General features: G+C 38.6%; 9 protein-coding genes across 9 annotated transcripts; 3 read left to right on the forward strand and 6 right to left on the reverse strand.

Moving 5' to 3' along the window:
* Positions 1–11472: 11472 nt before the first annotated feature.
* LOC126609606 (uncharacterized) lies at positions 11473–14403 on the reverse strand. The gene is made up of 2 exons (XM_050277460.1): positions 14169–14403; positions 11473–13567 (listed from the first exon to the last, which is right to left on the reverse strand). The coding sequence occupies exon 2, from the start codon at positions 13485–13487 to the stop codon at positions 12585–12587; it is 903 nt and encodes a 300-aa protein (XP_050133417.1). The 5' UTR covers positions 13488–13567; positions 14169–14403; the 3' UTR covers positions 11473–12584.
* A 105-nt stretch (positions 14404–14508) lies between these two features.
* On the reverse strand, positions 14509–17078 carry LOC126609605 (amino acid transporter AVT6B-like). Its single transcript, XM_050277459.1, has 5 exons — positions 16616–17078; positions 16336–16488; positions 16025–16228; positions 15319–15784; positions 14509–14910 (listed from the first exon to the last, which is right to left on the reverse strand). Exons 1-5 carry the CDS (start codon positions 17016–17018, stop codon positions 14793–14795), a joined length of 1344 nt encoding a protein of 447 aa, XP_050133416.1. The 5' UTR covers positions 17019–17078; the 3' UTR covers positions 14509–14792.
* A 284-nt stretch (positions 17079–17362) lies between these two features.
* On the reverse strand, positions 17363–22009 carry LOC126609603 (WPP domain-interacting tail-anchored protein 1-like). The gene is made up of 5 exons (XM_050277457.1): positions 21822–22009; positions 19950–20548; positions 18592–19730; positions 18204–18377; positions 17363–17945 (listed from the first exon to the last, which is right to left on the reverse strand). Exons 1-5 carry the CDS (start codon positions 21992–21994, stop codon positions 17745–17747), a joined length of 2286 nt encoding a protein of 761 aa, XP_050133414.1. The 5' UTR covers positions 21995–22009; the 3' UTR covers positions 17363–17744.
* Positions 22010–27134: 5125 nt separating this feature from the next.
* Positions 27135–30834, forward strand: LOC126609604 (amino acid transporter AVT6A-like). Its single transcript, XM_050277458.1, has 6 exons — positions 27135–27428; positions 27600–28178; positions 28344–28496; positions 28948–29151; positions 29621–30086; positions 30411–30834. The coding sequence occupies exons 2-6, from the start codon at positions 27752–27754 to the stop codon at positions 30544–30546; spliced, it is 1386 nt and encodes a 461-aa protein (XP_050133415.1). The 5' UTR covers positions 27135–27428; positions 27600–27751; the 3' UTR covers positions 30547–30834.
* A 1856-nt stretch (positions 30835–32690) lies between these two features.
* Positions 32691–45078, reverse strand: LOC126609601 (uncharacterized). Its single transcript, XM_050277455.1, has 17 exons — positions 44753–45078; positions 44070–44188; positions 43855–43900; positions 43642–43714; positions 43494–43551; positions 42719–42814; positions 42143–42260; positions 41806–42072; positions 41052–41153; positions 40513–40870; positions 40319–40432; positions 39228–39856; positions 38903–39099; positions 38545–38767; positions 38084–38203; positions 36722–37495; positions 32691–36133 (listed from the first exon to the last, which is right to left on the reverse strand). The coding sequence occupies exons 1-17, from the start codon at positions 44846–44848 to the stop codon at positions 33065–33067; spliced, it is 6459 nt and encodes a 2152-aa protein (XP_050133412.1). The 5' UTR covers positions 44849–45078; the 3' UTR covers positions 32691–33064.
* Positions 45079–47731: 2653 nt separating this feature from the next.
* On the reverse strand, positions 47732–50677 carry LOC126609602 (pentatricopeptide repeat-containing protein At3g02330, mitochondrial). Its single transcript, XM_050277456.1, has one exon. The coding sequence runs from the start codon at positions 50531–50533 to the stop codon at positions 47855–47857; it is 2679 nt and encodes an 892-aa protein (XP_050133413.1). The 5' UTR covers positions 50534–50677; the 3' UTR covers positions 47732–47854.
* A 3223-nt stretch (positions 50678–53900) lies between these two features.
* On the forward strand, positions 53901–55376 carry LOC126609607 (uncharacterized). The gene is made up of 2 exons (XM_050277461.1): positions 53901–54441; positions 54768–55376. The coding sequence occupies exons 1-2, from the start codon at positions 53937–53939 to the stop codon at positions 54794–54796; spliced, it is 534 nt and encodes a 177-aa protein (XP_050133418.1). The 5' UTR covers positions 53901–53936; the 3' UTR covers positions 54797–55376.
* Positions 55377–60076: 4700 nt separating this feature from the next.
* LOC126612160 (E3 ubiquitin-protein ligase RING1-like) lies at positions 60077–61469 on the forward strand. Its single transcript, XM_050280492.1, has one exon. The coding sequence runs from the start codon at positions 60122–60124 to the stop codon at positions 61220–61222; it is 1101 nt and encodes a 366-aa protein (XP_050136449.1). The 5' UTR covers positions 60077–60121; the 3' UTR covers positions 61223–61469.
* A 152-nt stretch (positions 61470–61621) lies between these two features.
* Positions 61622–64636, reverse strand: LOC126610717 (protein MICRORCHIDIA 4-like). Its single transcript, XM_050278833.1, has one exon. It carries the CDS (start codon positions 63806–63808, stop codon positions 61622–61624), a length of 2187 nt encoding a protein of 728 aa, XP_050134790.1. The 5' UTR covers positions 63809–64636.
* Positions 64637–70603: the final 5967 nt, after the last annotated feature.

Here is a 70603-nt window from a genome sequence, read left to right on the forward strand (position 1 = left end):
ATTTGAGAACGTGCCATATGTGGGTCAGACAGATATCCAGCATTTGCATAACCAACAAGGCAAGAATCAATTTGAGAACCATAAGGGGCGGCAACACTCGAAGATTCGCGAGTATAGAACAAGCCTAAATCCGTCGTACCCTTGAGGTAGCGAAATAGCCTGCGTGTGGGCGCATTGCTGTATCTAGCCAAAAGATTAATAACGAATGAGATGTCGAGTCTAGTGCATTGATCCAAGTACAATAAAGCCTCAATTGCACTTAGGTATGGAACTTCGGGTTCCAAAATCTCTTCCTTCTCATCCTTTGGACGGAATGGATCTCGTTTAGCATATAGAGTCAGAACGATAATAGGTGTACTCAAAGGCTTCGCTTTATCCTCATTAAAACGTCGCAACACCTTTTGGGCGTAGTTCGATTGATGTACTGGGATTCCATCCGAACAATGCCCAGGCCGAGACAATATTGAGTTTTCCAAAGATCTTTCATCTCAAATTCTGATTTCAAGTATACAACAATTTCCTCAAGCTCTGTGAGAGTTCCAATGAGGTTCATGTCGTCGACATAAACTGCAACGATTGCAAATCTGGATTGTGATTTCTTTATGAACACGCATGGGCATAATTCGTTGTTTACATAACCCTGACTTGTCAAATATTCACTCAGACGGTTATACCACATCCGACCGGATTGTTTCAATCCGTAGAGTGATCTCCTCAACCTAATTGAGAGAGTGTTCCGTGGTCTAGAATTATTTGAACCAATCAATGGAACTCCTTTTGGAACTTTCATGTATATTTCTGTATCTAGATCCCCATAGAGATACGCGGTTACCACATCCATAAGCTGCATATTCAGTTTTTCAGAAACTACCAAACTGATTAGGTAGCGGAACGTTATAACGTCCATTACGGGGGAATACATCTCATCGTAATCAATCCTAGGGCACTGAGAGAAACTTTGCGCTCGCACTATTTCATTCTTCTCATTATGCTTCCTCACAAAAACTCACTTGTAGCCAACAGGCTTCACGCGTGGTGGCGTAGGAACAATAGGTCCAAACACTTTACGTTTCGCAAGTGAATCGAGTTCGACCTGGATTGCTTGTTTCCAATTTGACCAATCTGTTCTAGTTCAATGTCATCGCTAAGCATGATGTCAGCAGCTACTATGTACGCAAATGCATAGTCGATGATCATCTCATTCTAATTTCAAACCTCATCCAATACTGTGTGGTGGACCGAAATCTCACAATTCTTGGGAGGTCGGTTTATCTCGTCTAAGACATCACAGTAATCCAGAATAACTTTATGCGTTGGAACGGATGAGTGAGCGATGGTCGGATTCAAACTAGGGTCACTAGTTGGTGCCGATTTCCTCTTCCGAGGTTATGAATCCTTTGAACCAATGGGTCTGCCACATGGTAGGGTCGAAGCAGATGATTGACTAGCTACCAATGTACCAGGCCGCGTGGAAGGTACGACCTCCCCACCTTCGGGGACGGTCCGGCCTTCCCAAGCGGGATGGTGACGTATGCAGGGTACATCTATCCTTGCAGGTGCGTTTGCAGTGGGTATATGTGATCTTGTCACCTTAGCTAGATCATTAAAAACATCTGGCATACTCTGAACAATGCTCTGAAGATCTATAATTCATCGTACCTTAGTTTCAGACTGGGCAGTGCGGGGATCTAAATGAGACATAGTGGGAGCATACCAGGACAATTCGCAGTGTTATCCAGGAACGTTAGCATGCTTATCTCCCCCTAATGATGGGAAGATTGTCTCATCAAAGTGACAATCCGCAAAACGTGCGGTAAAGAGATCTCCTGTCAAGGGTTCTAAGTAGTGAACAATTGATAGTGAATCATAATCGACATAGATTCCTATTTTTCTCTGATGGCCCATTTTGGTACGTATATTGGCTCATAAACTGCGCACCCAAACACACGTAAATGTGAGACATCAAGCTCGTATCCAGTGATCAACTGTAACGATGAATGAGGTTGGGTAGCGGTGGGCCTTAAGTGGGCCAGCATAACTGCGTGCAATATTGCATAGCCCTAGGCAGATACTGGCAATTTGGTTCCCATAACCAAAGTCTGAGCTATCAATTGAATGCGCTTTATGAAAACTTCTGCCATGCCATTTTGGGTGTGAACATAGGGTACAAGATGTTCCACATTAATCCCTACTGACATGCAATAATCGTCAAAAGTCTATGACGTAAACTCTCCAACGTTATCTAGTCGAATCGACTTGATCGGATAATCAGGATGGTGAGCCCTTAACTTAATAATTTGTGCTAGGAGTTTAGCAAATGCAACATTACGTGTGGACAACAGACAAACATGTGACCATCGTGTCGATGCATCAACCAACACCATAAAATATCTAAATGGTTCACAGGTTGGTTGGATAGGTCCACAAATATCCCCTTGAATCCTTTGAAGAAACTTAAGGGGGTTGTGAATAATCTTTGTAATTGAGGGTTGAGTATTCAACTTCCCTAAAGAACACACTTTGCATGGCAGGAATCCAACATAGGGAGGTAGCCGATGCCCACGAGATGTTTTGAGGATACGATGCATCATGTCACGTTCAGGATGTCCCAAACGATCATGCCAAAGCAGCAAAGTGCTCTGGAACTCAGACATATGGCTGGCCATATGGTGGGCTTCTATGCCACGAATGGTTGTTATGTACAACCCACTCGGGAGACGTTCCAACTTCTCGTGAATATGCTTCTAGTCATATTCGTACTAAGTGATACAAAGAAATTCAGAACCATTATCTTCAGTGGTTTCAACATGATATTGATTATCTCGAATATCTCTAAAACTCAGCAATGTTCTTCCAAAACGTGAAGAATATAGTGCCTTTTTAATGGTTAAGATTGTACCATTAGACAACATGATACGGGCCTTTCCGTATCATTCAATCAGGTTGGATGGGCCTGAAAGAGTTGTCAGAGGTGCTTTCTTGGGTATAAAGTTAATAAAATAGTGTCACTCACGCAAGATGGTGTACGTGGTAGCACTATCAGCCAGACAACTAACTTCCCCGCTAGACATACCTAGAAATAAATTGATTGAATTGGTCACATGCATAAATATAATTCCATTCATTCAATTAAGCAATTCAAGAAATAATATCCATCAAATAACAATCCATAATTCAAAACAAACCAAAACCAAACAAATTATTCCAAAGACTTGGAAAAATTGTTCAAAATTAAACCATAAACCTAGAAAAATAGGGGAGAGAGGCCGGCCACTCCTAGTGGGTTCGGCCATTAGGGGTAAACACCCTAAAAACATATCTAATTTATTCGTCCATAGGAGCTGACGCCTCCTGAAAATCCGATATCTTCATGGATGTAGTAGCATCTTCCAGATGATCCACATGTGCAAAGTTTGACTCAAAATGGGAATGATACTTGGCAATAGCCTCGAGGTTAGCTTGGCATACGCGTGACCAATGATCATTTGATCCATAGCGGTAGCACATGTCCATTTCAGTGGAAACCGATTGAGCAATAGCTTTTCCTTTGTATTTTAGGTTCGGGGCCTTAGAGGTAAGGGGTGGACGCTACTGGGTCACTCTTCCTCCCTTGGGTGGGCCCTGATTCTATGGACCGTGGGCCAATGGTGGAGCTTGCCACCCATTGCCATAGCCACGACGATTCTTTCATCGTTTGTGGCTACTAGAATTGGTCGCGTGGGCTTCAGGAGTGGCGTTCGAGCCAGTCAGTTGAGCTTGATGATTCTTCATTAAAAACTGGTTCTGCTTTTCAGCAAGAAGTAGTACGGAGATCAAATCCGAAAATTTGGTGAATTTTTGTGCCCTATATTATTGCTGCATGACAATATTGGTGGCATGGAAGGTCGAATAGGTCTTCTCCAAAAGATCTGATTCGGCTAGTTCCACTTTACAGAACTTCAATAGTGATCGGATTCTACAAACTTCAGAGTTGTATTCATTCACGGACTTAAAGTCTTAGAAGCAAAGATGCTGCCAGTCGTGTCTTGCTTTAGGCAAGTATATGTCTTTCTAGTGATCGAAACGGGCCGCCAAATAGTGCATGGGTCCTCCTCAGCGAGGTACTCGGTCTGCAGAGCATCATAATTGTGTCTTCGAATGAAGATCATTTCAGTAGCTTTCTGAGCTTCATCGACGTGTTTGTCGTCGATAGGTGCCTCGATGGTGGCTCTAATACCCTTTGCAGTAAGATAGAGCTTCACGTCTTGAACCCATTTCAGGTAGTTTCTTTCATAGACTTCCAGAGCGGTGAAATCGAGCTTGTTCAAGTTTGGCATGTCCCTAAAACGAATGGTACAACAAAAACGTGATTAGTCATATGGTAATCCATAGACATATATCGTAGAATATTCTGGTTTTATAGACATGTATTGGTTTAATTTATGCATGAAAACTACAGGTTTCATGTGGTAAGTTTTAAAGAAAACTTCAGGTTTCAAAGGTACTAAATATGAAACTACAGGTTCAATTTAGTTTTATGAACGATTAGTTCATAAAAGAAAGGTTCATGCAAGAAACATAGAATGCAATATGTTGATTTAAGTGTAGTGGATTAGAGTTTCTTCAGGAACTTAAGTATGAAAGCTTCGTTACTACGAAAGTATGTCAACGGTTCAAAGTATAAAAATAAATTATTGAATCGTTAATGTCCAAAAAGTGATATCCAGGTCAATAATTTTGGATTCATTATCAAATTAATAGATTGCAGGTTACTTTTAATTAATTCAATAGATCGGGACCAAGCATGGTCGATCGTGGAAGCAAAATAATGCCAAACATTAGCATTAGGTTGAAAAAGCATAGCCCAAAACAGGTTTGGGCTAGGGTGCCGAGAGTAGGGCAAAGCCCTAAGGGTAAATGGGCTCGGGTTTGGCTACAAAAGCAGCCCATATGTGGCTATAGGCCACGGGCCGAGACAGGTAAGCCTAGCAGCAGCAGCTGCTGGCTTTTGGGTCGAATAGGGGGCATGGGTCAGGGTCGGGGCAAGCCAAACCCAGCAGAAAAAGCTGTAGGCGAGTGGGCCGAGGCTTCATGGCATAGCCCAAAGGGCTAGGGACTCACGGGACATCGGGCCAAAAAACTGCAGGCTTTTGGTTGGGCTATGGGACTTCAGGCCCATTAGTTTAATCAGGCCAAAAGCCTTGAGATGTCTGGGTCAGTGCAGCAAGCCAAAAAGCTGTTGCCGTGTGGTCCATACGACTGGGCTTTAGGCCAGTAATGGTCTGATGGTGCCATTGTGGGTTGCGGCGGCGGTGCCGCATAGTGCCCAACGCAAAAATTTTCCCTTTTTTTTTTCCCAAAAGAATTAAGGTTTAAGAAAAACCCTAGAATTGCTTCTAATTTATTTATATGCTTTGACTCACAATTTCACATAGCAATTTAATTGCGTAATGCATGAAACATATATATATATATATATATATATATATATATATATATATATATATATATATATTGACAATTATATGAAAAATATACAATATATATATATATAGTAAGGAAAATATAAACATAGAAGGGTTTATGCATCATGGGGAATGTTTTCATGCTTCGTGGACGTTTCAAATATCTTCCTTTATTTTAAGCGTACCTGATTAGCAGAAAACAATTAAAAGCCTTTGAATTTTGTGGAAGATAGCCTCCTCCTACGATCCGTCAGTTCCTTAGATTCTAGCAAGAGCGTGCTGATAACATGTTGTAGGCTTATTTAACTGAGTTGTCTAAGGGATTAGAGAGAGAAGGGGCCGACGGTAGCAAGAGGGAGAAGAGAGATTTAATTGTGAGGTGTGTGTTGTATCACCCCCATTGTGCCTTTATTTATAGTAGTAGGATAGGTAAAAACCTTACCTTTTTAGGATTACAACTCTTAATAGGTAATCAACTCCAAATAGGAATATAAGAGATATTCCTAGATCTACTAGTATTTACATTATCACATTCATATTCTAAATATGATTGCAACACATACGATGAAAAGTAACAAAGTTACTAAGATTTGTAAAGTTTGTCGGAGCAAGATTATGAATCTATAAATATTAGTTTTCAAACTGCAATGTGGGTAACAAATTTGTATTACAAGAGTAACATTAAACAAACTGTTGGAGGATAAATTTTTCTATGCGACGGAAATATAGTCCGGTACACCAAGTATTATAATAAAAGTGGTTAATTTTTCAAATACTCAACCACTTATTTTATAAAATTTGGTATACTGAAACCCAGAAGAATCTCTGTGGTTGGAGATGCTTATCTTTTAAGAATATCAAACGGGTCCACACCGACAACAGCAGCCTCTGATTGGATTGCTCCTGACAGACTCCTGATTCTTATAACCCACACGTTTTAGGTTATCCGGAAGGAATGGAATGACTGATTGATGACTGACGACTGATGCTGCCTCCTTCCCCAACTGAAAGAAAAAAGAGAGAAGAAAAAACTGGAATTTCCATTTGGCAATTGGCAAATGGGTCACCGTTTAGTAGCTCTGTTGCTGTTAGCAACCATGGCGACGACCGTGTTGACCACAAGCCAAAGCATGGACAACGCCACCCCCACCGATACCGGCAGCCCATCCTCCACCTCGTGCGACGACGGCGGCCTCAACGACCCATCGTGCCTTACTGCCCGTGCCGACATGCTGGATGACGTGGACGAGGAGTCCATGATGGACTCAGAAATCGGCCGAAGAATGTTGGCCGGCGGTGACTCAGGTTTTACCGGAACTGCCTTAAAAAGTAAAGCAGACGCGTCGGAGTCGTGTGGCAAGCAAGCCCCCCCTTGCTACCCCCCGCCTAACCCACACCCACCTGTGCATTGTGATATCCATAATCGCGGCTGCGTCCGCAATTAGTGGATTGACTCCCAAGTACGACGTCGTCTCCTCGATCTCATTGCAAATCCAATAAGTTTCTCTGCACGTATGTAATGGAAAATTGACTTTGTTATTAGCAACTTAAATGTATGAAATTATATATCAAATCATGTATCATTTCCAGATTCAATTGCTTACTTATTAATTACTACTCCAGAAGAGCATATTAATATATCAATTAATTAATTAATTAGTTGTCAATTTTAGGATCCTAATTTCTATGTTATTTTGGAAAAATTTAGAAAAATAATCCAAATTTGGACCCCATAAAGAATAAGGGTGTGTTATCCACACACAATTTTTTACTTCATACACACTCTCTTAATTTGCGGCCGTCGGATCGACTAAATTAAAAAAAATTAAAGAACATAAATTAATAAGAGGTGTGAGAGAAGTAAAAAGGAATGTGTAAATAGCACAAATTATAACCAAAATTTGATATCAAAGTACTAATATACCCTTAAACACACCTTTATAATTTTGTATCAAATTAAAAACTCAGAAAATATGCCAAAATGGACGATTAAATCCGCTTTCTACTACAAGTTCAGAGATAGAAAACATACCGTAATCATGCAATGCATAAGAAAAATGCCAGCCTAAATCATCTTCTTTTTCATTCTAGCTAGATGCCCCATACTGGTAAATAAAACAAAACTTGCTAAATGTAAACGAGGTCTCAGCCATGAGTGTTCACAGCTTCCCAGACCAAGTTATTCGGGACTGGATTCTACAACTTCCCTGACCATTTTGAACAACAATAAAAACCTAACAGCAATTTCACAATAAAATAATGAACGATAAATCACTTTTGCTTATCACACACAAATCAAACCAAGAAAATCCCTGTGTCCACGGGTCATGCTTTTCTTTGGGAAAAAAACGAACCCACTAGGGATTGGGATAATTTCGATTTGGGTATTTGGATATATTTTCAAACTCTCTTCTTTTCTATCAGTTTTTATTTTACAGGTATATTAGTATTTTCATATGAACTTTTGGTTATAATTATCATAAACTTAAAATAGTGGCTATAATTTTATATAAAATCCAAATTTTATTTTTCCAAATTTCTCGTTATTTTGATACTTTTCCTTTTTCACATGCTTAATTTTGTAGCCATACAATTTCAGCGGTAAGCTTATCGGGGAAATTTAGAAAATAAATTTTATATATATGGTATTTGAGTACCAATGATTAATTAATTTATATGGTATTTCAAGAAGTGTCAATCTGCATTACTTTGGGTTCGACCTCGTCGATGCTTAGGTCATTCGAGGTGCTCGACAAGGATTGACCTTTGAAATGGTGGTCCAGGGTAGATCAAAGGTTGACAAGGACGTGAACATGAGAGTAGGGGAATTTGGTAAGTGTAGACTGGAAGGGCTTCGAGGAGCTCTTGAACTTTTTTCAAGCATCGTATCATCCTCAAGTGCTTTGCATGTACTCGATGGATGTCTGATTGGTGATCGGCGATGAATCGGAATTGATGGCCATCTTTTTATACTAATATTTCTTTTGCTAGCCTTGAGCTTGCAAGCAGTGCTTCATACTCTACCTCGTTGTTTGAGGCATTGAAATCCAAGCGAAAGTGACTGTTGAAGCATAGATCTGTCGGGGTGACCAATACAAGTCTTGCGCATGTCCCTTTATGTTAGAAGATCTATCTACATGCAAGCACCACACGTCATGCGGCCACTGCTTGGTTGAGATTGTCATTTTGGGGTCATTCGATTGGGTGTGCTTTGGCCACATGTTGGCCGACCAGTGTTGTATGAACATTTATTCCAGAAGGGGTGAACTCCGTTATGAAATCTTCCAGGGCTAAGCCTTAATGGCGGTTCGTGGCTGGTATGTGTTAAGCATAGTGAAGAACTCAAGAATATAGAAAACAGAGAGAGAAGAAATTAGAGAGAGAAGAGTTAAAGCTTGAGAGAGAAGATAGAAAGAAGATACACAGAAAATCATTGATATATATTCTTCAGTTTTCAATCTTACACATATATGCTTCTATATCTAGTTACAACAACCTTATCCTTCTATTACAACATTATTCATTACAACTAAGCCTAACAAGTGTAATTTATCCTTCCAATTACTGACACGTGGCCTAATCCTCATCATTCATTCTTCATACTCTAACATCCCCCCTTAAGCTCATGGTGGGATGAACCAAGCATGAGATTGGAGTAGTGAGTCTTGAATAAAGGAGAGCTAAGTCCCTTGGTAAGGATATCAGCGAACTGTTCAGAAGAAGGTACAAATTGAACCAAAAGCTTCTTTGCTGCAACTCTCTCTCGGACAAAATGGACATCTACTTCGATATGCTTAGTGCGCTGATGTTGAACCGGATTAAAGGATAGAGCAATAGCAGACATATTATCGCAGAACAAGACTGGAGTATCTTGAAGTTTGATCGTCAAGAAGTGAAGTATTTGTTGAATCCAATCCAACTCAGCAGTTGTAGAGGAAAGGGCCATGTATTCGGCCTCAGTAGAGGACCTGGATACGGTCTGCTGTTTCTTGGATGACCAGGATATTGGATTATTACCCAGAAACACAACCAAACCTGTGGTAGAGCGCCTGTCATTTGGGTTCCCTGCCCAGTCAGCATCACTGAAAGACTTTAAGACCATCTCTCCTTTGGTATAAGTAATCCCAGTAGATAAGGACCCCTTAAGATATCGTAAAATACGCTTAACTGCTGTGAAATGAGACCCCATAGGAGCCTGCATAAATTGAGAAACCTGATGAACAGAAAATGCAATATCCGGCCGTGTAAACACAAGATACTGCAGTGCCCCAACGATACTTCTATACAAAGAAGGATTATTATATGGCTGACCATCATCTTTAAGCAGTCTACTATAAGGAAGACAAGGAGTTGCAGCAGCTTTGGAGTCGAACATTTCTGTTTTCTTCAACAAGTCTTGGATATACTTCTCTTGAGATAAGAATAAACCAGCCTTGGTTTTAGTAATCTGAATTCCCAAGAAAAAGTGCAAAGATCCAAGATCTTTAATATCAAACTCCTTTCTCAAAGCAGAAATAACCTGTTGTATAGCATCAGTGGCACTACCAGTTATTATAATATCATCGACATACAAAAGCAATATCACAATTGAGCTGCCAACATGCTTCACAAACAGAGAATTATCTGAATAGGTATTACTGAACCCCAAGTGTGGTAGAAACTGAGTAAATCTGTCATTCCAAGCTCGGGGAGCTTGTTTTAATCCATAGAGCGATTTGTGTAACTTGCAAACCAATGAAGGGTACTTAACATCTTCAAAACCAGGTGGTTGCGACATATACACCTCTTCTTGTAATATGCCATGCAGAAAAACGTTCTTAACATCTAACTGCCTTAATTCCCAATCAAACTGAGAAGCCAGTGCAAGAACCAACCTTACAGTTGTTGGTTTGACAACAGGACTGAACGTCTCTCCATAATCAAGACCTTGTTCTTGACTAAAGCCATTTGCTACTAAACGAGCCTTGTGTCGTGCTATTGTCCCATCAGCATGTCTTTTAATCTTGAACACCCATTTACAACCCAACAAATTTTTCTGAGAAGGAAGATGAACCAAGGTCCAAGTCTTTTGAGAATGCAATGCCTCAATTTCCTCTTTCATAGCACCAAACCACATAGGAACCTTCAAAGCAGTTTTATAAGTTGTAGGTTCTGTTTGTGTAAAATCAACAGTAGGGTCACTGTGAAGGGGGCAATAAGAGCTTTCTTCTTAAAAATGCCACTTTTAGACCGAGTTTGCATAGGATGAAGATTCAGAGGTGGTATACTCATAACCACTTGCAAACTATCAGTACTAAATTCAGGGACCACTGCTGCAGGAGAATCTTGGGCAATAATTGACTGAGAGGCAGGTATAGGTGACGGTGGAGGAACATTTGTAATTGGTGAGGAAGATGGTTCAATAGTAGATACCAAAATATTCTGAAGGTTAGGGACCAAAGAAGGGGAAGTGACTGGAACATGTGATGTTTGTGAAGGTTATGATGTTGCAGTAAATGAAGCATAAGGAAAATCTAACTCATCAAATATGACATGCCTTGAGATATAGATTTTCTTATGACTTAGCTCATAACATATGTAACCCTTATAACAAGATGCATATCCCAAGAAGACACATTTCAAAGTCTTAGGTTGTAATTTGGTGGTGTTATACGGTTTTAAAAGAGGATAGCATGCACATCCGAATACTCTAAGGTGCTGGATATCAGGTATGGCAGAATGAAGACTTTCAAAAGGTGAATTATGATCAATAACAGAAGATGGCATTCGATTAATGAGGTAAGTAGCTGTTTGACAAGCATAAGACCAGAACTTGGATGGTAATTTGGCATTTTGCAGAAGTGTAATGGCAGTTTCAACAATATGTTTGTGTTTTCTCTCAGCTAAGCCATTTTGTTCTGGGGTATAAGGACAAGATTTTTGGTGAACAATACCATTTGTGGTGAGAAAAGATTGAAATGTGTGTCATATGTACTCTCCACCCCCATCACTCTGTAATATTTTGATCTTTGCAGAAAATTGAGTATACACAAACTGATGAAATGTAGCAAAGACATAATGAAGATTTGATTTATTGAGTAAGGTAAACATCCAGCAAAATCTGGTACATTCATCAACAAAAATGGCATAATACCTAAACCCATCAATGGATATACATGGTGCAGGTCCCCACAAATCACTATGGATGACTTCAAAAGGAATTACAGATCTAGTTGACACAGATTGAAAGGGAAGTTTAGCAAACTTTCCTTCCATACAACTTTGACAAACCATAGGAGATGTATCCTTTACAACTGACACTTTGGACTTATGGAGCATAAGAGAAACAATAGGGTTTGAGGGATGACCTAATCGGTTATGCCACAAGGTAGAAGTGACAAGTTTCCCAAGACAGGTAATGGCTTGATTTGCTGAGAACACTGGAGCAGAAGGAAGTGCAGCTAAAGAAGGAATGGGATAAAGTCCATTATTGCAGAGCCCCTTAAACAAGATTCTCCCGTTGGCCTTGTCCTGAATCCAAAAACAGTGAGCATAAAAAATTAGCCAGCAATTGTTGTCCAAACAAATCTTATGAACTGACAACAAATTATGAGACAGTTTAGGCACATAAAGAACTGAGTTTAATTTGATGGATTGAACTGGAGTTCTTAAGAGAGAATCGCCTATATGTGTAACATGCAAACCTTCCCCATTAGCAGTTTGCACAGTATCATGTTGAGGATATGGCGAAGCAAGAGACAAATTATTCAGATCATGTGTCATATGATTGGTGGCACCAGAATCTGTTAACCAAATTTGTTGAAGAACTCCAGTAGATGTAGAGGCAGAAACGGAAGGCATGGCATATGAAGTAGAGGCTGACATTTGATTAGGCATATGACTAGGGACCATATTCACTAGTGAAGAAGGCATCACAGGGTGAGACATCATTGCAGGAACATTATATGTAGGCTGAGAAGCCATCATAGCAGGATGTTGTACTCCAGAAAATGTAGTTTGCATTGCAGCCATGGGGGAAAAATTATTCTTAACCTTATTTCTATAGAAGCATGTCTTAGCAGTGTGATTACTCCTATCACATATCTGACAATTTTCAGAGACATCAGTACTTCGATAAGCACAATTAGCAGCAGTATGGCCTTACTGTGAACACAACTGACATATAATGGTAGAAGAAGATCCACCATCATGAAAATGTGAGGGACTACCAAGAATTCCAGGTGAAAAATCATGTATAACTGGTTTAGAGTATCTCTGACCTTGATTGTTATAGTGACTTTGACCTTGATTGTTGAAAGCCTTGCCTTTGCCTTTAAACTTGGATCGGTTTCCACCATTGTAAAAATTTGGCTGTCCAGAAAAACCATTATAACCAGAAGACTCATGAACTTTAGAATTTCCATGAAAACCAGAAGATGCAACAACATTATGGTCCATATCTGAATTCTTGACTACCATTGCAGAGAGAAATGGAGTGGTTAATGTATTTTCAATAAGGGTTTCCTCAGCAAGTAACTGAGCACGAAATTCCTTTAGAAAAATGACATTTTCTCGACCACGAATCACACATCGGAATATGTTGTATTCTGCAAGTAACCCATTTAAGGCCAAGATTACGATATCTTCGTTAGCAAACATGACTCCAGCAGCGGCAAGATAGTCTCGTGCTTCTTTGATGCGTTGAAGATATTGAGTAACTGAGTCTGCCCATTTCTTGATTGTTTGCAGATCAGACTTCAACTGAAAGATAGAGGTTTTACTGACTGTAGAAAATTGCTCCTGAAGACGAACCCATAAGTCTCTCGCACTGGAACTACCAATAGCACACGAGATTTCCATTGAAGACAAAGTAGCAGTAATGAGTTGCATCAATGCCCGATCATGCATCTTCCAGACCTTGTATGCATCAGACTCAATTCCTGATTCAGACCCACTAAAAGCAACTCCGGAATCACAAGAAGAATGGGACATGAATTGAGAAAGACAGGGATTGGTGCCATCAACAAAGTCCATAATACCATAGCCTTCGAGCATAAGCTTCATCTGAAAATGCCATTGAAGATAATTTGTATCGTCTAATTTGACTGTCACCGACGTCGAAACCGATGAAGAATACCAAGAAGCTGGTAAGAAATGCCCAGAAAAATCAGAAAGAAACCAGCCAAAGAAACTGTAAATCTTGATGAGAAGCGGAAGCAGACAGATCGCAGGATCGAAGAAGCTTAAATCTAAGCTATACGGGCGAGTGATACCATGTTAAGCATAGTGAAGAACTCAAGAATATAGAAAACAGAGAGAGAAGAAATTAGAGAGAGAAGAGTTAAAGCTTGAGAGAGAAGATAGAAAGAAGATACACAGAAAATCATTGATATATATTCTTCAGTTTTCAATCTTACACATATATGCTTCTATATCTAGTTACAACAACCTTATCCTTCTATTACAACATTATTCATTACAACTAAGCCTAACAACCTTTATAACTGCCTAGTGTAATCTATCCTTCCAATTACTGACACGTGACCTAATCCTCATCATTCATTCTTCATACTCTAACAGTATGTTGGTTTTGGGTTAAAAAAATTTGAAATTTCACAATGATTTTGATCCAAAACAATTGATCTTTAAACTAATACACACATGCAAATCGAACTTCCAAACCAATGGATCTTTAAACTCACTCTTTGGACTAAAAGGAAACGGAAGAGTGATAAGAAAAACTACCTCTTATAGCACTAATTTGATTTTGAAAAATCAAAGTTGATCAACCTTTGTGCAGGACCTTCTTTCCTCCGTGATCTTGTCGCGATCTCCCTCGCACCAAAGTGATGGTGCCTCTACTTTCTGACGCCTCCCAGAAATAAGTCTCATGGATGCTGAACAAGACAGAGGCTAGTACTCTCCTGCTATTATAGGGTTGGTAAGGATGATGGATGTTTTAAAAATAAAAATAAAAAACGTTATTATGTATACTAAGGGGTGAGGGAGCGGACTAAGTCTAACGAAGGGCTAGCAATGATATAGTTCGACAAATTCGACTTTGGCGAGAGTCGAACCTAAGACCTCTCACTTACAAGTGAAGAGAAATATTATTAGACCGTAGTACTAAGGGACAAGAATGATGGATGTTGAACATGTATATATGCATAAGGTTGTTTCTAAAGCAACCCTCACTCACCTCTCTCTCCTACATCCGGCCATAAGGCCTTTCAATCCCTTAATTGGGCTCCATCTAACTTTAAGTCACTTAAATGCTTTAATCCTTGATAAACATTGAATCTTCCACAAAGCAGAAATTAAACTTAATGTCTGTTGCATTATGCAAAGAAACCAAGTTCCTAAACCGTGTTATGACAACAAAGAGCTGAGATTGCTGTAAGTGGCCATCAGGTTTGCAAATACTGCAAGAAGGATCATGGAGACTGACACAATCTTGTCCCTTGTAGTTGCTATACAATGAGGATCCCTGAAACACACCAAAATCATCAAAGAAAATAATATTGAAAATATCAGCGTCTTACAATGTTTGTATCATATACACAAAAGAAATTGGTTACAAACTTTTAATTGAAAATAGAACTGGAGAGACACTAAGTTAATAATAAAGGAGCGCTAAACTGCGGTTTATCTATGAAGGAAATGAATTCTACACTCCCATTTCACCTTTTTCAGTCATTGGATGCATAAATTAAAATTTTAAGGAACATAACTGGCGGGAGAAATGCATAAGGTGAAACATGAGTGCAGAATTCACCTTCCTATCTACGGCTTATGGTGGGTTTAGTGTTTCCTCTGGTTCTGTTTTCAATTAAAAGTTTGTAACGCGTTCTAACTAAAGTGAGTTAACTCTAGTTCAAGAAAGAAAAAGACTCACTTGAGAGTGATGGAAGCAGGGAAAACAAATGCAAGTAATCCTCCCATGGTTGCACCAGTGAACTCAAAAGCTATCCAAATATTTGGTACGAATATTGCACCCACAAGGGCAACGAAGACAAGCCCTAAACTTTCCAACACAAATCTCTTCTTGTCTAATGCCAGAGGCCTTGCCGAGGGGAAAAGGAGGCCGTCCAAGTTGAGCCGGAGCGGTAAGAAAATGGTTGGGAATACTAGTATGACGTGCCCTGCGTAGCTGATTCGAATAATGTCGTTGAACAGCCAACTGTAGGGGATGCCAATGTCGGTGTCAAAGTTGGAAAGCAGGTCAGAATATGTTGATTCGCCAAAGAGAAGGAACCCAAAAATGCCTGTCATTACATAGACAACTGCACATAGGGCAAGTGAACCTCGAACAACTGCTTGCATTAGGGAAGGATCTTCAAGCTCGTTCTGAATTGTGTGTACTGCAAGTAATCAAATTTCGTATTTTCAGAAAGGCAAACCATTTCGCCACGCAGAGATTCTCTTTGTGTTTTGAGAAAATCTCATCAGTTAACAATTTTACCCAACTACAATGGATGCAAAGGACCTAAACCTTCACTTCTTTTTCCCTCGAAAGGGCGCAATTGCACACGAAAACAAGTTGTTGAATGTAAAGAAGCAGGGAATGCAATTGAATATAAAGAGATGATCATCTTGAATACCATTGTAGTGACAGATGTATGCGAAAACAACGACAGGGACTGCTGTGAAGAGGTTAAAGAATGATGCAGAATCAGTCACATTTGGAAACCATTTTGGAGTCTCGATGCTTCCATCCATTAGTTTGTAAGCTGTGACTCCAATGACAACAAGAAGAAACACAAGCGCCAATCCAACTGATATGATAGAGATATATCTTGCTGAATCTGCAGCCATAAGCACAAAGACATATCCCTAGCCAACTAAGTCTAAGCTGAAATTTCACAGGAAAACAGGAAATGTAATGTAGAAACAAATAGGACCTATTACCAACCAATACGCTCGAAGAACATCAATGGTAAAAATATGACAACAGTTACTGTGACAAGAACAAAGGTGCGGCTAGTCCACCAGTGAGCTCCAAACCACCCTTCCAAAATGCCGGTGTGGTGAGCCTCTTTTGAGTTTGATCCGGAAAGCACATCCTCTAGTTTTTAAAAGGAAACAAACACTATCAGAGCCGTCAAAGAAGAGAAGAGTTATTAGCGCTCCAAAATAGTCAGCGTGCACAGCTCGCTTTTTAATTTTATAGAAGCACAGGATAATACTCATACCAATTATGATCATGTACACAATAAGAGAGCCAGTGTTGTAGATAACAATGCAGATCTGAAGCACAACCTTCCCTATTCTTCCAAAGGCATCGCCCATGACATTTCCATAGGAACATGCAGACCCTGCCTTGCTGAATCTCAACAGCATCTCGATCGACGCCTGGATAACAAACGCAACTGTAACGATCAACACAATCCCGGGAACGAGCCCCAAGAGTTTCAGGGTTGCGGGCAGGCTCATGATGCCCGAGCCGACGATTGTGCATGACAGGTTGAACACCGAGCCATGAAAGGATGCTCCAGAAACCTTCTCGTGATCTTGTGTGCTTGATAACAAAGGAACTCGCTCATCGGCGCTTTCGATGTTGTGTTTTGACATGTTTTCTTGATCTCCATCAGTCATTTTCTAACGCTTCTGAGGCTAAAGAGCTTCAGGAAATATTTTTGTTACAATAAATACATTTAACTGAAATTATATGATATAACACATCACACTAACCAATCTCCGCTATTTCAGTTAAATGTATTTATATCATATAATTTTTCTTCTTCTTTGTTACAATCTGAAGACTCGGCCTTCGACATATTATAATCCTAACGCATTACGCCGCCCCTCCCTCGCCACTTGAACTAACCCTAACGGCTTGACGATAAAAACTCATACGTGAATGTCAGAAACAAAGACGTAATCTTAGTTAGATTTGCATCTATTGATCCTTTATTTATTTGTTTGTTTTAACAGCTCAGTAAAAAATTATAAGCGTTCAAAATTCATAAGAAGGGTAAAAAGTAAAAACTATCATCGAAGTTGTTTACTGTGTTTACATTCATTTATATAAGTAATTACCACCTAATTACCCAACAAGCTACAGAAAATGCTCTGGTCAATAGTGGTAACTTCCATCAACCTCTGGAAATCTCAATGATTTTGAGGATATATCTACTTCAGTAGAGCAAAAACTCGTCCCTTTTGAAGAGTACGACGATTAACGCTACCGGAGATTTTACAACTCAACAGCGGATATCAGCAAGTATCTTGCTATGTCTGGATAGCCGAAGGGCAGTCAGCATATAACTTCGGTTCAGAATATAAGCCTTCTTTTCCCCTTTTCTTTCTTCTGCAGCAACATCAAAATGGGCAGTCTTGTTGGAGAAAAAAATAAGCTCCGGCCGAAACCAGTAGAATGAACGTTGCTACGAATAAATGCTTAAAGCTTAGAACTCCGGCATCAATTCTCCTCAAGGTCTCGAACTCTGCTGTGGAAACAGTATGTTCCACTTCAGTCTCACAACTCCCACCAAGAGATGAATTATTCCGGGTCCTATCCAGCTGAAAAGTACAAATACGAAACCCATTTTACAAATGTAAATCTCAGTAGAAGACGCTACATGCAGAAGATGCGAAGAGAAGTAGTCGATAAAAAATGTGAACACTGAATATGAATTCAATTGCTTATCGAAAAATAAAAGCATTCATGTAGCATGAGAAATATAACATTGGAAAGAAATTAAGATTAATAACAAAAACGCTGATTTATTAACAAAGCAAGGTAAACATAAGTCAACCAGGGTTCATCATAGTACCGACCTTAGAATTGCTAGCAGACAACTCATCTTCTTTAGTTTCTCTCGTAACTGTAGCCATTTCATGCTTCGAGTCTTCACGATTTTCTCTATCATCATTTCCCACAACCACAGAACGAGAATTGTTTGTTTGCAACTTCAGTTTTAAAGTTTTATTCTCCGTAGTTAATGAAGAAATCTGCACATTCAATCACCAGCAGCTAAGGAGAACATCTAGGGTTGGAAAAACACATTGTTCACATTTTCAACTAAATACTAAATGTTAAATAATCAAAAGTAAAAAGAAATCAGGTGCCATGTCATTTGAAAGATACAAGAAAAAAGAGACATTTCCACTTCACAGTCAAAAACCAACCTTGAACTTGAAAAATAAATCAAATATAGGTGAATACCTGCTTATGAAGGCGCTCTCTCTCAAAAGCAAGTTGCATCAATAAGTTTGTAAGAACTTTGGACTGAATACCAATATCAGTCGCAGTAGCTATTTTTACTTCCTCGGCTTGATGTAAAGATGCCTCCAAGAATTCCAATCGACCCCTCAGAAAGCTTATTTCCTCATTTAAATCTGCATTGGATTCTGATAAAATTATACACTTGTCCTCCGTACTGTCGGCCCGATTTTCAGCTTTTAAAACCTTCTGCTTTAGATTTTCAATCACATTTTCCATGTCAGTGACTGTAGAATTCAACATGTTCTGTTTCTCCTGGCTAGCTTCAGCAGATGCCACTGCATGCTGTAACCGGATATCTGCTTCCCTTAACTTTCTCTCAAGTGAATCCACCGTCTCCAAGGCACTGCCAGCGCTTTTAAGAAGTCCGATCTCTTCATTAAGTTCCGTATTAGTCTCTGTTAACAATTTACTTTTGGCTTCTGCATTCTCGGCTCTGGCTTCAGCTTTATATATGTTCTCTTTAAGATCAGCAATAACATTTTCCAATTCACTGATTTCAACACTATGCTGCTCTTCAAGTGCGCCCACCTTTTCCCTCAAGGTAAAGGCCTCGGAATCAGCGATAATTAACTTATCTTCAGCTTCCTTCAAGCTGTCTTTTAAGCCGGCTGTCTGTTCTAGAAGGAAGCTATTTAGTTTTGCGTTGCTGCTTTCAAGCTTCCGCAAAGTATTTTCTTTGACTTCAGCCTGACAATCGAGTTTCGATCTTAGCTCAGCTTCTCGCTGAGCTGAACCATTTAAATTAAACTGGAGAACCTGGAGTCTACCCAATAGCTCTTTTGAAATACCCCTCAGAACCTCAGATGCATTATCTGCCTGTAACCACCTATCCAAAGCATCTGCCGCTTCCTCTTCCATGCAATATGCTTCTTGCTCCGAAGCATGCACCCTCAATTTCAGATCTTCTTCAATCTGTTTTGATTCGGTCAATTTCTTTTCAAGATCCATCTCTCTTGCCAAAGACTTCTCTAGCATCCTCAGTATATGTCTTTGCTGTTCTACGGATTGCATTTTTATCTTTACATTTGTGCTAGAAACTTTGCCATCCCTTAAATCAACCACTCCTTCGTTATTGTTCCCTGTCAATACGCAAAGCAAAGGAATGCAAACGAAAATAAACAGTTATACTCTAGAATATTTCACAACTTAAAGGACTTGTGCACTTACAAAAGTGGTTACAGACCTGCCTGGTGTATGCAATAAATTTCGGGCAACTCCATCACTCATAAACAAAGTAAGAATGAGAAAAACGTGTCCTGACAAGAAAATCAAGAACAGAATTAAGACATGTAGCTTACAGTTTTGTTCTCCGTCAGAACATGGAAATGCCCTCTGGAGATGCAAGGATTCCATCCTAATTTCATACACCTGATCTTGCAACTGCTTCAATGATTGTTCAGAGTCGTGCAGCTTTTCTTCTATTACCACGACAGTTTCTCCCAAGTATGTGTATGAAGATAGTATCCCTTGGGCACTGGTGATCTCTGTTTGAAGTATAGCCATGAGTTTATCCAATTCACTCAACTCTGAGTCTAAAATCCCAGATAAGAGAGTGAGTTCCAGAGCCTTCTCAAGATAATAAGCTGATGTCTGCTCTTTTGCGGAAGCAAAGGCTTCAAATTCGCTCTCCTTGGTTGCCACGTGCATCATAAGAACATTTAGATTAACTAACTTCTCAGATGCACATGCTAGATCTAGTTCCACTCGGGTCAAAACCTCACCAAGATGTCTTAATTCTCCAATAACCACACCATCAGATGAGACACTTCCGAGATTGCTAACTTTATTTGACTCCACTTCCAGGTCATCAATATTAACATCATTGACAGATACGCTTGCTTCATGACCAGCACCATAATCCATTTTAAGACCGCACTTGTTAAAGTGGTTCTGAAACCTGGATATCAAACAAAGAAAGAAAAAGACAGCTTCGGACGTAAATATGTAGAATTATCACCCAGAGGGAAGTTCAAATAAAAGATTCTTAACTTGCAAATAAATCAATAATGGCGAACATAAATTCACTCCTAGAATATAATTAAATTAAACTACTGTTATCTAGGAGCCACTTTTCTCCAGTAACAAGACAACCAACACAATGGAACGTAGAGTATCCAGTCCACGAACATGATCCTCTCAGTAGCAAAAATAGTTAATAACATATGAACCTACAAGGAAAGAAAGTCTTGCGATGAAAAAAATATTTTGAGGAGCTGCGGTTTAAAAAGTCTGAGACTTCAATTAACTTTACATGGTGGATTGAAAAAGGTAAACCTCCATACTTGGCATTGTTACTACCACATTATATAAGGAAGCTGTATCTTTATAGCGTCCATATTCAACTCCGATGTTTGATATTGATTCTCATTTCCATAAATATGTGCCCACCAACATGGAAGTTTGAATTTCAACTACAAAAGCATATAGTGTACAACATAGGGTCGGCCTTCATAAATTAAACTCTTTTCACCTTTTCATTTATTCATTCACTTCATTTGATTAGTTGAGCATATTTAGCCCATCATACGACAGAGTAGACAAAAGATCATGCATTTATTCTCACTGAATTTTTTTACCAATAAATAAACACGTAAAAGTGAACAACGGATCCGAAATCTACCCCCGATCAGAAAAGGAACTGTTCTTGAGCTATAATGGAATCTTCAAAATCCCAAATCAAGAATTTAAATACCCATTTGGAAACAATCATCAACAATGCTACACAGGCAAAGTTCAGTGATCATATTCAATCCTAACCACACATCAAATTTCAATCACTGTATTAGTAGGAAAAAAAAAAATTAAAAACTCATAAACTTCTTTGATTTATAATCTATTAAAAAAAAGAAAAAACTCTTGACAATTGCAGCTCTTGAGTTCTTGAAGGCAAACATCAAAACATACAAATACATGAGCAAACAGATCCTCTAGTTTCCAAACACACATTCAGAATCACATATTCTAAAAACCCATCTCATATATTCCAAAATATATACCAAATCTAGGCAATGGCAGGAAAAAGAAAAGCGCTTTATTGTCGAACCAGTTCCTCAGCAAAGCTATAAAAATAACCTTAAAACCCACAATAAGAACAATAGAAAAGCAGAAAACAGCTGCAGCAGAAGAAGAAGGTGACAATTTTTGGTATAGGATCAAAAGCAAGTTCGTACCTTTGGAAAAACTGTTCTGAGATTCTGTCGGACGGAGCTCGCGGAGGCACAACACAAACAGAAAACAATGAAAGAAAGAGAGAGAGAGAAAAAAAAAAAAACTGTTTCTTTGGGAAAACAGGTGGTGTGATGATGGACCTGGGATCTGCCGTCCATGTCTCCCACGTGGCCATTAGCTTAACACCAAAACCAAATACAGTGATAAAGCAGATTACGAGATTTCTTTAAAATTAAAAACGAGAGGTTTGGGGTTCGAAACTCGCTACTAGTGTGGAAGCCAAATTTGTGACCAATGGGAGGCTGAAATGCTTTGTGAGTTTACCCAGCCCTTCGAAGGGATAGATAATGTGTTTAGCCACCAATTGTCATCTTTTTTAAAATAAAATAAAAAGATTAATTTAAAAATAAAAACGTATTTAAATTATTATTTAACACATTTTCTTTATCAAGAAGGTTAAAAGACGGTTTAATTTATATAACAAAATAAAATCATTAGAAATAATGTAATTTTGCACAAACTAAATTTTACTATTTTATTGTTCCCTCACCTACGTATCTTTATGATTAGGTTAAAAGACAATTTAATTTATATAACAAAATAAAATCATTAGAAATAAAGTAATTTTGCGAAAACTAAATTTTACTATTTTATTGTTCCCTCACTTACATGTCTTTATATCAATTTTTTTTTGTTTAACAAATAGTATTATCTACACTAAAAGAGTGGAGGAATCATCTAAGCCTCACACTGAACTTGGACATAATAATGCGGTTTAAATTCCTTTTTGGAGAGAATTCAATTTTAGACTTCTCACTTAAGGGTTATGATCTACTGTCGTTTATATTTCGTTGCAATTTCTCTCTCACATATATTTAAAAACAAAAACAAAAAGGAAAAACTTCACAAACAAAAATATATGAGCTTAGGATAGTTAATTATAATTTCATGTCAGACTCCAAGTCATGTAATCTCTACTAATTAATGAAATCCTTTTTGTCAACCAAAAGAGAGTGAAAAGACAAATTCGTCTTCTATCACACAAAAAAATGATGGGCAATAATATAATTTCACATGTCTAAATTTTACTATTTTTTATTGAAACCTCACATACAGACGATGTTAAAATACCTCTAAAAAATTTAAAAAAAAAACCTCCCACTCCCCCTCACATTCTCTCTCTCTCTCTCTCTCTCTCTCCCTCTCTCCTTCTCATTTTCTAAAAATATGTGTTCATACACACAAAGTATGTAGGCAAATACTAATATTCTTTAAGAAAACCACAAGAAGAGAAAATAACATGTTGTGGTTTTATTTTTTTTTTAGTTTTACTTTATTTATTTGATGCTATTTAACGTTGACAGCGTTAGTCTTGGAGTCAAGCTAAACAACACGTGTAAAAAAAACATAAAAATAGAGGATAAATTTTTTATTGTGACCAGAATACAAGCCGTACATCACGTGTTTTATATAAGTGGTAGAAAATTGTATTTTTAAATTATAAATGTTTTAACACACATTCTACTATTTGCATAATGACAAGTGATGTATGTTCCGGTCACACTGAAAATTCTCTCAAAAGAGATGGGGCAGCAGCTGTGGCGTGATGATGTTTTTGCCAGATACGCGTTGCGTGCTTGTAATTTTGGGCTCAATTGGGAGTCGGTGCATTTGGACATGTTATAAAATGGGCTTCAACTTATGATCTGAGCCCACAAAAGCCCAAATATTCTCAACAAATGTAATCAGCGTCGGCCCAAAACCTTTTTCCCTTTTATTTTTCTGTCAATTTCGGCCATAAAATAATGTTTCACATGCATAGCTTATTTGTAATGTGCTTAGTCGTAATAAATTAAAAATTTAAAAGTCAGGGGCAAAAATTAAATAAATTTTGTGCACCACTCCTTCATAAAGTGGAGGATAATATTGACCTCAGCCGTTGAGCCACCGCGTCCCACTGAACGGACCTCTTCGATAACGACACGGTGCCAAGCTGGTTGCATTTGGTGAAATGTTGGCCTCAAGGGGCCCACTCGCTTAATATGGTCAGAATTTATTTTGAATATTTTTTATTTAAAATTAAACACAAACAGTCATTGATAAAAATTAACCGCACAATTTACGATAAATGGACACGATTCACGAATTCTCAAGATCCTTACCAAAAGGATCCGGAGAGGATCCTATTGTACATTAAAGCACTTCCACCCCATATGGACAATAATTGCCCAAGCAAATGGTGAATAGACACTTATTGTTTTAGCGAATAATAATTGTTCCAATGTATTTTTATTCAATAAATTTAAAAAGAATTACAAAATTAACATAAAGATATTATTATGTTTAATTTCGAATAAGATTTTTAACTAATCTCATCATGCCAAATATTTATAGGAAATATTTAAATATTTAAATATTCAATGGCTCAGATTACCATTTTCGTGATCTACTGTATTTATAGGAAATATTTAAATATTTAATTTCGAATAAATTAACATAAATTTATCAGTCAAAATTACCATTTTCGTGAAAGAATGGTGAAGTATTTATAGGAAATATTTAAATATTTAAATATTCAATGGCTCAGATTTTGCCATGTGTTTGACAACCTATAGCATGGGCCCCACGATGCTATTCATGTCTCCGAACTTGCCACCACATGTGCATGTATTGCACGTGCCTGACGCAAAAAAAAAAAAAAAGAATTGCTCATGGATGACATCAACGTGACATCAGATCACACTCGATTGCTGGGTCAAACACAAATTATCTGACTGCTTCGTTCAGCAAGCGTGGGCTCAAGTTTTGCCCGACTTTTTTGAATGGATGTAGCTCTTTTTTGGATCTGAAAATTGCCCAATTGTTCAGCAAAAAGGGATGGAGTGGAAATGTTCTAAGATAATCATCTAGAAATAAATTAGACCAATGTAAAGTCGAATAACACTAAACTACAAAGAGTACAGTTGTTTTATGATATTAATCAAACATCATACGTAATTAGACAGATTGTTATAAATTATCTTCTAAAGTACAACTCATAATGCAAGTTTGGATATACAGAAAAACATGTGATCAAGATTGACGTTAAGAGGCCACTCAACATTATTAAATAGGCAATTGGTTTGTAATCTAGTCCCAAACGAATAGATCTGTAATCTAGCTTTGTCCACGTTCAGATTTAGCTTTTAAACTTCTCACTAATCACGTATTAGCTGATGTAAGAAGAAGAGTTAGGAGGATTTGCTTACTTGATGCACCAGCAATTTTTACACTTGTTGCAACCACAGCTCGTGTTTATATTATATATCTTAATCACCTTATTGGTCTTCTTTTTAATGTAATCTTGGTGTGTTACCACCGTAGTTATTACTTATTACGATGATCATGTCAGGTCAAAATTGACTCAAGGTGGGTAATTTGCAATTTTCGGTAAGACTGTTTGATTGAAACAACTTTTACTCTATATACTACTATTGAAATATAATATTTTTTTTATAATTTTGAGAGAAATATCTTACGAATACCATAGTCCGACTATCTATATACAAATTTTTTCTATGCCATGAGAATTTCCGAAAATGGAGTGACGTTCTTGTGGGGAACACAACATGGATAGATGCCAAATTTTCGAGCCATGGACGATGGAAAGGAAAAACATTTGAGAATTCTCTCTTCCACGTTACCAATTTTGTTCTAAAATGAAATGATATTTCAATAGGATTGCTGGGATTACTTGTGCGTGCATGCCCCAACTCTAATTATAGTTAACTATGAATGGTCAGAATAAGTTAGGCAGGCGCTTGCGCTATTAATTTTGACATTTACTCTAACATAAATTTTTAATAACATTAATGAATAACGAGATATTGCTCAATGTAAAATGATGTTACAAATTTACTTAAATTATGGGCACATATATAGAATTTATAAGTTAAAGAGTTAAACATCTATGCATCATGAAGTGCATTGACACGTTTACCTTCCTTTAAAGAAGAGATTTTTCAATATGATTGGAACACGAGATAGTACATCACGTGTTACTATACAATTGGTATGATATGTGCGTTAAAAAGTTAATAATTTAAAAAATAAAATTTCTTACCACTTATATAAAAATACGTAATGTATTACTCGTATTCCGGTCACAATAAAAAATTTCTCCCTTTAGAGCAACCATTCCTCTCTCGCAGAAGTGTAGAACGCCAGAGATTAAACTAATGCAGTGTTTTAATCAATTCGACCCTTACAACTTTGATGACATCACCTCTAATCTTTTTATAATTTGTGGCACACATTTGCTGCAATATTTACCAACAAAAATCAAACATTAGATAATGCTATTTATATACTATTTTTTACTTTTAAAATTTTTACTAATTTTGTTCGTTGATTTTTTTCAATTTATTTCATTTGATGATCTAAAAATAAGGTATGCATAAAAAATAAAAATAGGTATATGGATAAACATTATTAGAATAATAACATATTAGTAGTATACTATCTCATAATAAAGTTAACAAATTTGATTTGTATAATAATATCCTAAATTTGTTAGATTTGTTATCGTGATTTTTTTTTTTTGCATGTCATTCAATATCCTACTAGATAAAGTGTTGAGTTTTTAACCATTGTAATAGTTTCAAATTCTCTCACTCTCCTCTAATAATAGTAAAAAAATATTAAAAAAATATAACCTTATTTTGTCTTAAAAGGGAAAAAAAACGTTTACTTTTTTTTATAGAAAGTTTCAAAGTCATGTAACAACCAAAAATCCCAAAAATCTTATCTAAACATTCTAACAATATTTCATTTAGAATGGGATCCCATCCGGATCTACTTTGTGGGGTCCCTAGCCATTCATCATATATAGTGTTGTTAGAAATTATTTTTTATTTTTTATTTAAAATTAAACACAAATAGTATCTTACGAAAACTGACCACAATTAGGATATAAGGATTATAGGGATTTCCAAGTGGATCCGAAGAGAATCCTCTTCCATTTCATTTGTGCAAACTTTAATTTTAGGGAAATGGACTAAAACGATATATTTATCTTCTGCATCAAAGTTTAGCGGACACCTTTGCGTTTACTCTATAAAAGTTCGTAAATTGCACTCCAAAATTCCCCAAATTTACAATTTTGTGGAATTTTTGTGGATTAGGTGTTTCATCATCATCTCACCAATCCACAATAATTCCGCAAAAAAATTTAAAAAAAAATCCCAAAAAACACTATTAAATTGCAGTCTTTGTCCCCGCCTCCATTATTGGTATTCAATATTTCGATATCAAAAACTTTATAATTTGCGTGTGCCTTTCTTTTTCCTTCATTCTCTTTTCAACTGGACTATAAAAAAATCAAAGCTTGACCCGAAGAATTCAGTCACGTTTCTCTGCTCCATTATTGACTTTGAATTCTGGGTTCTCATTGGTTTTTGAGTTAGCTTATCTTTGAAGGGGGAGCTGGGTTCTCTCAATTTTGCCATTTGGGAAATTGGGTTTGGTTTTTCTTCCCTTGTCCATATCAAAATCCAGCTAAAGATTGTCAAAATCTACCTGTGATATATTGAACAATTACTTGAATTTCAATTAAATTTCGATACTTTAAGGTAAATTTGGATACTTTCTCCTGAGATTTGATTTTCCTTTGAAATTGATAGCATTTGAAAAAGATTAGCCTTTTTGCGCTCAGAAAGATTTGGATATTGTTGAAGTGCTGTTTTGGTCATTTCTGTCTGAAATTCTGATTCTTTAGCTTGTGTTTCCTGAAAAAAAAAAAGGTAGTAATTTGGCCATTTGAAGCTGCAAATTTGGCAATTGAGCAAAAGTTTTATTGAAGAAGATACTGGCTGGGTGTTTGAGCTGCTTTCTAGATTTCCCATAAGCTTCAAACCGTTTGTTTTGGAAGATTGTTTTTGAGATATTAAAAAATATGACAATTGGAAGTCTTGCTCCAAATAAGGAGAAGAAGTCAAGAAAGCACAAAGGAGTGATTGATGAGAATGCTCCCTTGTTGCCCAAAGGGCAAGCGGAAGATGCAGGGTTTGATGAGTTCAATGGAGCTTCCTTTACTGGGGCAGTGTTTAATTTATCCACCACCATTGTTGGTGCTGGGATCATGGCTTTGCCTGCCACCATGAAGGTGTTGGGCCTTGTCCTAGGGATCTCCATGATCATTTTCATGGCGTTCTTGACCGAGGCCTCGATCGAATTGATACTTAGGTTCAGCAGGGCAGGGAAGTCTGCTTCTTATGGAGGTCTCATGGGAGATGCCTTTGGAAAATATGGAAAGATTTTGTTGCAGGTGTCGGTTTTAGTCAACAATCTCGGTGTGCTCATTGTCTACATGATTATCATTGGTATGACTATAACTCTCTATACAGTATCGAATTGTTTTTACGAATTGTTGCAAATTTGTCACTTTGGTATCTCTAGTAACGATTTTGTTTGGTCTAGTTTGTCATACGGAATGCTATGTTAAAGGTCTTGATTTGTCTAACATTCTTTGTGCTGCCTGTGTGAAGGTGATGTGCTTTCTGGAACGTCTTCGAGTGGGGTTCACCACGCTGGTGTACTTGAAGGATGGTTTGGAGTACACTGGTGGACTTCTCGATTCATTGTTCTTCTTGTCACGACACTTGGCATATTTGCTCCATTGGCATGCTTTAAGCGAATCGGTTAGTCTGAATTTTTAGTACTTTTGTTTGGTGCACTGCTATTAGTTTCATTTCCATGTGATTAGTAGAGTTTGTGATTTGAATTGCAGCCTGATGGCCTCATTTGATTTGTTTACTATTATACAAAGTTGGGAGGATCAGCATACAATTTTGATATGTTAATTAATATTACATTATAGTTAATGAGTTTTTCCACTGATTTGGTAAGGTAAACGTTGCTTGGCATATTTTTAACATACCTTCCCATACATATTTATGATATTCGTTATCTTAAACCTGTTTAAGAATAATTGTGTAACTTTTCTATCAAACTGTTGGTGTAGCGGTGATTTTATTAATAAGTTTTCCAGCTTTTTGTTGAATTTGAGCCTGTTATTTGTTGAAAAGTTATTCATTTTTCTAACTGGAAAGGAATGTCGCGGTGATGTTAATAGCCCTGTCATGGTTGCAGATTCATTGAGCTTCACATCTGCCCTATCAGTTGGACTAGCAGTTGTATTTCTTGTTATTACCGTTGGAATTACGGTTGTCAAGTTGATCAATGGAAGCATTGCAATGCCCAGATTGCTACCTGATGTTATTGATGTCTCATCATTCTTCAGTCTCTTCACCGTAGTCCCCGTTGTTGTCACTGCATACATCTGTCACTACAATGGTATGAAAAATGTTTGCTTATACAGAGTTCATTTTACTGGAACCTGGACCCTGTTCCTTCTATAAGAATAAGGAATTTTAGGTGGATTAGTATAATTGTGTTCTGCAGCTCCTTTCCTTTTTTTTTTTTTTTTTTGGTGAAGGTTCCTTTCCTTTCCTTTATTTCAGTAAACTGAGTTATCATTTACAAAAATAAAAGTGATTCAAACTTGACATTTTGCAGATTTTACACACTAACAAGTTTACTGAAGAGAACTTTTATTAGCACTCCAAAAATCTCAATTTACACTCTTCATAAGTGTATTTTTCTTTCTAAGTATAGGAAGTTTGGAATGCAAAATGAATATTGGAGTGCCAATAACAATTCCCTTACTGAAAATATGCAAGACTTTGGGAAACTGTAGAAAACGGGGACCAATATTTCATATGGGAGATCTGATATTTGATATACTTTTCACCTTTTTCTGCAGTCCACAGCATCCACAACGAGCTTGAAGACTCTACACAGATAAGAGGGGTTGTGCAAACCTCACTTGCTTTATGTTCATCTGTTTACATAATGACAAGCCTTTTTGGGTTCCTCCTATTTGGGGACGGAACTCTTGACGATGTGCTTGCCAACTTCGACACGAACCTTGGCATTCCTTACAGTTCTGTGCTCAACGATGCTGTGCGTGTCAGCTATGCTGCTCACCTTATGCTTGTATTTCCCATTGTCTTCTTTCCATTGCGGCTCAACTTGGACGGCCTCCTCTTTCCCTCTGCAAGGCCAATGGTTTTGGATAACATGAGATTTGCACTAGTCACCATTGGGCTCATAAGTATTATCTTCTTGGGTGCAAACTTCATACCCAGCATCTGGGATGCTTTCCAGTTCACTGGAGCAACTGCTGCCGTTTGCCTCGGGTTCATTTTCCCTGCTGCAATTACTCTCAAGTGAGTTTCCAACTTGATCACAAGAACTATCTATTAGTTCAGGTTTCTATTTTATTTTTTCCAATTGCTATAGTATGTGGAGAATAGTAGTTTGCAGAGAAAGACAACAGTCATCCTACCACTTAAGGTTGCCACATCTCGCGGATTTGATGCGTGTTCTGCCATTTTATCTAAAAAACATGAAAGAATAGGAATATTAATTACCGAGTTCTGTCCGTGTTATTAGCTTTACAGTGGCTATTTCATTTTTGTGAATAAACTTGGAATCAATACTCGTCTCTTTCTCCTTTGAATAACATTCAGTTTTGTCTTTCGATATTTCAGGGATCGACACAACATAGCAACCAAGAAGGACAAGATCTTGAGCGTTTTCATGATTGTCCTTGCTGTGTTCTCAAACGCGGTGGCCATATACAGTGATGCGTATGCCTTGTTCAAGAACACATCAAAACGCGAATGATACTCAGAGCTCCTCATGATTTTAGTGAAGACATCAACAGGCTGAATCCGAAGTGTGGGAAGACCAGGGTTTTCTGAGAGGGTTCAGTTGAAAATAAGGGAAGATTCTGCACATGTTAGTTTGCTTAGTGCAGGAAGTGGGCAATGCAGTTCATTGCCTTCCACACTTGTGTATTACATTGTTCTTGATATTGAACTCTTTCTTTTGTATTAGAACGAAGTGAGCTGTGAGAAATGCAAATTTGTATTTTCAGTTTGAGTACAACTTAAAAAGTGGTCCTTGAAAATACGTGTAGGATACGTGAAAGGTATATGTATTATTTAGAATTGTATAAAAATCATGTGTTAAACATGAAAAGTACATGCATATGTGTATAATAAGTGTGTGGTACGTTAAAGTTTGAAAAAAAAAAAACATACAATTGAAAGAATCAATGAGACGTTTATGGTAACTACAGTGTTTTAAACATATGTATGTGCAGGTATAATATGTGTATCGTACACGAATTTACTAGCTTGCTTAATTGGTTCACCTGGGGGGTTCAAAAAAATTTAAGCAGGTCAAATGTTAGTGAATTTTCTCTAGTGCATATTTAAATTACACATCTAAATAAGAATCGTTAGGTTCTGTGTAAGTTAAATGATTTAACAGCTCTTATTTAAATGTGTAAAAAACTTGAAATATGACTAAGAAGCAATTAGATTATGACAAGTGAATATATATGAGGAGTTTTTCTCCAATTGAGTTTTGAAAAAAAAAAAAATTTATTCTAAAAAAATTATACTTCTCGAGATGCTTTCTCTAACTTACTATTCTAAAAAAGCTAACCTTCGTGTTCTCATATTTGTCTTCCTATTTTGGACTTAGTAGGGCTGTAAATGAGTTGAGCCAAACCGAATATCATCCTGCTCAAGTTTGGTTTGTTTATTTTTATTTTTTTTGAGCTCGAGCTAAGTTTGGCTTGATTGTTATGCGAGCAAGCTTAAAAAATTCAAACCCGATACCGAACTCGAACTGTTTTAAACTGTTTCTTTTAATAATGAGTTAGGTTCGATTTTGTAAAAACTTGTGCACTATGATGATAGACTTTATGCATAAGAGTTGTAAATTTTTAAAGAAAATCTAATGAAAATAGCTTGAAAACGTTGAGTTTTAACGATAAGGACAAATTAAAGGGTAAAGTGAATAGTATCATGATTGACTTTTTATTGTAAAAATATGATTTTTCGTTAAAGTGAACAGTACTATGAGCTTTTCGTTAAAGTTCCCTATTTTTAATAGTGTTATCTAGCAAAAACTAACATTTTAAATAAATCACCATGTTATAAATAAGAAAAAGTTAGAGAGATAACCTTTACTAGGGACAGGAGAGAAGCGGGTGCAAGATATCACACTTTTTAGTTTCGTAACTATAATACAAAAGATTGCAAGAAAAAGAGGGAGGAAGGGATACTGATATTATTGCTTTCACTTCTTTTCTTTTCTGTGTATTGTAATCACACACGGAGTACTCTTTATATAGAGCCACATCCGTGACAAACCAAAAAAGTGAAATGATTGCTCATTTTGAAAACTTCACATAACAGCAAATTACTATGACATTTTTGAAAACTTCACATAATAACAAATACACTATTGTGAGCATTTATTCCCACAATTTTACAACACCATACAATTTATGGCAATATCTTACTTGTAAAAAGTTGTGAAATAAATATTAGCACTTGGAATAGTGAACAATTTGAAATTTATGGCAATATATTACTTGTAAAAAGTTGTGAAGCAGTTATTAGCACTTGGAATAGTGAACAATTTGACAATTAAATTTTGGTTTAGGTTTTGTATGGTTTTAGGTTTTTTTTAGCGGCAATTTGAAGTCCATTCCCGTTGATTGATTTGAATCCCATAGACATAAGAAACCCTATTAAGCGTCCTTTGCAACTTTTTTTCTTTTTTTCTTTTCAAAAGTCAATTTAGTTAATTAGATGGACTTGGGGCACTAAATAAGGTGGAGATTCATCTCGTTTATAGGATCATCCCCGAGAGTGTGATCAACATTGTCCAATGTCAAAATCTCAGTTGCTTCTCGATCAATATGCATGTAAATTGTAAGTTAGATTTGCTTGATTTACAGGTGGCCAAGATTAAATTCAAGGGACTTGACATTTGAGATGGAGGGCAGCAACGCAAACAAATAAAATTGGCAAAAGCGTGCATGTAAAATATCCTTGACAGAAAAGGCCTCTACAAGGCGTTTTACTGTGCAAAGTATTACACTATTAGTTTCCCAAACCACTACCCTATTTACAAAATTCCCATGCACCGGCGCATCATCATGTATGCAAAACTTTCTCAAATGCCCCGCGCGCATCATCCACTAATATACATCAAATATATTAACTCCTAAGGGAATCGAATAGACGGTTGAACCTCTACAATGTGGGGAGGGGCTACCCCCTACTGTATAACGATGCCATTGAAAAACAAAAGAAATAGAAGAAAACATACAGCTTGTAAGTTAGGGGTTCCCAATGCTGGTCACAAAAGGTACCAGCCTTCTGTAATCTCTTCTCTTCCCCAGCGCACAGCTGGCAAGAACCCGCCCCAGCATGAGCCTTGTGTTTTGCAAAGCCACTTCTCTAGGTGAGATTCCGGACTCCGTTGCACTCCCGTGCGCTGGCGTTGAACCTGTTGCAAATGGAGATGTCATACCATACTGTAGGGGCCCGCTGCGAGCCTTAAATGAGGTCTGAGGAGCTAGCATTTTGTCATCACCACCACCAATCCCATTCTCAAACGTCCCAGGTTCGTGAGGATGAGAACCTGGCACTGAGCTGCAGCTTTGCAGAAGAGCTTCTAGGACACTCAGTGCCTCCCAGCACAGTGTGCTCTCTACCAATTGGGACACAATTGCATACATGTGTGGACTTTGGGCAGCATCCATGGGAGTATGCTGGAGCAATGCCTTGAGCATGAGCAGTATCACACGCTGATACTCAACTGGCCCTTTCTCCAGTAATCGTAACAAGTGCCCAAAAGCCAAAGCTGAGTGCTTTGGGAACCACGCATTGCATAAGAGTGGCGAGACACAAGCAAGGAGGTTGTTGATGCTTTTGATCTCACCACGAGAGTAAATCATAAATACAGTAGCCAATTCATCTAATGATTTTGCTCTACACCAAATAGAGATGTTGGCCGCAACAGAGCAAGCTTTCTGGAACTGCTGTTGCAGCGGTGACGCAGGCCCCAACACCGGATCCTTGCTAAGCTGCAAGCAGAGCCAGGGAAGTAGGCCTGTGATGTGCATCAAGAGTCTTGTCTCAGCACCTCCAAATATAGAATCACATGAATGCACCGTGATCCGTGAGAGAACTTCAATTGAAACACCATGACTAACTGTTGACATGAGTCCTTTAAGAACAAGAGGTTGCACACCTTCAAATGTCGGCAGATTTCCACCAGATGGAGGCTGCTCATAGCCACTCCTGGTTTCCATTCGCTGGAAGTCCCTAATGTCATTATTGGTATCCAACTCATCCCGAGGCATGCTCGAAAGGAGCACATTTTCTGTTGTTCTGTCTCGGAACGATAGACGGTCAATCACACGTGAGAATAGTTCAAGCACTTGACAGTAGACGTGAACAAAATCTGTGTGCATCATAGCTACACACCCCCAAAAGAGTTGGGGGTAAAGTATCACCTTTTCTGGTTCCATGTTCTCCACCATCACTTGCAATGTCAACAGGATTTCCATAATGAATCCTAAAACAGGAGGTACTGGATTTCCTAGGCACCTTTGAAGGCACCGAAGGAGCAACACACACATATCGCTTGTGACACTAGGCCGCAATGCACGGTAAATCTGATGTGAGCGGCAGGCTAGGTGTCTCGATGTGCACTCCATGGCCCATTTCAGTGCCTCAGCTCCCCAGGTCTCACGAAGATCTCCTTGGAAGAAGATAGCATCCACCATGCTCTGAACTAGAGCAGACAACAACGCTGCACTTGGAAGCTCAGATCTCACGACCGTGGGGTCCTCATTTTCCCACATCATGCTTCCTCGCTTTGACTGGACATACTTGATCAGGCTCACAACCTGCTGCTTGTTCTCTCCATCACTATTTTCAACCTCATACAGTTCCAAGTGCCGTCCTGCAAGAGAGTATAGAAGATTAACGAGCAGATGTTGGCAGTGTTCCAGCACAATGTCTTCCGAACTATCCATCGAAACAAATGTAACATGAAAGAGAAGGGGCAAGTGCTCGCGAAAATCTTCATCATTTTCATATGCAATTTCTGCGAGTAGGATCAATGCTATATCTGCATGTGTCAGTGAATGTTGTTGATGGCCCTGCAAGGCCGACTGAAGTTCTTTTGCACTAATCCCATGCATGGAAACCCCAGAGTGCAACCCGTCTTCACCCGAGTTTGGAGTATCAATAAGATAGTCTCCACTGTCCCGAGAAACATGGCGACTCCGCAAGCTTCCAGTTGAACTTCTGACCCCCATTAAAGGCCCCGACATATTAACCAGTGCTGGAAGGAGCTGACCTGAACGGCCCGCATTTGCAGGAACAATGTTCAACTCAGGAGGCATTGGACCTATTGGGCCAGAGACACTTCGGCCTGTCACACCTGCTGTTCGCCAGCTGAGGCTCCCACTTGCATTCCTTAATGGACCATCAAAGGAGCCCCGGACAAGTAATGGTGACATGTGTGGCTGGATGTCCACCAGTGACGGAATTTGGGGAACTGCAGGCCCTTGAGAGAATTCTAGCACAAAATTTCCATTAGCATCAATCTTATTTGCAATTGGCCCAATTGGATCTATGCTATCCTCCAGCATGCGCTGAGCTAACTGGTAAACCAGGTGGTCAATTGTTCGCTGAGGACATACCCGTGCTAAGTATAAACTTACTCGCTTTGCAACAGAGAAATATGTAGCAAAAGCACCACTTATTTCTGCAGATGCATTTGAATCACAGTCCTCTATCCCTTTTGTGATCAAGAAATCTAAAACAGGACTAATGTTCCTGGGTTTGCTAGCAATTGTACTCCAAAGTTTCTCAATTTCATCAGGAAAGTGGTCACCATGCCGCCATGTCACGTAGTAAAGACTTTTTAGTAATCTTTCACTCCAACCCGAGTCCTTAAGTTTCCAGAAATTTAAGTTCTCAATCCAAGGAGCCATGCATGTTAAGACCTGATGCTGTGCAATTATATCAACAGCATCAAGTTGCCTCTGCATAATCTCCTCGCATAGAAGCTGACTCAACTCAGGATGATCTTTGGCAAGTTTACATGAGAGCTTGTATTGAAACTGTTGGTAGGAATCAGGAAGGTTACCCACAACAGCAGCCCGATAATTCACTGAGCTCTCAATGCCATCCTCAGCCCACTCACGAACAGAAAGTGTCTCAAGCATCTGAAGGGCATCATCACGGATTTGTCTTGATGGATCTACAACCTTATAGAGAATTAGACTCAAAAGTCTCTGGATTTCACATTTTGGTATCTCTTGGCGCATGTAGACCTCAGCCAGCACACTGAAGTATCCATCAGCTATAGCAGCATCAGAGTAATAGCACTGCAACAAAGTATCAAATATGTTCTAACTTTTAAATAAAAATGAAATCCCTTAATTTTGAGATGTAAGTTCCCAACAAAACAGTGAATATAAAGAATACCAACCTAGCAATATAGTAAAGATGCAACTGAAGACCAGAGAGAATGCATGTGAATTTTTCTAGGAAAAAAAGGAAGAGAATTGACTTTGACATTTTATTCCAACCGACTTGCAAAGCACTAGGTAGATTCTCAGTACTTGAAAATACCAAGTTACTTCTATGGAAGTCAGAATTACCTTGTTGATTGTCAAGGAATCATCTGTAAATATGATGAATTTACTAGTGAATTAACAGTCCATCAATTATCATATGTAGTATGCGGCAAAGTGAATCAAATTACAGGATCCTCAAGTGGCAAGGAGGGCGAAGATTCTAATAGGAGCTATAGCCCCAACAGACTCAATCTAGCATAGGCTAATCAGCCTTCAGGGCTGGAATAAATTCTACATAACATATAGTAGGGGCACTGTGCCTCTGGCTCTTTTTATTTAAAAAATAAATAAAATCTAATGATAAAGGAACAGAATAGGCAAAGGAGACATGAGTACCTGATCAATACAAGCAGGAAACAGGTCCAAATTTGTTTGTAATAGATTCTTCAAAGCCAGTTTTGCTAAAGAAACACGATGATGACCACCCCTATGCCTATCACGACCACCAGTCCCACGACCTCCTTCTCCATTGTACTTCGAATATGATGGAGTTCTTGGGTCAGCTGGTGAGTACCCAAATGGAGCCCTTGGTGCTGGCTCAATGAACAAACTGTTGATCCAAGATATAACACGGCCACTCATCTTCCTTGCATTATCATCAAAGCAAGGCCCGTATAAGAGTGAAGCCATAGCATTCATGGAGGCCCACTGGATGGCCTCCACCTGTTCACTAAGTTCTTTATCAAATGATATTTTGTCCACAGAATCTTTTGACCGGGCATTCTGAGAAGACTTATAACGTTCCACCTCACGTCGATAATCACTAACACCTTCTTGGCCCCAGGTACTGCCTGTGTCATCACACCAGGAGAGAAGAAGATCAAACAGTCGCTTTCTAGTTCTGACATCAAATTTCTCTGATTTTGACTCAACAAATTCGGGGGCTAGTGATCTTAGAACAGAAGCAAGTGCAAAGCGGAGAGGCTGCATATCTTGGAAGTTTTCAGCAGGTGCTGTCAATATCTGTCTGGTTGTTTCATCAATGAACTTCAGATAGTGGAGACGGAAAACTGGCTTACGGGCCAGCATGCCAGGCCATACATTCTCAGCAACAGTACGAAATATATTTGCAATATGGATACGAAGCTCCTCCCGGCGAGATTTTTGACTCTGTATATCATGTTTAGTCAGATACACTGATAACCAATATCTAACTAATGAAGCACTTTAACAGTTGAAGCAAAAAATAAAGGATATTCAAATAGTTCTTAAGCCTTTACATATAATCAGTTTAACAAAACATTTTGCTAATATAAAACAACTCAAAACTGAAAGCTATACAAACTAGAAATCAATTTAAAAGTAGGTACAAAGATCAACTGCTGTCAATGTAATTAATACAAATCTCCTTTGTCATAAAGTGCTGCACAAAATTATAACATCATCAATTTGTAGAGAGCATGGGATAGTAAATATTTTCATTTGATGAAATAAAGGGAGTTGGATTAATATTTATAAAAGGGAAATAATCATTTGTTCCTAAAACACCCGAGTAGAATACCAAAACGTATAGACCACACAAATGATGGGCATGCTAGCCACGTTTGATGTTGGCAGCATGAATTTTTCCCCTTATGTAAAGTATAGCAAATCGATACTTTCTAGTACCAAACATATTCAGTACATTGAAAATGTCAAAATGCTGAGTCTTCAAATGATAGCCTTGAATAAAAGAAATTTGAGGAGTTTATACAGCACCTTCCACTTTGGCTTTGCCTCTGTCTCTGAGGAAACCTCATCAATGAAAGATGCAAGCTCAGTAAACATGATTTCACATCCTTCCAAATGCGAGCGGCCAAGAGTCATTGTTGCTGCATGCTAAATTAGAAAGGACGAAATTTAGTCTACCCAGTTGAAGAGAATCAACAAGCATGGAATAATTAATCAATGAAAAGGAATATGTTTTCTAATTAAAGAAACCCTTACAGATGCAAAAGACCTGAAACTAGTAGTAACATAACAATAGGATCCAATTCTACGGGCATTAGAACTGGATCCCCACCACAAATATGTTGTAATCACAAGAAAAAGAAAGTAAGGACAAGGTACACTAGACATGACAATTTGTAACCACAAAAAATCTTCTTGTATCCATGATTCCATATATCCATTTATATAATAAAATACTGAAATTAAACAAACATCTAGCAAGTACTTACTATATGTGCCTCAGATCCAGATTTTAGAGACGGAAAAATTAGATGGTAAAGATCTTTGGTTGCAACTATACTACCAGCTTCTCTATTATTTGGTGGACATGAACATACGAACATTGCATACATGAGCCACTGCTCCAGTTTGCTGTCTGAATCTTGTGACTGATGAGCCTTCCCACCCAACTCAACAGGTGTGACATGAGCCAGACGTTGCATTACCTCTGCCCTGCAAATTTAGATTGTGTTACGACAAGATCATGGAATTTCAATCGTGAAATTCGGGTTGACCAGAAAATCCTGATCATTATAAAGTGTTTCAAAGATGCACAAGATAACTAAACATAAACGGGAATATACTTACTTTGCTTCATGGACAGATCTTGGGCAAAGTTCCGCAGCGTATTTGACAAGCTCACTAAGACAACGAGCCCACCTGTTCTTATCAGGGCTCTCAAATATTATAGACTGAAGTGTCACGTCAGGAGGGATTGCATCAGATTCTCGTCTCAAATCAAATGGACGCCCAGAATCCCAATAGCAGCTCTGGACGATGTCATCCTGAAACATTAGAAAAAGATTCATAAATGAAATTCAATAAGATGTACATTTGCAACATTGCAACTCAAATCGAAAACGGGACAGGGGGAACAAAAGAAGATAAGGTTAAAGATAGGAAGATAACTCACCCCATGCTCTTCCAAGACATCAATTATAAATATTGGTTCAGGTTCATATTTCAGACTATGATCAGGCTGCGCGGATATTGTAAGGTACCGTATATCATTCCTTAAAGCACGTACACACCGCAATAACTCCAGTGCAGTATGTCTAATCTGGCTGTCAACAGAACTAAGGAAGATAAGACCAACTGCATCTATCTCTGATGCACGAAACTCAATCAACTCTCCTGCTATATGGAAAGAAGGTTTCTTAAATCCATCATTTCGCCCTACGCGCTTTGTGTCTTGAGAATCACATTCCAGTCTATCATCAATTAAACATGCTCTCCAAAAACGCATGAGTTCCAACAAACGGCCTAATGATGTTTGAATTAGAAGTGGGAATTCATCAGGAAGTCGTAGGACGAAGTTCGCCATCCCTCTCATCACTGCAAAGCGACGATGGGGAAGGTATCTCACAATCCGGTTCAGTACCTGCACAGCTTCCTCGCGAACACCAGGATCAATGCTTATCCCATGTTGAGGTATTATTTCAGTGATTTTATCACTCCGTCCAACCTCTTCTATTAGATACGGTATGCATTTCAGCACAGAACGGAAGAGATATCCTTGAGACTTTTCCTTGGTTGCAGAATCTGGAAAGCATAAAGTTTATTTAGTGTTGTCATTACAGCAACGTAAGCATAAAGTTAAGCAGCATGCGCAGATAATTGGGTTATACTTTAGCTAATTATTCTGTAACTGCAACAAAAACATTTAGTATCTTAGCAAAATGAGATTGGCGGGCAGGAATTTTCAGAAAAAGCCTGCACAACAATAAAACTACTGGTTGGCCTAGTAAGGTAGAGAACTCAATGGTTTACTGTGTGCAGTGACATGTAGGGAGAGTGAAGGAGTCAACTGCGTATGACAAGCTCACTAAGACAGTGATCCCATCACAACATGGATTATAAACAACATACAGAAACTGACAACATGAAAATTAATTAGCATATCAAAGCAAAAATGAAAAGAGAAACCTACTATATTATATATATATATATACAAATTTTGATTCCTTCAATATTGTCTGTGCATAGTATTAGTAAATAAAATACCTATGGTGGTCCTTGAAGACGTCAGAAGAGCCTGACTATAGGTTCTATGGCAAGACCTCAAAATTGACTCAATTGCAGCCTTCACTTTTGGAATATAATGGCCAATATCATGACCTGTTGATGTAAGAAGACTTCAATGAGGATCAGTTGAAAACTTCAGCTACTAGAATATGGTTACAAGTATATGACTGAACCTTTGAATATGTCCAAGCCAACATGCGGACTTGAAGGTGACATTACAATGGCGAGCAAAGCACGGAGACCAATAACCTTTGCTTCACTAGGACTATCTTGTTTCAGCAGTTCCAGTATCATATGGTTCATGGCAAAATCAAGGTTATGTTCTGCTATAGTCACACAGAACTCCACAAGTTTATCATGTTGGACATCCTGAGTAAGCATTCCTTTCTTCAGAACCGTTAACAGTTGTGAGGTAACACTGTCCAAGTAATCCCATGTACGATTATGCGACTGGCCTAATGCATGGACGCTCAAGTAAAACCTCAAAACTCGATGAAGACAGTCCAAGGCCATGAAACGATGGGTCTTGTCCTGAATGAATAAACTACATAATGTCATACAACTTATGCATGAAATGGAAAACTACAAGGATATGGCTCCCACCTTTCAACATATGAACATGCTAAGAAAACATGATTGGACCTGGACAATACAACCAACTAACCAAATATACGCTTTATTGTCCCCTACACCATTTGTTTCTTGAACTTACTCTAAGAAGCTTGTAGAGTTGATCCATGTGAGGGCTTAAGTTGTGGATGAAAAACGTATCATCGCCAAGACAGAGAAGAAGAGTTACCAAAGGGTAACCAACCTGACAAAAATTGTTTACATGAAATTAAAATGAAAACCACAAACATGCAAGGGGAGGATGTAATAGACAGCACTAGCTTGACAGAAAATGCATATTTAACAATAATGGCAAAGGGGAAAAAGAGTAACAATTGACCTGACCCCATAACTGGAAATAAAAACATCAAACACCAGCCACACCATCTAACAGCAATCATTTAAGCCAAACTTCATCAGAAAAACTACAGCTACAAAAAATGGAGGACCCTTTCAGAGGAATACTTGTAATTCGAGAATATAATCAAGTGAAACTCCTAATACCAAAGCATGCCTCTGTAAAAGTGGCACATGAACTTGTCATGCACAAACTGCCCCAGTACGGCGACAAGTACTTCAGCTTAAAAGATGAGATATTCATAATACAATTCCAGGACTACCATGACAGTCTGTATAAAGAAATAAACTTTTAATCGCTGTATAAGGCATCAAATTCTTTTTCTGTTTCATTTTTGGATTGTATACCGAAATCAAATGGAAGCAACAGTAAAGTGCAAAGGGGTTACCTTCTCCATGATAAGTGAAAGTACTATGTATATTATTTTGCACATTTTCGATATTGGAAAACCCAAATCAGAATCAGATAAGAAATATGTAAAAGAGAGGGGTCAACTTACAGCAATATGTTTGCTTTGTTTTTCCATCCAATGGATAAGTTGTCCTCTTATCCGCCCAACAGCTTCATGCCAGAGTGTAAGTGCAGGATCTACACCTAAAGGTGGCCACTGGCTTTTTCCACCATCTGCCAAAGGTGCTAGGATATTTGAAAGCATATTGCATAGAGCATGATGGAGCTCACTTTTGCGTTTATGTGGTGCACGATTGAGAGGGTTTGCTTTTGCCACAAAGGAAGCAGATGCATTCAGTCCACCCTCAGTTTTTACCTGACAGTTACTTTAGTTATAGAGTCGTCCTAATATCATTTTTCCTATATGAATGTTACTATCCACATACCCCAAGTTTCAAGTAGCGCATTCCATTAATGATACTAAGTGTTTCACTTCGGGCAACACTAGTGTCGATTCGACGAATACTGAGTTCCATGAAAAAGCGCTCAGTGACCGAGCTAAACCTGAACATGATAATCAGTATATAACATTAACTAAACTTGTAGTTAATCATACTGGATAGGTAAATGTAATTAAGATGCCAGATTACCTAAAATTGGTCAGAACAACATATATTATCAAAATAATATACGCAAAATTGGTCAGAACAACATATAGTATCAAATAATACTGAACGAGTTAATATACACCCAACCTCACAAATGACAGATGATAAAATTAAAAAGAACTATATTAAATTTGAAAGAAAATGCTAGTGCATTACCTATGCAGCCTAAATCACAAATACCGCAAAGCAAGAGTATTAAAAGACACAAAATCATCAAAATAACAGATTTCAAAACCAATTTAATAATGAACAATATTTTTAAATCGTTTTGCAATTCTCTTCTTTGTGTTCTTTCCTTTCTTTTACGAGTGAGAGGGGGGAAGGGGGTGAGGGAGTTTGGTGATATTCTGTCACCTGATGCGAGACAAGGCACCCAAGAGCTGAGCAACTAAGTCCAGAAGAAGTCCTCGCAGGTCAACCAATGAAGGATATTCAACCTGACTAACAACCCTGCAATAACAGTAAAATGGATTGCAACCCAGATAAGTATATGACCAATGAAAATAAAGCTTCTAATGAGGTTTACTTTTATCAATTTTTCAGATATGTGTTTGAGTCCCTTCATCTCTGGCTCTCTGCACTACATATAACAGCAGGGAATAGGGTTGTAGGGAAGTTCAGCTCTCTGAGTTAGATCTCTAGTAAATAGCTATAGTAGTGTCCTCTCCTAAAATCGTATCATCCCAAAGGCATTATTCTTGATTAAATTTTATGCTAAAACTCCCTCAACTAAAATAAAGAACAACCAGTATTATCCAGTTAATCAGTCATCTTACATTGCTTTCACATTCACACCCAGGACATAAGGTTAAATGCTTAGATCCAAACAACATCCTGGTACTCAAATTTTATTATAAATTTGTGTATCATAAAGTCAGAACCAACATAGAAATCAATATCAAGAACTGAGGCAAAAAACGTAAAAAAGATCCGCACCTTTTCTCTTTCCTGATTAAAAGAAAAAAAAAAGTCCACAACAATTACTCCATGCATATATCAAATTTATGGGAAAGGTATGACAAATACAAGAGAACTGGGAAAAGCATCCGCACGATGAAGCATATAACAGACACCAAAATTAAGCCACAACATATAAACAAGAAGTTCCCACAACCAACTATAGCTTTACCTGTCAGCATTGATCAGCCAGTCAAACACAAAATTTTCAAGCCCAGACCAAAGTTTCTCTACATAAAAACAAAGCCTGTGTTAGTTCACTGAATAATACAACTTTGCAAGCCTCAAGGTAAAATAAAATAGCAATGAAATGAACTAACCTGTAAGTCCCTCTTGTGGACAACACTCAACAAAGCGAATACATGCTGAGCAAAAAATGCACTCCACCGCAAGCTGAGCTTCAGTAAACATAGCATGAAAGTTATAACTAATGAAGCAGACTGCCCAATCACAAATACATGTTGAAAATAATGGAAAAAGTAATAAAATTTGATACTCTAGTTTCTATACTATGCAAACTGCTCCATACAAACCTTTCTTTGGAATGTAGATGCGTCATTTGCGCCTTTTGGGGATTCACTGCAACAAAAGATTTCTATGTTAAATGAAATGGCTAGGCCAAAAACAATGAATAACTCGGATCAACAACAATGCTTTGACATATTGTAGCTCTACCCATGCCATTATAAACAAGAGGTTAGGATAAAGGCATCAAGTCCAGAACAACTAAGGAGAGGAAGAAACCCACCCTTCTCTCCATCTTAGAAGAGCTTCTAAAAGAGGTATCGGTGTATGCCGTGCTACCATAGCTAATGAATCCAGCACTTGCTCATAAGCAGGGTCAGATGGTCGGAGATACTGCCCATCCTATAAGTTCCGCACATAACGAAAAGAGAAAAAAAAATCACTTGTAAGATGAATGCCAACCCATCATAGCAAAACAAACATTCACTAAACAACAAAGGCATTAACTCATATTGTGAAAGATATAGACAATGTGCAGCAACAAATGACAATGTCGGTACCATTTCTACATAAATAGAGGACCTTGGACAGCATTTGGAACCTAAGATGAATCCCTGCAACTATTTTTAACTTCTTCATCATGGTTAATTACTCTTTCCTCAACTAACGTTTCAAAATCATGCTTACAAAGATTACAAAGGAACAAATGACCACCCCAAGTAACTCTACCAAGTTCCTCGAGCCAACTACGAAATTCACTATAGCTAAAGCATGCTGGAAACCATGGAATCAAAATATGAAGTGAAATGCAAAAACAAGCGGAGCAAAGATCTTTATTGACGACGAAAGATTGCTAATTTCACAGAGAGAGCTACATAGATATGCAGACGGAGGCGAAAAACCTAAATTCAATCAAACATGTGAACATTTGCAGAATTTCGAGTGGATTCAAATCAGAAAACGGACCTGAGCTTGAGCAGTTTCAATACGACGCCGTGCGAGAGGAAGAAACCGCTGGAGCAGAGCGTCGACGATAAGCTTCGCGGCGCTTCCCGCCTTCATTGTTTCACTCTACGATTCGCTTCGTCTACGCTGCCAGCTCAGCTCCGAACCCCCCCCCCCCTCCGCTGGCATTCGCTCCGCCGCCCAACCCTAAAAGCAGCGGAATTTGTGAAATTCGCGGTGGAATCTGGGGACTTTTGGTAGCGTGATTTTGGAGCGAAGGAAAATGAGATCGTTAGAGCAGAAAAGCTCCACGAACAAGAACAAAGGGCATAAGAAAGAACAGACTGTTTTTTTTTCTCCTTGTTTCGATAATAATTTATCCATCTTCGGAGGGGTGTTTGTGTAATTATGTACTTTCCAATTACCTGACACCTCCTCAATTTATTTCCGACAATTCCGGTTACGAATTATTAAACCTTTCATAAATTTGTTCTTAATGAGAACCATACTATCCCACTCAAAAATTCAAATTTGAATAAGACTTCTATTGGGCTTCTTTTTTTTTTTTTTTCTTTTTTTTTTACAGGTGATAAAACAGGGGATGGATTTGAATCCAAAGTGCAAGTGTCGGGGTGAGTTAGTGTTTTAAAAGACTCGCCTTGGGGTGTGTCTAGGCGGCTTTGGGGGCGGGTGGCACCATTTTTTTTTCGCTTCTGTTTTAAGGGAGTTGGCGGAATACACGCCTAGGCTTCTTGGGGCGCGCCTAGGTGCTTGAGGCATCAATTGGGTGTCCCTCTTTCTTTTTTAAGTTTCAAAAATCTAGAAGTTTTTTAGAGTTGCAGAGCTGTTTTGAGTTGCAGGCCATAAACACCAGCGAAGGAGATGAAGAAATCAGCTAAGTTTTTTGGGATGAGTTGGTGTTTTTAATTTTTTTTTCTTTTTTAATACTTAAAATGACCCCACTTTGTCATATTTATTACCCCATTATCTTCACTTTTTAAAAACTAATCCCACTTTAATAACATTTATTACCTCACTATCTCTTTTCTCTTCGCTTTTTATTTCTAATATACTAGATATATATTAGATAAGCACTGTTTTGCTTGATGAGGAAAAGAAAACATATTTTTATGGGAAAATTTGAAATAAGTCCAATTTTTAGTGATTTTTGACTTTTGAAATATGTCCAATTTTTAGTTACTTTAGACCCATATCAAAATACCCCTTTTTTATTTGGATTATTATTTTCTTAATGTTAGATTATTCTTTTTTTTAAAGTTCATTATATTTTTTCCCTTATTTTTTTTTAAGGCTATCTATCCCACCCAAATATTATCCAAAACTCTCATATAAATAGGCCCTTACTTAAGTAGATGTTTGAAATTGATTAATTTGATTGCTTGATTAAACTTGGTTATGTGAGTTAAACTTGTTTGTGACTATTATATTTTTGGGTAAATTACATAGTAGCCCCTCAGGTTTAAGCTCTATTACAACCGCATACAACATCTTTAAAACATTTCACTTTCATACCTCACGTTCTATTTTATTGCAAAATAATACCTCCGTCACATTTTCCATCCATTGATCCGTTAAGTGTTGACGTGACTGACACATTTGTGCCACGTGGCTGCAAAATGTGTGCCACGTGGCAATTAAAAAAAAAAAAAAAAACCTTAATCTTCTAAATTAAAAAAAAAAAAAAAAAAAACCAGAAACTTGAAACCCATTCTCCCCCAGCCCCTGAACCCTGCGAATCCCCCTTGATTATCCCCCCCCCCCCCCGCCGCTGCGAAACCCCCAGCCCCTGAACCCTGCGAATCCCCCTTGATTATCCCCCCCGCTGCGAAACCCATATCCCATTATCCACCCCCAACCACCCCATCCCTGCACCCGCGCGAACCCAAATCCCATAAGCCCCTCGTACCTGGAACCCACAACCCAGATCCCATAAGCCCCCATCCCACCCTCTTCCCTCCTCTACACACCCCACTCCTTAAATCCACACTCATTTCTCCCATTTTCACCTCACGAACCCGACGATGGCGGTCGGGATCTGGGTTTTTATTTTTTTATTTTTTTCTAGGTTGCAGATAGGGGTCAGGGGAAGAAGAGAGGGGGGAGAAGACGAACTGAAAGGGGTTTTTTTTTTTTTCTGGGTTGCGGAAGAAGATGAAGATCCGGGGAGAGGGGGTTGCGGGGAAATGGGATGCGTTGCAGGTACGAGGGTCTTATGGGATGGGGGTGAATAATTGGATCTGGGGAATAATAGGTTGGGGGTTTAATGGGATATGGGTTTTGCAGGGAGCGCGGGGGGGGAGGGGATAATCAAGTATTTTGGTTTTTTTTTTTTTAAATTTAGAAGATTAAGGTTTTTTTTTTTTTAATTGTCACGTGGCACACATTTGGCAGCCACGTGGCACAAATGTGTCAGCCACGTCAGCACTTAACGGATCAATGGATGGAAAATGTGACGGAGGTATTATTTTGAAATAAAATAGAACGTGAGGTATGAAAGTGAAATGTTTTAAAGATGTTGTATGCGGTTGTAATAGAACTCAAACCTGATGGGCTACTATGTAATTTATCCTATATTTTTATATGTATAAAATATGTATTAAAAAATTAGGTCTTGTGAGGCTTCGCCTCACACCTTAAGGCTTTCGCCTAGGCAGGGCTATCCATCAAACGCCTCGTTCACACCTTCGCCTTTTAAAACATTGACGCGAATATCTTGATTTGTTGTTATTTCTATGAAAAATGATAAACACACACTTCTTTGAGCCTTTCATGCGCTCATGTTAATTATGTTTGTCCATTATTTTCGTTTACTTTATTCAATTCGATTGCCAAAAATGAAAAGTGTGTGTGAAAAGGACCTCCCTTTTTAAACTTCTACATCCTTTCCATAGAGAAATACACTAATCAAAACTGTTCTAAAAAAAATGTATGTACTGATCAAATTTCCCCATTCAAAAATTAAAGAAAATTTCCCACATATTGTTGCTTTCCAATTCATTTGATCCTTATATTTAAAAATAATAATTGTATTCATGAATTAATTTTAAAGCTTACAATTTTCTCACTTCACAAATGAAGGAGGCTTGAATTAAGCTACACATTTTACATGCTAATTTTGAGCTCATCTTCAAGAAACTCCTGCTTTCCCATCTCCTCATCAAGCACAAAATCAATTTCTGGCCTATACCCAACTCTCGTCATCTCGGAAACAAGCAAATCAAGCTGCTCATACACCTCTTCATGTCTCGGATGAGCCTTGTCGCCAACCAAAAACGCATGTACCTCATCTTTTACCTCAATCCAGCTGCAACCCGGCTCCTTCTTCAATTTACCGTGCCACATTGTCTTCCTCATCTTCGAGACCTTGCCCCACATTCCAGCTTCCGCATATATATTTGATAACAGAACATAGGTAGAAGAATCTTGAGGATCCAGTTGCAAAATGGAGCTGGCTGCTTTTTCTGCCACCTCTACATTTCCATGGAGCTTGCAAATGCTCAGCAGAGTTCTCCATATAACATCGTCGGCTTCGAAAGGCATGTTGTCAATAAGCCTCAAGGCCTCGTGGACTTGGCCTGACCTCCCTATAATATCCACCATACATGAGTAATGCTCCAACTGAGGATGTAAACCATAGTCGCTAAGCATTGCGCGGAAATAGTGTAAACCTTTTTCAGCGTGCCCAATATGTCCACAGGCTCGGAGGACTGAAACAAAAGTTGCATGATTTGGCTCCACATTCTCAAGCTGCATGTACTCAAAAATTCTAAGAGCATCTTCTCCAAGGCCGAAGTTTGCGTAGCCAGAGATCATAGCGTTCCATGTGACAGCATCCCGCTTAGGTGCTTTCTTGAACATTAGATGTGAATCTTGCATGTTACCACATTTTGAGTACATATCGACAAGAGTGCTGACTATGTATACATCCGACTGCAATTCATGTTTGATAATCTGAGCATGGATCTGCTTCCCAAGTCCAACAGTAGCCAAATTGGCACAGGTATCAAGAACCGTAGCGTATGTAAAGTTATCAGGTTCTGCACCCATTTCCAACATCAAAGAGAAAAATCTCTGCGCTTCCTCATCTTGCTTATGCAATGAGAAGCCAGATATGATTGCATTCCATGAAACCATGGTTTGTTCTTCAGTTCTATCATGTATCTTTTCTGCCTCTTCCATCATTCCACATTTGCAATACATATCGACAAGGGCACCTCCAATAAATAAGTTCATGCCCATTCCAGATTTAATAATTCTGCTATGAATTTCCATCCCATAGTTTAAAGAGTGCTGACCTGCACAAGCTTTTAGAACACTACCAAAGGTGAACTCATCCGGTTCCATACTTGAGCGGAGCATGGACACGAAAAATGAAAGTGTCTCCTTTTCATTTTCATTTTGTCCATAAGCTGCAATAATCGCATTCCAAGACACAGCATCTCTAACTACCATCTCATCAAACACGCGAGAAGCTCCAAAGAGATCTCCGCATTTACCGTACATGTCCAGCATGGCATTTGCTACACATACATTTGATCTCAAACTACTCTTAACCACTAATAATTGTAGTTGAATCCCCTCCAAGAGCCCCTTGATCACAGCACAAGCGCTAAGTGCACCAGATAATGTTATCTCATCAAAACCAAGACCAGATTTCCGCAAAAGCTTAAATAGCCGCAGAGCTTCAAAACCTTTCTCATTTCGAGCATATCCTACAATCATTGCATTATATGACTGCAAACTCCGGTTCGCCATCAAATCGAATATCTTTCTAGCATCAGACATCCTGTTACATTTTGAATACATGTCCAATGTGGCAGTTCCAACGATGACATCAAATTGGAAGTCCGTCTTTATAGCATGTCCATGAAACTGAGTGCCTAATCTATATGCAGATAATCCTGCACAGGACCTGAAGACGCTAGCATATGTAGACTGGCTCACCCCGGCTCCCGCTTTCTGCATCTCATTAAACAGTTCTAAACCCTTGACGTACCGATCATTCTGAACAGACCCTGCAATTATTGCGCTCCAAGAAACCCAATTCTTTTCGGGCAATTCATGGAAGGCTTGAAGCGAACAATCTAATCGCTTACACTTCCCATACATATCCACCAAAGCACTTCCGGTGACCACATCAATGTCAAAACCCATCTTCACTGAAACACAATGAATTTGAATCCCCAAACCAATCTCTTCCATAACAGAACACGCCTTCAGAACAACCGCAGTCGTTGTGCAGTCGAATTCCATACCCCCACTCACCATTTCCACATAAACTTCAGTAGACTTCCAATACTCACCACTCTGCAAATACCCCGAAATCAAAGAATTCCATGAAACCACGTCTTTCTCAGGCATAGCATCAAAACAAGACTGCGCAAACCCCATCTTCCCACTCCGAGCATACCCAAAAACCATGGTGTTCCACGACACCATATCCCTCTGCGGCATTCCATCGAACACCTTACCTGCATACTGCAAAACCCCACACTTCACATACATCTGGATCAAACAATTCGTAACGAACACAGTGGGATCGAACCCAGAAACGATCATGCGAGCGTGGGCCTGTTTTCCCGGATTCAGAGCTCGGCCGTGGGAGCATTGCTGGAAAATGTGGGAGAAAGTTTTGAAATTTTTTGCGGGTATTGGTTGGTTGCGACTGTGAGTGAGAGTGGAGAGAGAGCAAATGGGTTGCGTTTGGGGGTGAAGAGATTTGGAGGAGAAGGAGACGATTCTGGTTAACCAAATCGGAGAGAGATGGTGAGCAGCAGCCATCCACTGCGCTATTCATTCTTGGCGGGTAAGTTCATATGCAGTACACTTTTTCTTTTACCGAATTACTGTTTCCTTTTTACATTTGTAATTTTTTTTTTCACTCGATTCAAAAGAGAGGCAAACCAGTAAATTGGGCGAAACGCAGCGTTCCGACAAAGCGAATATAATTATACTTTTTGCATGTATTTTCATACATTACCGTAATTTACTCTCTATGCTCGGTTATGTTTGGTTGAAGAAATTTAAGATTACTAAGGAATTTTAAAATAACAAAAATTGAATTGACGGGATTTTATTATCTAGAATTTGTGAATTTTCTTGTTTGGTTAACTTAAAAGAACAATAGAATTATATATGAAATTTGTCATTTTTAAACTCTCAATCATAGAAATTGGAAAATGACACATATTTACATGAAGTTTAAACTTAGGAATTGGAGATCCCAAATTCTAATTTTTTTTTCACAGCGGAAATTCTATATTCTTATGTTTATGAACAAAGGAATTTATGTATGTCAATTTATAAATTCTAACTTTTCTTCAAATTTCAAGTTTATTTCTTTCATCCAAACATTACTGTCGACGCTCATCCATATCAGTCGATTTTCCGAAACAAGAAAAATAGAGAACTAGTCGGAAACCGCTGAATTGAAATCTCCGAACTCGATTGGTAATATCGGAATGCTCTCTCTCTCATTATTTATGTGCATCTGTGTGTACGTGTAAGGTTGTAGATGCATATGGAGGTTTAATTCCTTTACATTTTCCGCAGAATCTTCAGAGGAGAACAAGAACACTGCTGGCGTGGATAATGTATGAGTTTCTTCCCTCCCTAGTTTTATTTTTTTTGAATTTTTGGTTCTTTTTCGGCAATAGCTAGGCCAACAACAACCCTACTTATTTAGCGGTTGTTGCCTATTTTTCTCGTAGTGATCTCCATGGATTGCCATTAATAATGTATGAGTTTTACTGCTTCCCTTTTAATTTTTGTTGAACATTCAAACAAGTATGTCTTGGTAGAGGCTTTCTCATATATAGCCTAACCAAGGGTGATTTTTTAAGCCCTGCGACCTTTTTATGATTAGTAAACTTAATTTGATGATCTTAAGTCCCACTCTTTTCTCTCCCCTTGTGAGAGTCTTTCTCTCCACCCCGTGAGAGCCTTTCAGTTTGTGTGCTAAGCTTTCTTTCAGATTTCATCTTCTCCGCCGCCGCCGGCCCTTGTCATGACCTGGGTTGGTGGCTCTTGGGTTTAGTTCTCTCTGCAACTTTTATGCCGATCGTCCCCAATCTGTGCTTTAATTTTCCAAATCCTATGCCATCAATTCCAATTTCTTTCCCATCCTCCATCTCCTAGGCTTTCCTCTAACCCATTTGATTTTCGATTTTTAGCTCCTTATCTTAAACATGTTTTGTCGCGTTTTTCTCCTAATGTGCGTAGGGCTCCGGTGTAGGTGATCTCACCACCACCTCTCATGGATCGAAAGTGTGTTTTGCTCCGGCTCGGGTGTTTACACCACCACCTCTCATGGATCGGAAGTGTGTTTTGCTTCGACAACTTTGTTGCCTTTGGTGACTATGTTGCTGATGAGTTTTCTCACCAGCTTCCTCTGTTTCGCTACACATCTGTCATCTATGGTGCTTTGTGAAGGTTGTGGGAGTCGTCTTTCCATCATTTTTGCGGAGTTGCTTGGCTGGATTTCTGACATCTGTTGGATGGAAGGTCTCCGACGGTGCATCAGTGGAAGTTGCAAGGAAGATAGGTTTTCTGTTTCTGGGCTCAAACTTTTGGTTTAGGCTTTGTTTTGGGGGTCCATATTTTGTTTTGGGCTTCTTCTTGTAGTTGGACCTCAATCTGTTGTAAAGTTTAGTGTGGTTTGGCAATAAATCTTCCGCTTTTACCGAAAAAGAAAAAAAAACACCAGTTTTCGCCTGTTATGAACTGGGACATCATATTGCTTCGAATTTGGAATTGAAATATTTTGTTTTAATAGAAATTTAGAATTATAATCGAACTGTTGATAATTAAAATGCTAGGAGTTCGATATTTTTTTTTAGTACATCGATATTTTTACACTAGAGAAGGGAGAGTTCAGTTAAGCCACACAATGGGCAACCTAATTTGGTATCGGATTTGCCATCCACAAGATTCGAACCTAAAACCTCTCACTTCTAAGCGAAGAAGAATACCACCAACCGTAGTACTGAGTTCCACATTATTATACCTCATTGTTTAATGCCTAATTAAGCTACTTGTTATTGGGATTACTAAACAAACCTTCTTTGTGTTCTCTTTTCTTTGTGAGTGAAAGAACTTCTCTCTAGAGCAGAAACAAACCTAGTTTTTCTTTAGCCACCAGACTTAATTTCGATTAGGGTCTATTGAAGGAAGGACCTCCGGTTACTTATGACTACTCTTCATTAGGGTTTTATCTAGTTAATAGCTGTCTATTTTCTTCTTGATCTTATCATCTTGTGTAAGGGTCTTATCTCCTCATTTCAAGGAAGATTAGTGTGGCCCTATGTCGGCTGCTTTGCATGATTTAAGGAGATTAGTGTGGCTGATTAGTGTGGCTCCCTATGTCTCAATTAGCTGTCTTGCATGATTTAAGGAGATTAGTGTGGCATCCTATGCTAGCTGTCGTGAGTGTTGAGTGCAGTTTGCAACTCACTCAAACTTTTCTATATATTTTGTGTAACATTTGGATGCTTGTCAATATAATGAAAACCACAAACTTCAACATGGTATCAGAGCGGGCATCATTCTGAGCCTGTTCTGTATATCGAAACTGCTGTGTTTATTTTCAAAAACAATGGCAGATGGAAGTCCAGAGGATGTAAGCATCATTCCTTCTTCATCTATAAGCGCGTCTGAAATGGATATCAATCCAAACCAACGTCTCAGTTCAGTGTTATTGAATGAGTTTAATTATTTGCCATGGGCAAGGGCTGTCAGTCTTGCTCTCGGTGGAAGATCCAAACTTGGTTTCATCAATGGCAGTCAACCTGCACCAGATGCTTCTTCTCCAGAATTTGGAGGGTGGCTATGTAAAGATCAATTGGTCATGTCATGGTTGTTAAATTCTATGGAAAGGAAGGTTGCTGAAATCTTCAGCTATTCTGAGTCGTCTCTCACTCTTTGGACCACCGTAAAGGAGATGTATGGCAATTAAAACAATGCACCTCGCATCTTTCAACTCAAGAAGGATATCTCCAATATACAGCAAGAAGGTAAAAGCTTTGTTCAACATCTTGGTTCCTTGAGAAGCATGTGGAATGAGTTAGATGTGTACATACCTCACACAAGTTCCTCAGTGCTCCTTAAAAGAACTGAAGAAGATAAAAAATTTCAATTATTGTCTAGCTTAAGCTCAGAATATGAGGATTTGAGAAGTCACATTCTCATGAACCCGGAGCTACCATCTTTCACTAGTGTCTGTGCAACTATCCAACGTGAGGAAGTAAGGAGAAAAGTCATGAACAATGGTATAAAAACCAACGTGACAAAAGCTAGGGCTTACCTGACAAATGAAAAAAGGTATAAAGGGAAAAACCCTCATTTGAAGTGTCTACATTGTGACAACATCGGGCATGTGAGAGACAAGTGCTGGATCCTACATCCAGAACTCAAACCTGACTTCATGAAGGATAAATCCGCACCAAAGACAAGTCGAGCATACCCTCGTGCCAACACTGCAACATCTTCATCTATCAACAGTTTTGATACCTATCAACAGTTTACTGCAAATCCTGCCACCCTGTTAAATGAGTTCGTAGCGTATCTCCAACAAAAGAAGGGAAGATATGAGGGATCTGTTGATCATGAAGATGGAAGTACTACTGCATTGATGGGCAAATTTGCAGGTTTTTTAGCTGATGCTGATTGTGTACCTCAGACAGACTTAAAAGGTATTATAACTGTTTTCCAAACTGCTCTTAAAATAAATGAGTTACATGATTTTTGGGTTGTAGATTATGGTGCCACAGACCATATGACAAATCAAATGTCAAAGTTACATAAATTTGAGAAACTACATAATCCTTCACATGTATCTGTTGCTAATGGTGAAGGTGCTAGGATTGTAGGAAATGGAAAAATTCACCTGATATCAAATCAAATAGAGTCTATGGCCCTATATGTCCTATCTTTTCCATTTCAACTTCTCTCAGTGGGAAGAATCACAAATTCCTTAAATTGTTTGGCCATTTTTTCACCAAAAACTGTCATTTTTCAGGATTGTATAACCAAGAGGACAATTGGTGAAGGGTTTTACAGTGATGGTCTCTATTACATATCGAAAAACTCTTCCTGTGGGTTTCATGCCAAGTCAAAGTCCATCTATACCTCCATTCAAGAGGCCTCATTGTGGCACCAGCGACTAGCCCATCCATCTCAACCTATCTTGTCCACCTTATTTCCTGATTTAGGCAAAGAATCAACCCACTGTGAAACTTGCCATTTGTCAAAGGCAACAAGACTACCTCTAGGGTCTTCGATGTCTATAGTTTTTCACCTTTTTGAGCTTGTACACTCTGATATATGGGGACCAACAAGTGAATCTTTTGATGGTTATAAATATTTCATAACTTTTGTTGATGATTATTCAAGAACCACCTGGTTATATTTGTTAAAATCAAAAAGTGAGGTGATGGAAGTGTTTAAGGACTTTCACAACCTTGTTAAAAATCATTTTTCTTCTCAAATCAAAACCCTAAGGTCTGATAATGGCACCGAATACATGTCCCAAGTCATGACTCAATATTTGAGTAACAATGGCATCATACATCAAACTAGTTGTGTTGGCACACCCCAACAAAATGGTGTTGCCGAGAGGAAAAACCGTGATCTCCTTGAAAAAACTAGGGCATTGATGTTACAAATGAATGTACCACAACGTTTTTGGTCTCAAAGCGTCATGACAGCAGCTTACCTGATCAATAGGTTACCTAGTAGGGTTTTGGGGTTCAAATCTCCAATAGAGATAGTCAAGAACAGAAAGGTGGACTTGTCTCACCTTAAAGTCTTTGGATGCATCTGTTTTGTTCATGTTCAGCCCTTACATCGAGACAAACTTGATCCTAGGGCAACTAAATGCATTTTCCTTGGCTACTCGTCCACACAAAAAGGGTATAAGTGTTACAATCCACAACTTAAGAGATTAATTGTTTCAAAGGATGTTCAATTTCATGAAACTAATTCTTATTACAGTAAGTCTCTGGATAGTACAAGTCAGGGGGATATTAGCTTGGACATGTTTCCACTGCCAAGGACTGAGATACCCAACAATGTGGGTGATCAACCTCACACGATGGATCTTGTGGCCCCAAATCCACTGATTCCATATGACGACAATAACATGCCTGTGGAAGATGAAACTTTACGCAATATTCATCCTGAAGAATCCTCAGAGGAGTCTCTTCCTATCATACCTCGACGAAATCCAACTCGTGAGAGGCACCCACCAGCAAGACTGCAAGGTTTTGTTACGTACAAGCCCAAGCACCCTTTATCCAACTACTGTTCTTACCAAAAGTTGTCACCTAATTATACTGCCTATTTGAGTAATATATCTGCACATGAAGAGCCTCAATCATTTCAAGAAGCTAACCAATCACAGGTGTGGCAGCAAGCCATGCAGGATGAATTGCATGCACTCGATCAACATAAAACCTGGAGCATTGTGCCACTGCCCAAAGGAAAGAAAATAGTAGGCTGCAGGTGGATATACAAGATTAAATTCAACTCGGATGGGTCTATAGAAAGACACAAGGCACGATTAGTGGCCCGGGGCTTCACTTAAACATTTGATGTGGATTACAAGGAAACCTTTGCCCCGGTTGCAAAGATGAACACAGTGCGTGTACTCTTGTCCGTGGCTGTCAACAAAGGATGGCCTATGTATCAAATGGATGTAAAAAACGCCTTCTTACATGGTGAGCTTGAAGAAGACGTCTACATGAGATTACCACCGGGTCACTCTCAAAGTCATAAACAGGATGTTGTGTGTAAACTGCACAAATCAATTTATGGCCTTAAACAATCACCGAGAGCCTGTATGCTAAGCTTAGTTCAGTCCTTATCAGTGTTGGTTTTAGAAGAAGCAATGCAGACTCTTCTTTATTTGTACACTCAGGCACCGCTGGTACATTGGTTGTTCTTGTGTATGTTGATGACTTGATCATCACCGGAGATAACCCTGAAGAAATCAAAGAACTCAAGCATTCTCTTCAGCAACGCTTTGCAATAAAAGATCTTGGTGTACTGAGATACTTCCTTGGCATCGAAATGGCTACCTCTTACAAGGGCTTATTCCTTAACCAGCACAAATATGTTCTTGATCTCCTTAAAGAATCAAACATGAGTGATGCTAAACCGGTCCCTACACCTCTCGACATTAAACTTAAGCTCAGCTTAGAGGGTCAACCTCTTCCGAACATAAGCTATTATCAGCGGTTGGTTGGTAAGTTGATATATCTGACCATCACAAGGCCCGACATTACGTATGCTGTCAGTATTGTTAGCCAATTTATGCACTATACCACGCTGGAACATTTTAACCTAGTCAAAAGGATACTTCGGTATCTAAAAGGTTCTGTGGGACGTGGTATAATCATGAAGAACAATGCAAGCACTCAGATTACAGGTTATTGTGATGCAGATTGGGCTAGCAATTCCATTGATCGTAAGTCTACAACGGGATATTGCACGTTTGTGGAAGGCAACCTTGTCTCATGGAAAAGCAAAAAATAGACTGTCGTTGCAAGATCCAGTGCTGAGGCAGAATATTGGGCCATGGCATCTACTGCATGTGAACTAATTTGGCTCAAAGGTTTACTGTGTGACTTAGGTGTTTTCAATCATCAATCCATGTCTCTTTTATGTGACAATCAGGCTGCAATGCACATTGCTTCCAACCTAGTTTTTCACGAGAGAACCAAGCACATTGAAGTCGATTGTCACTATGTTCGTACACAAGTTCAATCTCAGGTTATCCAAACGCATTTTGTAAGGAGCTCGGATCAACTTGCGGACCTATTCACCAAATCCTTAGCCTCTCATCAATTTCAGCTTCTCCTTGGCAAACTTGGATCCATCAACCTTTTGGATCCAGCTTGAGGGGGAGTATTGAAGGAAGGACCTCCGGTTACTTATGACTACTCTTCATTAGGGTTTTATCTAGTTAATAGCTGTCTATTTTCTTCTTGATCTTATCATCTTGTGTAAGGGTCTTATCTCCTCATTTCAAGGAAGATTAGTGTGGCCCTATGCCGGCTGCTTTGCATGATTTAAGGAGATTAGTGTGGCTGATTAGTGTGGCTCCCTATGTCTCAATTAGCTGTCTTGCATGATTTAAGGAGATTAGTGTGGCATCCTATGCTGGCTGTCGTGAGTGTTGAGTGCAGTTTGCAACTCACTCAAACTCTTCTATATATTTTGTGTAACCTTTGGATGCTTGTCAATATAATGAAAACCACAAACTTCAACAGGGTCAGTGGCAGCCCTTTCTTCTTCCGTTTTATCTTTGTTTCTTCCTTTTGTTCCTTTTGCTACCTTTTCCCCCGCTATGTTTCCCGATTGACCCAGTCATTCACACCTCATAGACATTCATCTTCCCCCACCACTTTCAATTCGTTCTGCAGTGCAGTCAGTTTTCAATGCAATTTGTTGCGATCATTTGAGAGGGTGCATAGAGTTTCGGTGATCACACCGACTGAGTGTTACAACACCACCTTCTTCTCTCTCTGCCTATATTGGCAGTGTCACTCATGATAATCCCACAAGATGAATTGTGTCCATTCATCGTACATCGTGCGGTAATAAATCATTTTAAATATTTTTATTTAAAATTAAACACAAACAATATCTAACAAAAATTGACCACACAATATACAATGAACAGACATAAATTACGAATTCCCATAATCCTTGCCAAAATGATCCGGAGAGGATCCTGCTGGGGACAAAGCCTCTATTAGAAAGGGGTGGGGCCGAAACCCGGACAAATTCTCTCTTAAAGTTTAATGCACTGTGTACGCTGGAGCTTGTCTCTAATTAGTATCTTAATTATTTTATTCTTCTTTGATTCTGGCCAAGATTGATGTGAACAAGTATTTGAGTTGGTCAATGACGTATTCTATGAGCTCGAAGAGGCGAGGAAAGCATGCCCTAGTTTTTAAGAATACGTTCTTGACCAACTCAAATACTTGTTCTTATGTATGAAAATTAATAAGTTATTTGAATTTGATGCTCTCAAATCTCAAGAATTGGGACACTTTATGCATATATAAGCCGTAGTTTTGAATCTAAACCCGCTCCTGTTTGTGAAGCAATGGAAAGTGTTTTTATCTACTCGGAGGCAAATTAAGTGTTAGCATTGTTAACAAAGACTTGCTCTTGACAGACTTAAATCCCTAGTTGACAATTCTGGTGTACTTCTTTTCTTAAAGTTGAAACAGGTTCTATGCTTATAAGTTTATCATGTGTTGATTAAAAAATGGTAGTATTATTCACATATCTATCGTTACTTCTCACAATTGAATGCTAACAATGGTGTGCAGGATCTAGAATGTAAAATTAGGTATTTGAATAGCCCAATTCAAAAAGAAATATTTCGTTTTCAACAATTGATACTAGAAATTAAGAACTTTTTTTTATACAAAGTTATAAACCCTTCGAAAATGTGTTATATACATTATATATGTACTTTTTAAGTAATATACTATTTTTTTGGCCTATTCTTTTTTTGGATGAATCCAGGGTATCCCGCACGTAGGCGAGAACTAATCCCTCGAGCCGGCTCGAACCCCATTCGGTAGGCAAGCTCTCCCAATTATGACTCCTTCATTCACAAGGCTGGAACTCGAGACCTTACTTAAGGAGAACAAACTTCTTACCACTTGAACCATCAAGCATTGGTGCCTATTCTTCAGTAATACACCATCATCCGTATTTTACTAATTAATATAAGTTATCTCAATTCTTAGTGTATGTACAAATAAAATCGAAACTAAATTCATTTCCACGGCAAAACTTCTTACTTGAAATAATGAAGATAAAGAAAATGATACAAAACCCCCAAAATTCATCTCAATTCTTAGTGAGAATCAACGTATGTAGACGATAAGCTTTATACCTAATTTATTATCTAGCTTAGTCAAAATTCCCAAATTTCTTTCTCCAATATGTATTTGTATTATATAAAATAAAACAAATATAATTCTCAAAAGTCAACTCAATTTTTATTTTTTGAGTACAACGATACATTTTACATTAAGAAGAATGGCAATTCGATAAAGCTACACAATGGACAACCTAATTGGGTATCAAATTCACCATCCACGAAAATCAAACCTAAGATCATTCACTTGCAAATGAAGAACAATACCACCAGACTGTAGTAATTAGTAACAACTCAAATTTTCTTGATTAAATGTTTGTGCATACTTTTATTTTTGGATAAGATCCCTAAAATAAAAATAAAAATAAAAATAAAATCAAAACGAGGGAAGAAAATCCCAGAGTATATAAACCGAAAGCGCCACCAACGAAAACTTTTCCTCTAATTTCCATTATTAATTTTCGAAAATAATGTCTGAGCTCTCCGCCACCACTCAGCTACCCGACGACCCACGACCAACAAATGAACCCGTTGACCCGCAAACCCACCCAACCCTCGTCATCGATCCCCTCACCCACTGCTGCGCCAACCACAACTGCAACCCCTTCGCCGTCGATGCTCTTGATTCCCGGAGCACGTCCGATCGCAACTGGTTCTCCGATGCCGCCTCCGATTCTGACCATGACGTCAGCTGCTTGGTCACCGATCTTTTCGACCGCAGCAGCTCGGAGCAGCAGCGCAATACTGACTGCGTTGTCGAGTCGGGTTCCCGGTCGGATCCGTTTGCGACCGAATTGGAAATTGGGGGTGTTGAAGACGGCGACGAAACGGAGTCGAATTTAGGGTTTGGGTCAAACTCTATGGGATCGGTTTCTGAGCTTCGGATTGTTGGGTTGGAGTTGGAATCGGATTCGGATTCGGGTACAATCGATGATATAGAAAGTGATCGGATCACCGATTCGGGTATCCAGTCAATTTGGGATAACCTTTTCTTGATGGAGCAGAGGAATATGCTTGAAAGTTCTGAATCGACCGAGAGTAATCCAGTCAACGGCGGAGTGGAGGAGCTATCAGTGGTCTCTGGGTTTTTCACCGCGGAAGACGAGGTTCTCCAAGGAGCAGCACGAAGCATGGAGTGGGAAATAGTCAACAATTTTCGGAGGTTCGCGGATGACGACGATCTTGACTTAGAGACTGCAGAGTACATCAACACGATTTTCGGGCAATTCGTGGAGAATGCCAATGCCATGAATGGCCGTCCTCCGGCAGCTTTAAGCGTGGTCGAAGATCTTCCATTGGTAGAGTTTACAGTCGAAGAATTGAAGAAAGAAGAAGCGGTTTGTGCTGTTTGTAAAGACAGCATTTTGGTGGAGGATAAAGTCAGAAGCTTGCCCTGCTGCCATTACTACCATCATGATTGCATTGTGCCGTGGTTGGGCATTCGGAATACATGCCCTGTTTGTAGGTACGAGCTGCCCACCGATGATCCCGATTACGAAAGGAGCAAGCGTGAAAGTGCTGCTCGTGGTGAGCACGGAGATTTACAAGTCAGGTTTGAACAGTTTGTCTAAGATGCTATACAGATACATATAATCTTGCTTTGCTAGATGTAAAAGTCGTAAATATGCGTTTTTCGGGCATTCCTATATCCCACGATGAAATGAAGCTTGTAATGCTTTTGAACATCTTATAGCTTTCGTTAATTTGGGGGAGTTTCTCAGTGTTATAAATTTTGCTTTGCCTTTCATGTTACTTGAGTTTTTAGTAGGGTTTATGCACCAACCTTGCAAGAGGGTTAATGAAAATTAGTTTGAAGAAGTATGTTTGTACTGTTGAGATTGAAATTTGTTCAGATTGCGAAAAACGAATACATGAGATCTACGTTAAAGTATTACACTGCATTTCGGATCAAACTATATACATTTCGCTTCCAAGTCATAACGAAAGACGTAGTGAACACGAGGCTAGACTTAGGCGGACTCGATTGCTTTGAGTTGCTTTTCCAGTTGTTGAATGGTATATGTTGCATCCTTGAGCTTCTCTCTCAAACTCTTCTCCTCCTTGTCTCGACGCTCCCTCTCCTCGGAGAATATGCCAATTAGGTTATCTTGTTCATTGTTCATGTCTGTAATTTTTTGTTTTGACGCTAGGAGCTGAGTTTCAAGTGACTTGCACCATTGATCCTTTTTCTCCAAAATTTTCTTGAGTTTGATATATGCTATTTTCAATTGCTGCACCCCTACAACTCGAACAGGCTCCAAGCGGGAACGCCCACCATTGACATCATGACCGTCCAGTGAATTGGCTCCTGGGCTACTTGGTGAACAAGATTGTTCAGTATCTTCCGTATGTGAAGATAACGGAGTCGCAACACGTGGGCGGTCTTTCGCAGAGTCTTCTTTAGCAGCAAATCCCTCATGATGTCTGCCACCCACTTGCTTATCAGACATGGTAACATGCATGCCTGCATCGCTGACATTGGCTGCCGAAGGTGGTGCCGATGGTTCATAAGACCTTGATGATCCTAATGTCCCAGATTGCTTGGGGGTTTGGACTCCATCGTTGGTGATCCTTTCGGAAGCTTTTGAACCAACACTCTGAAGTGCGGGTGAATCACGACCCGAAAATGGTCTCTTCTTGCTGCCTGACGTAGTAGCCTCCGCGTTAGATGGAGGATCGGGACTAGTTTCTTTACGATTTGCAGAGTCGTTAATGATCTTCTTATTACGTCGCGGAGCATACCCAATTTCGTGGCAGTTAGTACTCCAGTAATTCTTCTGCATAATTATCAATCGTTTCTCGAGTCTCGAAAGAACTGTTGTACGCTCAAACCCCTGCTTATCATGAGCTGGTTCAACAAAATTAGCTTCTAAAACACCCATAACACCCCTGCCGTCACTTCCTGCAGCATTCCAAAGCCTCCAAAACGGCTTAATCAGTCGATTCTTGTGATAAACATTGAACCCCTGGACGTCGATATGAGATTTTGCATCCTTTACAAACCCGATGGTGACAACAGCAATCGCATTTGCGTTTGTTTGGATCCCGTCAGCACCGGTTGGCCGATACGTGACTTGCTGGGACATCATCATATCATTCACTATGTTGTGGTGCTCAACTTCTTTCCCACGAAGGATGATCCGAAAGTTAGGAGGAAGCCGCAAATAGAGAATCGATGCATAGCTCCTCAACGAGTGCTGGTAGGTCAAGAAAACCCGCGAGTTGGAATAATCTTGAGCCATTTGTATATTCTTCTCGTCTCGATTGACACCTTTGAGTTGAATATCATGAGGGTCGGTGTCAAAATCAAGCTCCAACTGATCTTCGTCGTCCTCCCAAAGGTTGTATATGATTATTTGGGTGCCATGGTTTTTAATCATTAAGAACTGACGATGCAGCTCTTCTTCGCTAGAAAATGGCGACCACTGAACTATTGTCTCCACATTTTTCTTCCAATCACTTTCAGAACTTTCGGAGGATTTATACATTTTGCGCCAGGCTCCTCCTCCTCTCTTCTCGTAATCAAGCATGGGAACTACAATGTCTTCCTTTCCCGTGCTCTTCAAGAACGTGTAAGACAGCAACCCGATGCTCCGCGTATCGCTTTTTCCATCTTTGCCTTCGCAGCGCGAAAACACGATCACATCTGCTCCTAGCCTCATAGTACTCGTCTTAAAACCGTTTCCATACTGTCCGATAGTGTTAGCAACTTTGCTTTTCACCGAATACCCCAAGGACATGCAGTGTCGCATCTTTTTCGGATCCATACCACCGCCATCATCTTGGATCAGCAACATTCTGCTTCCATCTTTCTTGCTTTCAAGCACATCGACATTAACGTACGTAGCACCACTGCAAACCTCATCCAATGCATTGTCTAACAGCTCGGCAAAAGCGCCGAGAGCCCACTTGTGACTTGTTGCATTGGAATGCAGAAATCTGGGATGAACCCTTACACGGTCCATCCCACCAGCAGCAGAAGTATGATTATCGCTGCAAGGAGCTCCTTCATAATCCCCAGCCTTCCAAAACTGCTTACAGCTCTGATGGGCTCTCACCTGCCGCAGCGGCTGAGGACTCAGAACCTCGGAAGATCCCACCCCATCCAGCTTCCGCTTCTTCACCGAACCTCCCAAAACTTCACCTTCTTGTGACATGATGGGTGATACAGGATAATCAACTGGTAGGGATGTAGAAAATTGTAGAGGAAAGTGAACCAAGAAAAGGGCTCCAAACAAAATTCTTAAGGCGTGAAAGTATGCTAGAAAATTTGTTCACTCACCTGTGTATATATACACAAGGACTTAACCCATAACAAACAGGAAAATTAGGCCTAATCCTACTAGAAATTTGAAAGAAATCCTAATCCTAGTTGAAATAGGATATTTAGCCAATTATCAACTGACCATGGAGACATCTATGTATAAGGGCTTAATCCTAAAACAAACAGGAAATTAAATTGATCTTTTTATATTTATGAAACATTTAGAGTTTAACAGTTCAAAATGAAAAATTTAACAATAAATTAACGGAATTGACCGTATTGTCTAACATAGTAAACACAAGGATCAAAGTGGCAAAATTGACAAATTGGGAACTAAATTGACCGAACAGGTAAAAAATGAGGACCATTTTGACATTTAAGCCTATTTACAATGCATGAAGTTATGTTTGGGTGGGTAATAACCCTAGACATCGGTTAATTCTTTTCAAAATTCTGCCACCACGAGAGCTGATACTACTACCAAAAGAAGCATCAGATCCCAAGCATATTCATCACTCGAAAAGACAAAAAAGATGACCGTCATTGTCATCATCGAGAACTTGGACCGCTGCCTCACCATGGCGGAGCAGATCACCGAGTGCTTCTGAGTTGTTACAAAGCTCCGCAGAGACGAGCCACATACTGGATGTGATATGTGGTGGGATAATTGGCATATTCATCTGTTGCAAATTTTTCTTCTTTTTTCTTTTTCGTAAGTATTTGTTGATGTAATTTTCATTTTATGAATTCAAATCAAAATTTACTTTCGATATGCTTTCTCTTTTTATCCCTCAGCCATGGATGGATTTTTGTTTTGTTTTGTTTTTTTTTTGTACGGGTATTCAGTTCATATATTTGTTGTGGGCTAAACCCTAGTACTTAAATAGTAACATAAATCTCTTAATTAGAAAGGAATACAATTTGGTACGTAATTATATGTCGATCTGGATGTGAAGAACTTGTTGGTCTAATTTATTGTTGGATATATATTATCTACTGTTTTCTGCCGTCGTCCAAATTTGCACCATGAGAGGTGTTACCTCTAATGTATTGTTGGATATATATTATCGTACGACTCCCACAGAAATGCCGATCTCTGATGACCATATTCATCACCCGAAGATATCAAAAACGTCATCGTCACTGTCAACACCATCATCAACATCAACAAAGCAGTATCGATCATCTCCCTGATGACGTTTTGGTTGAAAATTTTCGTTAACTCCCATGCATACCCGCTTTTCAATGCAAGTATGTGTCCAAGCATTGGCTCATTTTATTCGATTCCTTAAAATTGGCTCCGTTGACTATGAAAGAAAGAGAATCTCACATTGCAATCAGAACATTGTTCGCTTGAGCAAATTACCACCGACAGCATAAACAAAGCAAACAAAACTATATATGGCCTGCATAAGGAAAGACTTGAACTGCACTATTAGTATGTGCCATCGCGCAATCGGAATATTGTACCGCAATGTCTGCAACATCACGCAAACTGCACATAGGGCTAAGGCGCCAGCTATGACAAGGCTTGGTAGAAATCGCCGATGAGGCACCGGACCGGAGTGTGATATGCTAGACTGCTAGTTGGTGAGAATTACAGCTTCTAATTATTTAATATTTTTCCTTTTTAGGTATATATCGTAGCATGGCTTATAAAACTTTACACTGGAATTATTCGTTGCTCTAATCATATTATTTTTTCAATGTGAAATATGGGGTGATAGGTTAACGTTGAATAATGTTGGTTAGTTCATCTTATGAAACCCAAATCAAAATTTTGTTTGGCATGATATCTGATTAGTTCATGTAACATCGAGACCTTCATAGAATCTCAATCTCCTTTTGTAATATAGTTTGCAGGTTTTAATTAATCTTAAACAACAAAAAATTAATCCAATTTGGATCCGGTAAAATGCTTGTCCAAATCAGTTAATGGATCCTTTTAGGAGGCAATGTGAAGCATGTGGTAAATAATTAATTCACCCCACTTCCAAATCTACCTGTTTGAATATTAACTAAGCATGAAATTGCGGTTACATCACCATCAAAACACATAACAAAAAGAGAAATGCAAGAAACAAATAAACCAGTCATTTTCACTAATGGGGATAAAAACCTTATGGCTTTTGTAGTGTCCACAGAGACAAAAACAGCACTGAGTCCCTAAAAAACTCATACAATTTTATGTGGCCTTGGTTCAAAAATTCTACACAACTTAATTAGAGGCCACCTTCGGATTCAAATCTAGCCGATATTTTTTTTAACGATCGAGTGGGGACTTTTGGAATTATTACCTCAATCATTTTTGCTTTGAAAAATGATGTAACAAGAAGATAATATTGCAGGTCGCAATATTTGTGCCTACCTCTTGCTTTTGTATTTTTTTGGGGTTTTTCACTTTTTCGTTATGATTTGCCTACTTGATCATTTTTAGCTACCATTGCTGTCGTTGTTATCCAACCGACTGAATTACAGGCCACCAAACGATGTCTCTTGTTGGCATTTCCAGAACCTAGCAGCAATATATACAAGCTATTTCCTTTTTTATTTCAAGAACTTACAGGAAACAGAAGGCTGGCGTATATATATTTAACCATCTTAATTCTTAAAAACTATAAAAGAAAGAAGACAGATTGATTTGTACAATCCTATCCAAATGGCTTAATTATGAAAGCCTATGCAAGCAGTTTTGGATTTTTCAAACAATACAACCAAAACCAATCTTGCCCTCTCTTTTCTGCTAGATATGCTTGGCCATCATTTTATGTTCCCATAATATTGTATTTGAAATTTAGTAAGAAATTCTGGTCAAGGATCAATGGATTATGAAAATCTTGGTGAGACAACGGCATCAAGGTTATTGATGGTGGTCGAGGATCGATGTGAAGTAACAGGGGCTAGCTGGCTAGTAGCACATTGATTCTTAACTAATATTGGAAACCTTAGGTCTTGTAAGTCGGAGCATTTACCCTGACATTTGAGATCCTCCTTTCCGACAATATTGTTTGTGAAACCCGTTTTCACATGCATCAAGAGACATAACCAAACTCGGAAGCCAACCTGATAAGCTTTGAAACACCAAGTACTTTAGTTCACCTTGTATTCACCCCCCAAGAATGAGTTAGGCAGGGCATAATTAAAGTAATTAAACCAAAAAGGGAATGTTTAAGCACCACTCGTGGTATTAAATAAATTTATAATCAGATCGCCACTAAATACCACACAAACAAATAGAGCAGCAGTTGTGTAAGCAATGTTTGGATAATCTAAGACATTTCTACTGCAAAACCACCATATAATTATGAAGGAGGATCCTAGGGATCCTCCAATCACATCCGTTTATCGTACATCGTACAACTAATTTTTGTCAAGTACTGTTTATATTCAATTTTAAATAAAAAAAATTACAATGATTTCTGACCACACGATGTACGATGAACATATGTGATTGGAGGATCCGGCGAGAATCCTCCTGGTATAATTATAACGTCATCAACCAACATATATCAAGGAAACAAACAATATTAATGACGAGGAGGTAATTAAGCACCCAAGTTTAAACTAATCATTTTGCTTAAAATAAACCTGCAACTTTAATTAATACTTTAATATTACAAGTACGTAAGCACGTGTACCTGTTAAGTGTGAGTCCGTGTTACTCAAAATGCACCACCCAGAATTAAAAAATGCATTATGCATACACACGTTGGCACCAGAGATGGCAAATCTTGTTAAAGCATTAAACAAATATTATTTGATGGACTAATTAACTTGTCTGAAAAATGAGATTAATTTAATTGCATAAACAAAAGTGGAACTGAAACAGAAGAAAATAATTAAGAGGGTGTGATCAGATCACGATGGGCTTATCCTGTATTAACCAATTAATCACTTGAGATTTAATGACCTCATGATAAAGAAACAATAAGATTTAGCTGTGGGAGAGGAGGCATATAATGTGTATGCTCTTGGGATAAGAATGTGACATGTGGTACTAGTTAAACATTTTGTTTCGCACGTAAGATTATTAATATAAGCGACATTTTATATTCGAACTTAGGTGCAAAGGAAAGAGCACATTGTTCTAGCCAACTTGACTAAGTTCCTGTTTGCGTTTTTGTAGTTTCATCCAATGGCGGAGCCAAGATTTTTTTCTTTGGGTGAGCTAGTTGAAATTAGTGTCATAAAATCATATGTTTATTTTTTTTATCAATATAAAAGAACAACAATAGAATATAAACAATTCTTTAAATCATAACACTAACCGACAACTTTAAGGACCATATAAATAATTAACCTGCTAAATAAATCAAGAATAAGTAAATAAAGCGATTAAGAACGTATCAAATGTTGCATTCATTGGGAAATCGCAACGTAAAGTACGGAATTGTGGAGATAGAGATTTAATTGTGAACTAAAAGAAAATTCATTTTCTTTTGTTGAGTAAAAAGTATGGATGCTAAATTGCATATGATAAATGGTCGTTTTCTTTAACAAATAGGATAGAAGGGGGAAGGGAAGATAGAACTAATTTATTACTTGTAGCATAAAAAATATTATTTATTACCTATCCTCTACTAAATATACATGAAATAATAGCCTAGATTGGAAATGAGTGGGCTATATAGGTTACATGCATTAACATAAGCCATTAAAGCATGAGTTCAAAAAAAGATAGTGCTATTCACACACCCTTATTAATTTTTTGTCATTGATTTTTATCAATTCATTCAACCTGAAGGTACTAAGAAAGATGTATGAGAAATAAAAATGAGTGTGTAGATATCACTACACTTACAAAAAATCTCCTTGAGCTACAACCCACCTTAGCGTTACGGGTGGCTCCACCCGTGGTTTCATCCAAAACAACAAAACTTGAATTTAAAAACACATATATCACTAGAAAATCATGATTTTGGATTGGAGTAACTGCTAGTGCCTAAACCCTACCAGATTCACAACTGTATTACTAGAAAGAAAGTGCGAGAGAATCATATGAGTTCAAGTAGCCTTCAAATACACAACTTCCTAATATATTCTCGCAACCCAACAAACCAAGTCTCAAATGCATAATTTCTTGCAAATTAACCAAGACTCTTGATACTACGTACACTCTATAAAAGTAAACTGTTGAGGAAATAAAACCAACAAAGAGATATATATATATATATATATATATATATATATATATAAAGTTATAACTCGATTAAGGATTATAATGCATACGTACGAATGATATGAGAAGGGCTGAAAAACAAAAGCAACTCCCCCAGCCAACCACCGTCATGAAGGGGCCTTGTTGGATGAAAACCTCCACGCCCTACCCTAGCTAGCCACTTCATCACCCTGCAATCACCATTTCTAACAAAAACAAAAAATGCAATGACAGAGGTTGCCTTAGTGGGGTGCACATAGGGTCATCTGGGCATCTAAGGACAATACCCAAAAACTTGCATACAGCCCTTGATTGGTGGAGGAGCGTGAAAAGACGCTACAGAAACCCTAGAGAGAGAGAGAGAGAGAGAGAGAGAGAGAGAGAGAGAGAGAGCTTTTTTGTTTTGAGTTTGACAAGCCAAGCAATAGGGCTAGGGGGGTGGTGCACTAAGCACCCACGCGCGCTTGTTAGCCAGGGCCCACGTGTGACATCTATAGTGCGCTCGCGTTTTTCTCGTCTGCCTACTTTGTTCATGTCGTGACTCGTGTCGTTGTCTCATTGTTTGTTGTTAATATTTTAGGTGTTTCCTTTCTATTATTTAAGAATAAAAAAAATAGAATTGGATTTCTTTTGGAGTGTCATTCGGTACGAAAAGGGATGGAGTTAAATCAAGAACCCTTCCGTGCACAACCCAGACCGTCATTGTAGGGCAAATGTCGCAGGTTGAGACATTATTTTCCCAAAATGCCCTTGGAGGCTTGGATTGTAGTAAATGTCCAACAAAGTTCAAGGGTAAAGTGGAAACAAATGAAGAGATATGGGGGAATGATTTTGGGACGTAGATAAGATATGTTAGTTGAGTGAGGGGAAAAATGGAGTTCTATCAACATATCCAATATTACTTTCACTCACGTTTGGTTTGAAGGCAAAGTGCCATGCCAAATTGAGGTTGAAAGTTTCTTTTGGGGTGTATTCCTTTAATTTGAGTGTGTACTTATAGTACACATAGCCAAATATGCGTCAAGAACTTACTAAATATGGACACATGAAGAGAGATATAAAGATAAGAAAACTAGAATCGTGATCGAAAACAGTCTCTCATATTATACTCCTGAAACTTTAGAATTTTGTTAAGAACAATTTGTTCATGCATGTTTTAGTACTTGAAAGCAGAATTCAAACTTGCATGTACCATGCACTACCCAAATTGATGAAACGCATAAATGTAAGCTAGCTGTTGAATTACACATTGCCTGGCATGCTTATAGTTAAAGTTTGCTGCTTTTTTCTGGCCTCCTTGATCGAACAATTGGCCAGCTGAGTAGATAAATAACCAATCATAGATGCATGATCGAAAAAAATGGCTTCGCATGCTGATAGCTAAAGTTAGCTGCGTACATTGAATTGATAACACTCTTTTCACCAGCAAATTACAAACCAACCTTATACCACCAGAGACACTTGCATACCAGCGTGTATGTTCGGTCCCATTTTCGCGTGACGTCACGTTGACTATGTTCTATGATCAGC

The sequence above is a fragment of the Malus sylvestris genome, chromosome 17 (assembly GCF_916048215.2).
Source record: "Malus sylvestris chromosome 17, drMalSylv7.2, whole genome shotgun sequence".
Taxonomy (NCBI): domain Eukaryota; kingdom Viridiplantae; phylum Streptophyta; class Magnoliopsida; order Rosales; family Rosaceae; genus Malus; species Malus sylvestris.

Coding starts and splice junctions, on each gene's coding strand:
- LOC126609606 (XM_050277460.1), bottom strand. CDS start 13,487: ATGAAGCTTATGCTCGAAGGCTATGGTATTATGGACTTTGTTGATGGC.
- LOC126609605 (XM_050277459.1), bottom strand. CDS start 17,018: ATGACTGATGGAGATCAAGAAAACATGTCAAAACACAACATCGAAAGC. Junction 16,489..16,615: donor TGTGTACATGATCATAATTG/GTATGAGTATTA, acceptor TTTAAAAACTAG/AGGATGTGCTTTCCGGATCA. Junction 16,229..16,335: donor GATGTTCTTCGAGCGTATTG/GTTGGTAATAGG, acceptor TTATGGCTGCAG/ATTCAGCAAGATATATCTCT.
- LOC126609603 (XM_050277457.1), bottom strand. CDS start 21,994: ATGGCCACGTGGGAGACATGGACGGCAGATCCCAGGTCCATCATCACA. Junction 19,731..19,949: donor TTCTGACGGAGAACAAAACT/GTAAGCTACATG, acceptor GCGTATTGACAG/GGAACAATAACGAAGGAGTG. Junction 17,946..18,203: donor TGTCTGCTAGCAATTCTAAG/GTCGGTACTATG, acceptor TGTACTTTTCAG/CTGGATAGGACCCGGAATAA.
- LOC126609604 (XM_050277458.1), top strand. CDS start 27,752: ATGACAATTGGAAGTCTTGCTCCAAATAAGGAGAAGAAGTCAAGAAAG. Junction 28,179..28,343: donor TGTCTACATGATTATCATTG/GTATGACTATAA, acceptor GCCTGTGTGAAG/GTGATGTGCTTTCTGGAACG. Junction 28,497..28,947: donor GGCATGCTTTAAGCGAATCG/GTTAGTCTGAAT, acceptor TCATGGTTGCAG/ATTCATTGAGCTTCACATCT.
- LOC126609601 (XM_050277455.1), bottom strand. CDS start 44,848: ATGAAGGCGGGAAGCGCCGCGAAGCTTATCGTCGACGCTCTGCTCCAG. Junction 43,901..44,069: donor CTTCTAAGATGGAGAGAAGG/GTGGGTTTCTTC, acceptor CTTTTGTTGCAG/TGAATCCCCAAAAGGCGCAA. Junction 39,857..40,318: donor GTCTTCAAGGACCACCATAG/GTATTTTATTTA, acceptor TATGCTTTCCAG/ATTCTGCAACCAAGGAAAAG.
- LOC126609602 (XM_050277456.1), bottom strand. CDS start 50,533: ATGGCTGCTGCTCACCATCTCTCTCCGATTTGGTTAACCAGAATCGTC.
- LOC126609607 (XM_050277461.1), top strand. CDS start 53,937: ATGAACCCGGAGCTACCATCTTTCACTAGTGTCTGTGCAACTATCCAA. Junction 54,442..54,767: donor ACCTCAGACAGACTTAAAAG/GTATTATAACTG, acceptor GTCATTTTTCAG/GATTGTATAACCAAGAGGAC.
- LOC126612160 (XM_050280492.1), top strand. CDS start 60,122: ATGTCTGAGCTCTCCGCCACCACTCAGCTACCCGACGACCCACGACCA.
- LOC126610717 (XM_050278833.1), bottom strand. CDS start 63,808: ATGTCACAAGAAGGTGAAGTTTTGGGAGGTTCGGTGAAGAAGCGGAAG.